The 72,089-nt window shown below is 32.2% G+C and overlaps 6 protein-coding genes and 2 pseudogenes across 7 annotated transcripts; 4 read left to right on the top strand and 4 right to left on the bottom strand.

The window, feature by feature from the left end:
• Positions 1 to 8,181: 8,181 nt before the first annotated feature.
• Positions 8,182 to 9,463, top strand: LOC114417086. Its single transcript, XM_028382188.1, has one exon. The coding sequence runs from the start codon at positions 8,280 to 8,282 to the stop codon at positions 9,009 to 9,011; it is 732 nt and encodes a 243-aa protein (XP_028237989.1). The 5' UTR covers positions 8,182 to 8,279; the 3' UTR covers positions 9,012 to 9,463.
• A 5,645-nt stretch (positions 9,464 to 15,108) lies between these two features.
• Positions 15,109 to 20,784, bottom strand: LOC114417085 (chaperone protein dnaJ C76, chloroplastic-like). Of its 2 annotated transcripts, none has more exons than XM_028382187.1 (9): positions 20,522 to 20,784; positions 19,642 to 19,770; positions 19,408 to 19,537; positions 18,987 to 19,107; positions 18,029 to 18,110; positions 17,544 to 17,594; positions 17,079 to 17,117; positions 15,885 to 15,981; positions 15,109 to 15,474 (listed from the first exon to the last, which is right to left on the bottom strand). In XM_028382187.1, the coding sequence occupies exons 1-9, from the start codon at positions 20,660 to 20,662 to the stop codon at positions 15,347 to 15,349; spliced, it is 918 nt and encodes a 305-aa protein (XP_028237988.1). In that variant the 5' UTR covers positions 20,663 to 20,784; the 3' UTR covers positions 15,109 to 15,346. The 2 variants fall into 2 exon arrangements, with proteins under 2 accessions (XP_028237988.1, XP_028237987.1); XM_028382186.1 differs by having other exon boundaries at positions 20,441 to 20,780.
• Positions 20,785 to 29,139: 8,355 nt separating this feature from the next.
• On the bottom strand, positions 29,140 to 30,695 carry LOC114417084 (senescence-specific cysteine protease SAG39-like). Its single transcript, XM_028382184.1, has 2 exons — positions 30,167 to 30,695; positions 29,140 to 29,917 (listed from the first exon to the last, which is right to left on the bottom strand). The coding sequence occupies exons 1-2, from the start codon at positions 30,597 to 30,599 to the stop codon at positions 29,325 to 29,327; spliced, it is 1,026 nt and encodes a 341-aa protein (XP_028237985.1). The 5' UTR covers positions 30,600 to 30,695; the 3' UTR covers positions 29,140 to 29,324.
• A 1,813-nt stretch (positions 30,696 to 32,508) lies between these two features.
• On the bottom strand, positions 32,509 to 41,586 carry LOC114416329 (annotated as a pseudogene).
• Positions 33,884 to 34,985, top strand: LOC114417493 (annotated as a pseudogene).
• A 407-nt stretch (positions 41,587 to 41,993) lies between the features above and the next one.
• LOC114414230 (senescence-specific cysteine protease SAG39-like) lies at positions 41,994 to 43,840 on the bottom strand. The gene is made up of 2 exons (XM_028378534.1): positions 43,352 to 43,840; positions 41,994 to 42,692 (listed from the first exon to the last, which is right to left on the bottom strand). Exons 1-2 carry the CDS (start codon positions 43,785 to 43,787, stop codon positions 42,100 to 42,102), a joined length of 1,029 nt encoding a protein of 342 aa, XP_028234335.1. The 5' UTR covers positions 43,788 to 43,840; the 3' UTR covers positions 41,994 to 42,099.
• A 3,392-nt stretch (positions 43,841 to 47,232) lies between these two features.
• LOC114416328 (protein MAIN-LIKE 1-like) lies at positions 47,233 to 47,754 on the top strand. Its single transcript, XM_028381196.1, has 2 exons — positions 47,233 to 47,397; positions 47,491 to 47,754. The coding sequence occupies exons 1-2, from the start codon at positions 47,233 to 47,235 to the stop codon at positions 47,752 to 47,754; spliced, it is 429 nt and encodes a 142-aa protein (XP_028236997.1).
• A 43-nt stretch (positions 47,755 to 47,797) lies between these two features.
• LOC114416327 (protein MAIN-LIKE 1-like) lies at positions 47,798 to 48,341 on the top strand. Its single transcript, XM_028381194.1, has 2 exons — positions 47,798 to 48,151; positions 48,255 to 48,341. Exons 1-2 carry the CDS (start codon positions 47,798 to 47,800, stop codon positions 48,339 to 48,341), a joined length of 441 nt encoding a protein of 146 aa, XP_028236995.1.
• The last annotated feature ends 23,748 nt before the right edge of the window (positions 48,342 to 72,089 follow it).

Raw genomic sequence — 72,089 nt, 5'->3', positions numbered from 1 at the left:
ATAATCAACCTTAATCAAAGTACTATTGTGAAAGGTAAGATTTTATAATAAAATATTATCCGTTAATTATTTATATTATTATGTTTCTTATGAAAAATTATGTTATTTTTTTATAAGAGCAAAGGTATTGGCTGTTAAATTGTATATTTATTACTAGTATAAATGGTTTTTATAAGTTAACCAATCAAAAGTTGGTATGTAATATATTTTTTTTTACTTCTACAATAATTAATTTTTTTAAAAAAAATTAACACAAAATTATAATATCAATTAATAAAAATTAAAAAATATAATAAATTTTTTAATAAACAATCTATTGAATCCTTGTAGTATTATTTTCTTTTTTTTAAAATAATCTTTAAAATAAGAAAATTATTTAAATAGTCATAGAAGTATTAGAAATCATGTTAAGTAATTTTCTACATTTTAAAAATTCCTTTAAATTAGTCTTGAATCATATTAAGTTTCATTTATATAGCAGTGCATCACCCCCGAAATCAATAATGGTGAGAAATCTGAATACTTTATGCAAAGTCTTGAATTTAAACCTCCTAATAGCCATTATAATTATAAGTAGACATGGCAATGGGGCGGGTCGGATACGGTTATTGTCTCTCCAATCCCTTATCCCGACTCCTCAACATATTTCCATACCCGTACCCGATATCCAACGAGTTTGAGTTTATTGTCCCATCCCCGTACCCGTCGGGTATCGGGCATCCCCAACCCCGTTACACACACCATTTAGAAAAATATTTTCTTTTTGTAAAAAAATATTAAAAATTTGATTTTAAAAAAAATAAATTGATTGTTATATATTTATTTTTAACTACTTATATATTAATAAATTTATTATAACGCGTGTGTCTATATAAATAGTTAAGAAAATAATATTAAATTATGTAAAAATTTTAAAATAAAATTAACTAGTAATAAAAATTATATGCCTTTTGATTAAATTATACAAAAATTCTAAAGATTTTAAGTAGCGGGGCGAGTTCGAGTTCGGGGTCAGGACGGGTCTAGTAATCCCATACCCGTACCCGTACCCGACTTTTGGTTATCGGGGAAAACCCGAACCCGTACCCATACCCGGTCAATTCGGATATTACCCGTTAAAGTTGGGACAAATTCGAGCGGGTACACACGGATACAGATTTTCTTGCCATGTCTAATTATACGCCAGAAAACTCCACTGAAAATTGACTCTTCAATTTGACATGTTTCAGAAATTGTGAAATAAATAATTAGTATCATTAAATTTGACTTGAACAACGAAATGTGATAGCTCAACTTTAATTGCACATGCTCTGAAAGATTGTAGTACGAATCAGATATTTTGCCATTCTAATTTCTAAATGTGCACAATTAGTTAAAGTTATACAACTTGAACAATAAATTAAAGGTCGCAACTTGCAATGATCTAATTATGAGTATTACCATCTTACATTAATTAGACCAGAACACCCAAGTGAATATATAGTTGGTTTGGGATTATACAATTTTAATTTTCTCTTGCTGCTCAAAATTTTAAGAACTTTAAAAGCAAACTTTTTATGATATGCAAAATTGATCAAGTTATAGGGTTTTATTAAAAAAAAGAAAAGAAAAACAATTATGAGTATGACCCAATGACCCTTTCAATGTCCTTATTCCAGTCCTAAATTTATAACTGTGTCCCCTAATCACTTTTACGTTTGTTAAATGTGAAAAGGGAGGGGGGTGACGTAAGTCTAAACTGATCTAGACAACAACATGCATGTTAAAGTCAACAAACGAAGAAACATGAAGTAATCATATACTTCTACTTTGTTTATTCTAGACAAACATGTCACATTGAAACTATTCTTTGTTCGTAAATGACATAGGAATAACATTACTTGATTTAGATAACTATAGAATGCCTTATCGTCCTATCAAATAAAAACGAAAAAGGGAGGGGAAAAAGCATTGCCATTGACAATGAAATGGCGTGCCAACACAACAACGTAATTTGGAAGTAACACCGCCAAACCATAAATTATACTGAAAAAAAAAATCTTGTTCTTGGAAGTGATCTAGTGGACCATAAGTTTACACAGTTGGATATACCATAAAATGTTTCACGTTTCAAAATTAACTAATTATAAAATTTATAATATTTTATATTAGTTAGTTAATGATAATCACTCCAATAATTTAAAACTGGGAAATGTGTTGACATCACCAAGCACTGTCAAGGTTCATATAAGAAACCTGTTTCATCTGAGGGTGTGGTCGGAGAAGGGGAGGGAATTTGGGTTTCCAAATGTCATCGCCGGAGTAATTTGTTAGGAGGAAGTTGGGAATTCAATGTAAATCAAAATATGATAACATATCCTTCCAACGCGTGACAACTATTGTCCATGGAATATATATATATATATATATATATATATATATATATATATATATATATATATATATATATATATATATATATATATATATAGTGAAAAATATTATAAATCATATATAATAATAATTAATAATATATACTAACTAATAATAAATATATTACTTCTAGTATAAATAATATATACTAGCTAGTATATAAAAATATATACCATGACTAAAAAAAAACAATTGTTATTATCTAGATGATTATGTTTTGTGTATTATTTTATAAGTCTTATTTATCTATTTTATATATCTAATTATTAATATTATATTATAAATATATATATATATATATATATATATATATATATATTCTTACTGTTATGAAATTTGAGGACTTTTAATTAGTTATTATTATATTTTGATGTCTTTGTTTCTTTTTTTATTTTGAGATTATTATTTTGAGTCCTATTTAAATGTAATTGTGTTTGTGAGATAAAAAGTCTTTTAAAACTGAAAAAATTATATATGTTATAAACAAATGTATTTATTTCTTGTATCATTTGAAATAAAAACTAATTTTAATTTTGTGTAAAACTAATAAATAATTGTATAAAAATTATTATTTATTAAATATTTATTTGTTAAAAAATAGATATTTAAATAGTTAAAATATAAAAAAAAATCCAACCTCCTTGGATGGTTTCTTGGATGTGTCCGTGCCTGCATGATGGACCAGCTAACCGTAAAATTGGAGGAATTGTTACGCGCCATTTGTTCGTGGTACATCCAGCACACAATATGCAATTTTCATATTACCCAGGTTTAATTTGTTACATTGTAAATAAAAATGGTAGGTTTAATAAAAATTTATATATGTTAAAAAAACATATTGTTAACATAAATTTATTAATGTATTTTATTATCTTATTATAATTAATTTTGATTTAATAATATATTTATATATATATATATATTATAAATTTAAAATAAAAATTATAGGTTTTATTTACAATTTATATATATAAACAAATTAGTTATTAAATTAAAATTAATTGTCATAAAATTTATTATATAAATTTACATGTGTATTAAATATAGTGTTATATATGAATAATTGACCTATTAACTCAATTAATTATTGATTATAGCATTGTGATATTAACATTGGACAATCAGTAAATCTTACACAGATTAGACTGATCAGTAATTGATTTATAGATTCATAATCTATAAGTTACTTATGGATTGATAATCCTTATGACATATGAATTAGTGATATGTAATTAGTTTATGGATTGTGAATCCGTAAATCAATAATATAATATATGTTATGTTAGGTGTACCAACAAAATAAATAATGTGTATAACAATTCCATAAAAATGATTTTAGTTGTAGCATATAATAAACACATATTAGGCCTAAATCTTAGGCTAAGAGCCAAACCCATGATAAAGATATGATCGAGACCTTGTCCAAGGTAGTATGAGTCTTTCAATAACATACTTGGAAATAGGATATCGTACTTGCTTTAGGTTAAGGGACTACACATATCATGTCGCGCATTTCACAATAAGAATTCTAAAATATTCTTTTGTTTCACCCACATATTTCTTGAGCAACTATAGATATTATATTTTTCTCACCGGAGAGTGACTTATAAATCAGCCATAAAAATTGTAATAGGTATCGTATATATTTTAATATCATTATTTTGTTAAGACAAATATTTATTTGAAAAGTATTTTTACAAATATCCGTGCATAAAAATATCAAACTAATGAATTGGATAAACATCGAATTAGATAGGATAAAAATAAGAGAAAAATAGTTGAAATTATCTTCACTGTCAAAACATAAATATTAAACTCAAAATAATTCATTAATCTTTATAGAATTTGTTAAAAGTATATAGGAAACTCAAATTTATCTATGAAATTATTCAATAAAAAACATCAAATTCATTAATTAATTATTTTTATGAATGAATCATTGAACATGCGAATCAATTGATGTAGGTTGTTCATAGTCACAAGTTTGAACGTGTGCAAAGTAGATATTTAATGGCCTTTAACTTATGTAAAGTTGCCCATACAAAAATCCGTTATAAATAAGCAAAAGGGAGTATTTGAGACAGTAGGAAATATATTATTAATATTTCTTCTACAGCAACAAAGACAACCTCAAGTGTTTTTGCTGTTGGGCCTTATAAGCGCGATATTAGCATATTGTTACAATATTAATTGGGGAGTTGCTATTGACCTTAACTTCATTGTTATTGGGTTCTATCAAGTGGTTGAAATTTTTTTTGTTTAAAAATATTCTTCCTACAAAATCATGTTTATGTTATTCTAAGGGTACAAATAAAATATAAAATAAAAACAGATTTTCGTTTTAAATGAAAACATGTTTCCGTTTTATATTATATTATGTTTGTATCTATAGTGGTAAAACGAAAACATGTTCTGTTGTATATTTGTTTTGACTTAAAAAAAAAAAAGAGAGAGGCTGTGATGGATGGATTTTATCTGAGGGGTAAAATAATATTTTTCCTGGGTTTTAAAAGTTGATAGGATCAATAATAATTCTTGTAGAAATCAAGAGTAACTTCCCATTAATTTTCTTATCAGCATGTCCGAGACAAGTAGCCACTCTTATTGGAAGGATGTTGCTAGGTGTATCTAGCATTATTATTGGTGTACCCAGTATTTTTAAAAAATACCAAAGTTGCTTCTGTGTTTTTTTTGCATTTGTGATAGGTGTGTGTGAAGGTGATCCGTAAATCATATGGATCAAGTTGATCCGTAAGGTTGATACGGATTAAGTTGATCCGTATGTTGATATTAAGCATACGAATTAGCTTGATCCGTAAGCCTTTTATGAAACAACACGGATCAACTTCATCTGTTGAAGCCTTACGGGTCAACTTAATTCGTAAAAGGCTTACGGATCAAGTTGATTCATAAGGCTTCTACGGATGAAGTTGATCCGTAAAAGACATACAGATTCAAGTTGATCCGTAAGCCTTTTACGGATCAACTTAAAAGGCTTACGGATCAAGAATATTTTCATCATTTCATCTTAAGTGTTAGGTACTTCAACAATAATGCTGGGTGCACCTAGCAACACCCCATGGAATCATGACAGAGTTTTGACGGGCCAAACCAATCGTGCAGTTCTAACTTTTAAGGATGTTTGGGTTGGATGGACCAAAACAGGATGTTTGGGTTGGATTCACATGTTATACGATGATGGGTTCAAGTTGACTTGCATATAAAAATATGGAAAATGACGTGAGAAATGCATTTATATTTTTCTATAAATATTTTATGTTTTGTGATTTTTTTAAAATTTTAAAATAATATAATATATAAGTTCTAAACAAATCTATTTTTGTTTTATGACAGTGGTTGTGTTGCCATTGGTAATGTAGGCCTATGCCGATGTAAGATGCACGAGTAAGGAACAAAGATAAAAGGTACTGCTAGCTTGATAAAAAAAATGTTTATTGTAAATAAAGGCAAGGGGAACTTTAGGAGGGAATAATTTTTTTTCAAGCCTGAAAATAATAACTCCTATGAATCATGAATTCTCATAATCATGAGTTTATTGAGAATGAAAAAAATTTGTTTTAGTTGACCATTAAAATTTTTTAGATAAATTTTGTAGGAATAAAAAAATTAATGATATGTTTTACTAGTAATTTTAATTATTTACCATATTAAATAATTTAATAAAATTAACATAATTTTTTATTATAATAAAATAAAAATAAAAATTGGAAAAGTAAGATTCTCAATCATTTTCACGAAAATATTTTTGTGGGGATGTGAATTAAAAATAATTTCCAGAAATCATAATTTTTCATAAACATATTTCTTAAAAATGCATACTAAATGTGGGAAATGTGGGAAATTAAGTTTCCCAAAGTTATGATTCTTGGGAAAGTGAACCAAATGCCTCCCAGGGTAATGTTTTTCTCAAATTTTAAAAGGGCAAAAGAAAAATTGTATTAAAATATTTATTGCAAACATGAAAAAAGGTATAAATTATAAGTTTGAAAAGTAATATTTCAAAATAGATTTATAAACTAGCGAAATAAAATCATTAAATTAAATTGATAAGTTAATTAAATAATTTATTATTTATAAGCTACCTGAAATGATTGGTCAAACATAATTAAGAGTTTTTTTCTCATAATATCCAAGAGTTATATTTATTGATGGGACAAATTTGTAATACGCATCTAGTAATTATTCCTTTAATAATTAGTGCTCTTAGTTTGTCAGTTTTTTTTTTAAATTTATCTTAATTTTTTAATAATAGGATTACATCTTAAAATATTAAAAATTCCCATTAATGATAAAAGTAAAAAAAAATTAATTTAAATAACTTTATAATATATTATACCACTCCATAATTCAATTTCTTTTTCATTTTTTTTTTACTTTAGTGGATTCAAATTTATAAAATTTGATAATAGTTTTAGTGAAAAATTTTAGTTAATTAGTGAGAATAAAGCACGTTACTTGTATGTATTAAATTTTTATCCTTTCACTATTAAGGTGAAGAATCTGATAAAGTTGAAAATTTTAGAATTAATTTTAAGTAGTTTCTAGTAAAGGAAAATTTAAGTAAAAAAAAAGTAAAGGAAAATTAATTGAGAATTGGATTTGTGTAACTGTGTTGTTTGAATAGTTTGAGTACCAATTGTAAGTTTTGTAAGGCTAGTTTTTTAATGTTTAGTCAAAAGAAAAATTAGTTTTCAATTAAAATACATGTTTTCAAAATTAATAATAATTATATATCTTAAAAAGAAAAAAAAAGGGAGTTTCTTTTTAAAAGTTAATAATTTAAAATACTAGTTTCTTAAATAACTGTATCATGGTATCAATTTTCTAAAAAATAGCGTTTATTTTTAAAGATTAAATAATTGTATATAAAAACGATAACAAGATTTAAATTTAGGATTTTATGCATGTTAATATATTACAGCTCCTACCACTAGGCGGGTTCTATTGAATTATTTATGGACTGATTCGTTTAGTTTTAACTTTGCTTATTAACATGTTATTGATATAAATATAAAGTACTATTCAAATTTATTGATGATTATTTTTTATTTGAGAATTTTCTTGATTATTTTTGGTAGAATTTTTTCTTTTAATCATATTTTTTATTTATTTATAAGACTTAATTTAAAAATTTTATTTGAGGGGATTAAATCGAGTATCACTTAAACCTAAATTTATTATTGATTTAGTATCTAATTGAAAATTCAATTTTAGTATAACAAAATTACAACTCTAGCAATTGAAATTGCTTCATTTTTTTAATACATTCCACAAATAAAAAAATAAAATAATAGAAATAACATTATATGTATTTAAAGCAATTTTTAGCATATATAAAAAATTAAATAGAAATTTTAGAACAACCATCTCACTTTAATTAACAAATCCAGAAAAAAATTTCACCATTTGTTTGATTATTTATTTATTATATTAAATATTTACCATAATCTTAATTGGCAGTAAAACTATTCAAACAGCGCAAATCCAATTCTTAATGATTTTTCCTTTACTACTTGAAACTTCCAACATTTAATTCTCAATTAAAAAATTTTCAACCTTATCTGATTCACTTGAGATGTTAATTTCATAATTTTCTCAGAACCCGACAAACATAAGGAGAAAGCTTCCTGAAATTTCCCAAATTGCATATTCGAATAAAATGGGGGAATAAAACAAAAGCATATAGAGCCAGCGGCAATTAAGTAATGCCACTCTTAATATAAATAGCCACATAGGACACACATTTTAATCTTATCTCTATAACCTTCTCAATCCTCATCATATCTTTGTAGGATATCTAATTTCAATTTAAGCCATTCATTCATTTTGTGACACAGTTAATAATAATGGCTGCAGAACATGTTCTGAGGTTGCTAGATTCCTTCTGGTTTGAGGCTTCAATTCTCTCTAACAAAACCCTTTCAAATTCAATCTCTCATGATCACAATAAGGTGGTGGAGGAAGTGCTTCCTCTTGATGATGCAAAGCTTCTACTAGTTCCAACTCCTACCCTTGAAGTTAGGTCCTATAGTGACCAAAACTTGGACTCCACAACATGTCTTTTGTGTGATTATTCCCAATCACCAAATTCTGTGCTCACCCCACAAAGGCTTAGGACAATCCCTTCTGAGAGGGAAATCAGAGAATTCTCTAGTGGAAATCATGGAAAAGAAGGGATGAGCATTAAGAGAAAACAAAAAAGCTTTGGTCATGGAAGAAGGGCAAGGAAAGTGAGAACCAGCAGGAGCCTATCAGAGCTTGAGTTTAAGGAGCTAAAAGGGTTTATGGATTTGGGGTTTGTGTTCTCTGAGGAGGACAAGGACTCAAAATTGGCCTCTTTGATACCTGGCTTGCAGAGACTGGGAAGAGAAGAAGATGAAGAAGGGCAGGGTGATGATCAAAGTGTGGTTTCTGATAATAATAATAAGCCTTATTTGTCTGAGGCTTGGGATGTTTTGGACCAAAGGGAGATGGGAAATCCTTTGTTGAATTGGAGGGTACCAGCTAGGGGTAATGAAATTGACATGAAAGACAATCTTAGGTTCTGGGCTCACACTGTTGCATCCATTGTAAGATAAGTAGGAAAAAATTTAGATGCAAATCTTGAGTACTTTTTGAGTTTTGACACTGTTTTCTGATTAGAATTGGAGTTTCACTTGGATAATCTATGTTGATCTTTAATGTAAACCTATGTTATCTAGATTACTGATATGAAACTTCAATTTTAATTAGAAAAAAATGCTAGTGAAATGACATATAATTTTTGTCCATATTGTCCAAATAACAATTAGCAATAGAAAGAAAAGCAAAAAAGGTTTTCATGTCTTCTGCAAAACAGTGATTGTAGATAGTATTAGATTAGGTTCTAGACTTCTAGTCTAGCTATAAAAATAAATGTACATATTTTACAAGTTTTTCTTGTAGCCAATATTATTTTTCAATTCTCTCTGTCTCTTAAGCTTTGTCAATCTCCCTGCAAAATGTAATTTATGAAAGGGTGCCTATATGAAAAAGATACTTATGTTATGGATAATAGCGTAAGCCTTGGGTTGTGTTCTGGGTGTTGTGTTATTGGTTGAATTTTCCATCTACATAGGACATTTTGTTTCTTCCTCTCAGAATCTTGGTTAATTTATTCCAAGTGCTTTTAAGAAGCTGTAATTGCATAAAGATACACTTTTCATTAATTTGTCTTCTCTGCTCTCAATAATTGAGCAATTCAAATATACAATACAATTGTCTGAACATTAGACTTTTATTGGTGTAGTTGACACGGGGGTTAACCAACCCAAGTGACTTAAATAATGTTGCTCAGTGAATAACAAGAATGGTGGGGTTCAAGTGAAAGAGACACAAAGAAGAGAGAGAATCTAACCCACAAATAATTAATTATTTTTACCACTGGTCCACAACAAAAGTATTCTGATATACTCATCCCTTCCTAATTCGATTGACAATTACTTAATTCATTAAAATTGAAATATGGTTAAGTTAACTAATAATAATAAATTTATTTTAATTTTATAACTTTTTAAAAATTATCATTATCATTAATGTTTTTTTTAATTATTTACTAATATATTTTCTTTCTTATTTTAATTAGAAGCGTTTCTACTCTAGAACTAATTAATGCAATGAACATCATAGATTGAATATTATAAAAAAAAACAAATATTATTTTAAACTTAAATTTTATAATTAAAAATGAAAAAAATCCTAAAAAATCTCGGATAACTTAAAAGTTGAGATCAAACATAATTTATAAACGCTATTTTTCCATAACTCAGATCAGGTAATCGGACAAATGAAAGGGAAGAAACTAAGGTGAAATTTCAAATTTTTGGATATGCTGTACAGCATGTACGAAGGTCAAATCTTTGATCAATGATCTGCATGTCCATGTTAACTTAAATTGACATTGGACACGTAGCCAATTTGTTCAGTGATCACTTCTCAAACAATGTATCAAGCATAAAAATCTACCAAATTATTGAACATCATTGCTTTGATAACTTATTATATTATTTTTTAGCATAGCTTGAATAGTGGGGCCTTAGATGTGTCTAGTAGTACTATTGTGTCTGCTATAATAGCCCGACCCAAATATTATAAAGAATCATTATCATTGTTAATTGATAATTTTTTTTATATATATAATAGGAGGATTGAGTCACGTGCAATAAAAAGAATGTGAAGGTCTCACAATATTTTTGTTGCTGGCATATAACTTGCATGCAGTCTTGCACTGCTCCTTGTATTTCACGGATTTTAACGAGTATCAAAAACCATGTGTGTTGATATTTGGATGAAGACAATGCGTATGTTGTGACACTTATCGATGGATTCAAGAATATTCTAGTATCATGTTTCTAGATTCTCCTATAAAAGATTATTTAACATGGAAGATTTGTACCTCTGAAACAATCCAATGTATAAAAAAAAAATATAAAATACTCAAAAACAATCCTTAACCTTCTAAAAGATTTGCTAAAAAAAAAAATATAGTCCATGGGCTGTATGCAATGTGCATCATTTACACGTATTTTTGGTCTTTTGTTTAATTATCCACGATTACCTTTTGACACGATTTATTTATTTTTTATTTTGGTGTATGGCTTCAAATTTATAAACAATCGGATGTGTATTATAATCAATGTTTTTAAAATTGGAGTAGTCATTGAACTGATGAAGATCCTAATTCATGGTTCAACAGTTCAATCGAGAAGTTGAAGTGATTTTAATAAAATAATATTTTTTTTAATATAATGTAATAAGTAATATACTAATATCAAACAAAAAAATGATAATCATAAATTCATAATATTAAAAATTAAAATACTTATCATAAGTCATAACATAACAAAAAAAAAACACATGAAACCAAATCTAATATAAGATATTAATATTTAAGTTCAACAATACCAAATAAAATCCATTAGCAACTACAATTAGAAAAAGCAAATAATTCATATAACTAGTAATCAATTAATCACTATAATATTCATTGAGGTTACCAAGTGAAACGAGAAGGGAAGCGTTGCGGTAGTGGTGTGCGATTAGGATTCTGTTTGTGGCTAAGCTAACTGTTTACGTGCCAAGGAAAGCATAAAAGAAAAAAAAAAAAAAGAAAGAGTAAAAGGACGTCATTTAAAGGGTGTTGTTAGGTGCACCGGCACTATTGTTTGTGCATCCAACAATTTTTTATATTTTTATAATTCCAAAAATATTCCTACATCTTCTTCTTCATTTATTAAGTTCCGTTTACTGTTTGTGTCACTTACGTTTCCCGTGCTTTGCTTTCTTTTTTGGTTTCTCCTTTGGTGTTGGTTTTTCTTGTTGAGAGAGGTGCCGCTTCGGTCGAGGTGAAAGTGTTATGGATTGGTGGTGATTGTTGCGGTGGTTGGTTCAGTTGCGACATCGTCGAAGATACGCCGATTGTAGTTTTGGTTTTCATTCCATACAGATTAAGTGATCCGTAAGTTTTTCGTATATTTTATACGGATTATGTAGTCCGTAAGATAAATTTGAACATAGGATCACTTAATCCGTAAGGTTTATGCGGATCATGTGATTCGTATAAACCATACAGATTAAGTGATCCGTAAGGTCTACGTGTAGATGCTGTGGGCCTTCACCGTTAGGAACATCATTTGAATGACGATTATCCTCTCTCTCCAGGGCTCTACCTATAGCTCTGTCTAAGACACGTCCTAAACTTCTAGTTCTAACCATAATTTGAACATTTCCACATACTTACATATTTTGGTCAAAATGCAAACAATAATTATATTTTTCATTTATAAACTAACAATAACTATTTACAAACTTAATAATAAAATAAAATATTTATATTTCATACAAATAAAATATTTGTAAACAAATAAAAAATTAATATATTTACAATTAAAATTAATACCTTTTTTTAAAACAAAACTAACTAATAAACTAACCATTTAAAAACATAACTGAAAACATATTTTTTCAAACAATAACTATTTTTAAAACTATGTTAAATTTTTATATTTAAAATTATAAATAAACTAACTATTTTTCAATTTTTTTAATTAATTAAAAAATATCATACGGATCAAGTCATTCGTATGAGTTATACGGATTAGATGATACATATAACTCATACGGATCATGTGGTCCGTATGCATTATATGGACCAACCACGATGCTCCACTTTGCAGCAGCCATTAACGAAGGAGGAGAAGCTTACCTCGATGGTAGAAGTGGCGGAGACGTCTCAACGGAAGCAGCCAATGCGCAAAAAGTGAACCAACAAGTAGCGGAGATGTCCTCCAATGCTCACGCTCAAGAAGAGAAGAAGCCAACAGGTTGAAGGCGCAAAGAAGAAAAGGAAGCGGTGCAAGGAGGAGTACGGATGCGATGAACAATAACGCGAAGGGAGGAAATTTATATTTTAAGTGAAGGGCATTTTCGTCCATTTACTTCAAATGCTGGGTGCACCAGCAATAATGTTGGGTGCACCTAATAAACTGTTTCTGTTTTATTTTATTTTATTTTTATTCTTAAAAGAAGTGATTTCTATTGAATTGTGCAAACCAGTCAAATTGACAATTTCCTCCGTTCAAGGTCGGTTCACTTGCATAGCAGTTTTGGAGGTTAACCAGACTAGATAGACAACCGGTTCCTAGTTGAATCGGTTGAATCGACTGGTCTAGATTTCCATAACCATGATTATAATGACATAAATATCAAATTGTTCCTTGTATGATTGCGTTTTTTTTCCTTTCATTTTTTAGTTTTTGTAAATTTATTTTATTTTTGATTTGTTTTTATAAGTTGGTGTTTTTTCAATTTTGTTGGTCCACATTGTCTGCTTAGTAGTTGACGTGACAAACAAATGTTAACATGGTGTTACTACATTGACCAATCATTGACAACAAAGACATTAGAGGGATTGAAACTGAAAAAAATGAAATATACAAAGACTAAAAATGAAAAAACAAAATTTACAGGGACTAAAAATAAAAAAGGGAATTAATAAGAACTAAAAAAGAAAAACAAACCCGAAAAATGAAAAAAAAACTTACAAGATGGAAAAAATACATGGTCTAAAAGGAAAAAAAGTAACATAGACAAACAAATATTTAAGTCTTAAACATCATGCATAAATTTAATTTAAGATTAATATAAAATAAATGAGTATGAATGAATTAATAAAAAGATTTACATATGATAGAACATCCTTAAAGTTGTGCTTGTTCTTCATAGTCCACGATTTCATTCTTGGCCTTAATGTCCCTCGTGACTAATATCTCTTATCACTTCACCTGACCCTTACCAACCTCTCAACCTTGACTTGGTGGGCATGGAAGTGGAAATACAATAGAATTTTTGAAACTCAACCTTAATCCCTTAATCATGTTTATCCATGATAGAATTTTGCTTATTCGATGCATGTATGCCACATGATTGGTGGCCATACTTTGACTCGCTACAGTATGTGTTTAAGTGTTTTGGGACAAAGATATGACTCTTCTTGATACCATCATAGAGAAATTATGAAAGACTCTCTCATGGTGTTATAAGCTTCCTTGTCTCTTGCTTTTTGTATTCATACTTCATCTAAAAAAAATCATAGTATTTAATTTGCTAGATTTGGTTGCTATTAGTTTTTGCATAAGTTATTTTTAATATGACAATTGTCATTTTTTTGCGACACATAAATATTTGAAAATGAGAATACACATAACATTAAGTAACATATTTACATATACAAACTATTATTTTCATTTTTAACCTTTGTAAATTCTTTTTTTGTCCATCTAAATTTTTTTTTTCATTTTAAGTACCAATAATTTTCTTTTCTTTTTTTAATATCCCTGATGTGACATTGATGATGTGTTCTTTTTTGCTAATGTGATATTGATGATGTGATATTATGCTGACATGACATGTGGTGATGTCACCATGATATCATCTTTAGTTTATGTGCCACACAATGGTGTCAACATGACATGATAATGATGAGGTTAATAATTTTTTATAACTGGTAATTTAAAATTTAAATTAAACTTGAAAAAATGACAACTCACATTACTAAAATTGAAAAAATAAACTTATAGGAATAAAAAATGAAACAGTGATAACTTACATAAAATAATTTGATATTTAAACCTTTTATTTTCACTCTATCTTTCAAAATATTTTTGACTTGTTCTTATTCTCACTTTGCATATGGACATAATTCATATGCCAATATTTGTTAACATTGACAATATGAATATACTGAATTTCAAGGGTATGTTTAGGTAAATTTTTCTATAAGCACTTGTAAAGGTTTGTTTGGATAAACTTTTTTATAAACACTTAGTAGAGAAGAAAATATAAAAGAAAAATAAAATAAAATTAGCTTATAAGAGAAGTTAATATAAGAGAACTTTTATAAATTAACTGATGCATAAATTAATTTTAACTTATGGAAAAACTTATTTTATTTTTTCTTCCTATTTTCTTCTCCTAATCACTCTCCTCTTCTATTTTCTTCTTTGATAAATTGGCTTAACAAAATGAAATTACTGCTTTCCTAAGAGTCTACTCCGCAGGTTCCTTTGTTGGTCATTTCAGCAACACATCTTCCTGCACGGCTTGTTAGTTTGAATTAGTACTTATGCTGAAGCCAACAATTCAAATGGAAATAGCTGAAACATAGAAATTCCATCACATTGAACTTAGCTTTATTTTATATATCTCTGTATTTACTATAAATCATCTGTATTATTTTTACAGTAATTAGTGTTGCAGCATATACAATGATGGATTGTTAAATGATAAATAAACTTATGAGATTCATTAATAAGATGCTATGGATGAATTAATTACATGGGATTGGGTGCTATAGTTATAGAAGGTGTAGGAAGGACTGTGGGGAAAATAGTGGTCACTAGTCCTTGCTGGAGGCTGTCTCTGGAAGTTTAAATGTGGGAGGCTTATCAACACCTCTTCTTGAGTATTCCCTCCATCTTCTAGCAGCAGCAGCAGCCCTTTTTGCTCTTTCTTTGATTTCCTCCTCTGCATAATGGTTATCATTTGAAAGATTGTAAACAATGAAAATGTTTTTTTACATTGATATCTAATCATAGATGGTCATATAATTAAAAATAATTAACTTTTGTAATAATTGCTTTAAAAGTTTTATTTAGTATAATTTCTAATTGAATGAGAGTGCAATTTTTTTTTTTGAACTTTTAACAATTAGCATAACCAAATAATCAGGCTTATTGAAACATACTTTTTGATGTGGAGTCAAATTTTGTTGATAGCTACTAGAGGCTAGAAATTGCAAATTTAATTCCTCTAAAAAAAGGAATGGCTGAAATAAAGTTCTAAAGCAAAACAACTGAAAAAAGGAAAACATTGGCAGATGAAAACTATAATATCCAACATTTAGCAGAAACCTTTTGTATTTTCACATCCAATACCTGAACTTAAGTCTTTTGGTTTGCCCCATAGATTGTTCCAGAACATATCTGTTTTATCAGAACCTTTTTCCTTCATCATTCTCAATCTTGCTTGTTCCTGCACGACACTCAACAATGTTTAGTCATATGCATAACATGTTTTATACCGTGAAACTAACAAACAATCACAATTTTCTACCCAATAAAGAGACATTGAAGCTGGTGTGAAATTTTTTGTCAAATGAAGATTCACAATAGTTTGAGACATCCCTCATTAATGTAAAATTAAGTACTCTAAACTCTAAGAACTAAATTTTTTCCAAAAAGGTTCCGTATTATTCAGTAAATATTTCATTATCTTAAACTGCATGCAGATCCTCCAATCAAAATCAAGGACAAATAAGAAATCTTAAGTGTTTAAGAAAAGAAACTTGCTCATATCAAGAGTGAACTACTCTTTTGGTCAGAAAGATTGGGTTGAGTTCAGTATGGTTTCTCAACACCAGGGGACATAAATTTAGTCTTGGAAAGATGAGAAGTGGCATGGTGCCATTGGTGTCAATGACAGAAAAGCAAACATGATGTCACTTTCTATCTTTCAAGGAATAAATTAATGCCGGTCAAACTTTTTTAAGAGACCACCAAACTAATGTCAACCCTATTTTTCGGTGATCAAAATGGTACTTTCCTTTAATTTTAGGCAAAATTACAAATTTGATCCTATTTGTCTCAGAATTCGATTTTGGTCCTCTTATAATTTAATTCACGAATTTATTCCCCTAGTTTTTTACAATCCTATTGTTTCAGTCCTCAACCTCGAAATTAGACGTTCACTATCAATTGCTTACCTTGACCGCCACGTGTTACGATTTTAATGGAGGTTACTATTAATTAGGTGCACGAAATTAACGTCCAATAAATACGCGATATGTGGCGATCAACGTTGACAAGTAGTCAACGTTCAATCTCGGGATTACAAAAAATTGAGAAAGCGTGAATTAAATTATAGGGAGACCAAAATCAAATTTTGAGACAAATAGGGAGACCAACTTTATAATTTTACCTTAATTTTAATACCTTAAGAACCTGTACACTTTTCACAGATTAGTAGGAAAATTCATGAAAATTCCCATACCATTAACTGCACGTAAATAAGTGATTCCCCAACTAAAGCACATAAAGAAAAAAGGTGAATGAGAATGTAAGAGTTATTACCAAGACTTTTGCCTGTCTCTTTTCCCATCGGGAACTTGCCTGTCATTTTTAGTTTGGTTGGATCATGTTAGAGGAGACAACATAAATACTACATAAATGCAAAAACATTAAAATTTTAGGCATGCTGATTAAAAGATTTTCTCTGAAATAAGCATGAAACTTATGTGACAAGAACACTAGAATAGAACAATGATAGTGCTACTATGACACATTTTGAAGAAGTGCTTTCATAATCCATGTTATCATGACTTTTTAACCACTATTTCCAGAATCAGAAAGAAGAAAATTCCAAATTCAAGGTCTTGGAGCTATGTTGTAGGACATGCAGAATATGATGATATCAACCATATTTTATACCAAGGCAGGCTCATCAACTCCCCCCAAAATATACACAAATGTAGTTAAAAAATTGGAAGAAAATCTCTGAACATTTAAACAACCCAGTAGTGTATGAGTTATTCTTACCATTCTGAAAACATCAGATGCTGATCCCATTCCTGAAAGCATTAGGGCAACCTGCTCACATTTAAGATGCTCAGTATACATATTAATGGTATACAAAATGCTTAACTAGACAGAATTATAATGTATACCATTTGTAGAAGAAAAACTACCTTACTTTAGCTCATTGGTTATCTAAAAGACTAAAACTTCATTTTAAAAGAAGAAAAATATCATTACTATGAGAGACAAACTTCATGTTTTTTTTAAAAAAAAAAATCATATGTAGTTAAATTGAGGCTATACTAAATATGATCAGAAACAATCAAGAAATATTACAGTTTGAAAACTTAAAGCCATATGCTACTTGGTTAAAACTGTTTCTCATATATCAGTAGCCATCTAAAAGAGGGAAAAAAACAAAAGCGACCACACAATCTTAGGAATAGAGATTACAAGGAAAATAAGATCCAGAAGAAATAGATTTTTGCAACTTAATTTGGCCTTACATTGACTCTTTCTACGCGGCGCATTTCGTCTTCAAGCAATGATAGTTGTGCAGCTGATGTCCAATGAATGCAGTCAACAGGGCTAAAACACAACAGTTATTGTCAAATTAATTTCTGAAATCTCCACTATCCTAGTTACTTCACAAACAATGCCTTTGTCATACAGATCCAGTTAAAAATATAAATTGTATTGAAGAATGAAGGCTCATTCCTATATCCATACATGATAAACCAACATGCCTAGGGGCTAGGGCAGGTGTAATAGTCCCTTGTTATATTATATCCCAAAGTGTTTTTAACTTCTTTTTTCTTTTTTGGTTTCTAGATATTTGTCTCCCATTTCAACACATTTCTCAGCATGCTAGAAATCAAAGGCTTCAAAAGTTGTAGATCATAACCGTCAACACTGGCACAAAAAAGAATAGCAGAGGAATCATGCTAATTCAGGAGGGTTCTGAACGTGGAATTAAAATCATTTGAGTTAAACCCTTGACTGATTTGAGACATTTTTTATGCAGTTGGCAAAGGGTGTATGAATAACATAAATACGAGCCATCATGATTTAATGAAAGTTCAATCGATTATAATTGCCCGTAACACTCTTAAAGACAATCAATAACCAATATACTTATGTGATGCAGCCCATAACAAAACCCTCTCTTTTTCTGGTAAAATGCAGGGCCAAAGACCTTAGAACAATTTAATCCCAATCATAAATAGTAAAATGGAAAATGTACAAAAAGGATTTTTATAAAACAACAGTGACACTAGAGGCAATGCCATCATCACAAAAATTAGATCAGTGTGTTATTGACACTTACAAAAAAAACATGGTCATGGTCAGACATTAAAGAGTGAAACCGGGTTTCATTAAACTTCTAATATGCTTAAAATTAATTATATCAATGGAAACTATGGATAGAGAAATGAATGATTAGAGTAATGCTTATATATATACCAACTATCAATAGCCTGTTGAACCAATTCAGGCTTCCCGCATTGGCTGTACACTCTGGCTCTTCCAAACTCTTCCTCTATTCCAAACACATCACAAGCTACATTGGCACAGTTTTTGCAGCCTGTTCAAGGATTTGAAGTACAATTACATAACATGCCTTGGAATTGTTCTAGTTGAGGATCTAATAAATACATTTAAGCAACATCTAGAGTGCAAATTTTAGATGTCAATGTTTTTCTCTTTGGCATAACCAACTCTTGGTAGATTCATAACTGTTTTTCACTTTTTCTACAAAGGAAGTGTTATTAGATAGAACCATCATTCTTTTTCCAAAAGAGGAGAAAGATGGAGACATAAGAGTGCTTGACAAGAACATACTATAAGATAACATTATAGTTTTCATTAGAGTGACAACAAGTACCTATGCAGCTGAATTCATCAACAAAAACATGATCCTTTGGACTAGAATCATCTAGAAAAGGATTGATTGAAGTCAAAGAATACCCATGAATTTCATCATAAATCATACGCTGGATGGGATCACTGAGCACCTGCACTGTAATAGTCAATTTACTATATAAAAAAAAAACACAACAAAACTTGAAGAAACTTTTCTCAAAGTTTTGAAATTTATGATATTCAGAATGGAACCCACCCCATATACTTCATTGATAAACGTGCAGAAATTTGTAGCCTCAGGATCATTGTCACTCAAATCCGGGTGGCAAGCTTTCATGCAATTGTAGTACGCTTTCTTGATCTGCCCTGGAGTGGCATCTGGAAGCTGGTGAAATGGATCAACCAATCATTAAACATACACTATACAGTATGATATTAATATATATCTTGATAATAATGTTCTCTCTCTTCCCTCAATTATAACACTACTCTAAAAGAAGGGAAGGAGGGAAAGTTCACCGGTTCGATCCCAACTAATAAATTAATGATTAACATTTATTGATAAAAAAAAATAAAAATTATAGCATTACTCTCACAGCCACAATTACTCTAGATGTAACTTTCGAATTAGTTGTTACAAAATTAGAGTAAGTAAAAAAAGTTTGACAGTATCATGTATTGTATTAAATTCTTCATTTGTGGTTAACTGATTGGGCAGCTTGGATGGGTTATTGTAAATCTTGTGATACTTTCTTCAATTCATATGAATGATAAATAAATAAATATAATTCTTCATTTTTTATATTAAAGTCATAAGTGTCTAATAGTGGAAAATTTGAGTAGTTTTCACAATATCCTAAGTTTCATTGCAATGCAGAATAAATATCATGGCTATACATCTCACTTAATTTATCATCTGGGATTTCCCTATTGTCTCTAAAGTTACTCAAATGAGAAAAGACTTCAACTTATTATTATGATTTTTTTTTACCATGTATGAATACTTTTAGAGGGAAGTAAACAAAGAAAAAATAAATCAGAGTGTGATACATTACCAGACCCAAAACTGCATAGTAGTCATCTACAACAGCAGTGTCACTCGTTGAAAAAGATTTTTCCTCAGAAGCAACTCTTACCCTTCCACACCCTCTTCGTTTGCCATTGTGTGTTACAAAATTCGAAGGAGTTGCAGTCTTTGGTAGCATCCTCCATGAGCTTATGGAACTTAAATTCGATTTGAGAGGTTCAGTGTACACTGGAGACAACAACTGAGCCATTCAAATGACCAATTTCCTTTGAATAGAAACTTGTGTAGGTGAAAGTTGAATTGGAATAAGAAATGAAATGACATAAAAAATAAAATAAAATAAAATTGTTGATATTTTGAGTGGAAAAATGTAAGATTCAATTTTTTAAGGAGGAAGAAATTTCGGCCCAGAATATCATAGGCGGTGTTGATGACGTGGCAGCGTGACAACCAATGACATCCAAAGAATCTGGACGAATGTAAGATGAATGAATCTAAGAGAGTGAGGAGAACGAGGCAAAGTGGGTTTTACCCTCTTTGTCCTTAATTTGAACTTGGTTTAAATGTTATTGGTTACTGATAAAGGAAAACTTTTAAAGTTCAAGTTAAGTATTAAGTGATGCAGCTCTTATCACAGTTGTCAAAGTGTGAGTTATTATAATTTTTAATTTTTACGAATAAAAAATATATTGTATTTCTTTTATTGGAATTTAAAGTAAAGAAAAAAAATGTTTCAAAACCCAACTTTGTTTTGCTACTTGTGCTTCAACAAATATTTGGGTAAATTATATTCCCTTGCGAATTGCTTTACACTTTTTGTTTTAAATTATATACTTTTTTCTAAAAAATAAATACATATTAAATGCTAATTCTTTTAAAAATAAATAAAATTTTTAATAATGGTGAATGATTATGAAAAGGTCTTCTAATGATATTTTAGCTTTTCTATAATTTCAATACTATGAACGACTAATTTTGAGCATTTTCTTATTTTTATTATTATTTTAAAAATTAAAACAATATTTTAAATACATTTATTATCAGCTTCAATTTAAATTTTATGCAAAATATTTTTTCATATTTTAAGGTCACAAAATTGATAATAAATATTAAAAATTAAATAATTACCAACAATGTTTGTACAAAAAAAAAATACCAACCATGTTGAGAATTACTGTCTCCGAGTGAAATATAAAAAAACTAATTCACTCTCATTAAAAAAATAATTAACATCATTTAATATTGGCTGTCTCAATAAAAAAAAAATTATTTCCTATAGTACCTTCTGCATTTAATTGCATAGGAAAAAAAATAAAACAGTCCCTAATTAAATGAAAAATATTTTAAAAATAATATCATTAAATAAGAGAAAATTAATTAAAAGTTATTTATATTTTAGTTCATTAAATAATTTTGCCCCCTTATATTTTAGTCCGCAGGTAATACCACATTATTAATTTATAGTTAACCATTATCTTATATTTAATAGTTAATCATATAAATCGATTGATATGGGTTATTCTAGCTTAATCAATGGTCATGGATTCAGATTTTGAATTTATGAAACTACATTAAATAATTGGAGGAAGAGTTTTTACTAATTTTACTCAATTCAAATGAGATTGTTCCAAATGAAAAATACTTATGATTTAAAAAAATATATGTTATAAATATTAACGATATAAAAAATTGTAATTACATTATAATGACATTTGTGACATTGTTGACTAGTATATAGCATAGTGAAAGACCTACAACTTTGTGAAGATTGACTAGGAAGTCTGTTAGCGCTGTTAGCGCTTGGCTGTCGAGGCCCAAGCAACCTCCTCAGGAAAAGAGAAAAAGAGGATAAGATTTGCGGAAATTCGATCTTCATGCATTCATAAAGCGCTTTTCTTACATTTATAGTTGCTATTCCGATAGGTATAACAGAAAGCTAACAGTCTAATAGAAAGCTACAAATTCAACAATATCCTAACAATAATATTCCTTTATTCCTCTAAACTTCTTCTAGAAGATACTATGCTAGTGTTGTGCCCCTACGTACTTGCATGCGTGCATGATTTGCTAGATTTGAACCAGTGTAGACATATTGCCAACAAATTTACACTCCGTCCCCATTAACCACTCGGGCATCGACCCAGGAACTGGAAGAATACATTTAAGTTTTTATTAAAAATTCATGATCAACCTCCTTTCGTAGCACCCTACCCCCAGGGGAAGTCGAATCCCCGTTGCCTCCTTGAAAGAGAGATGTCCTGAACCTCTAGACGATGGGGGCATACTTGCCCGACCGCCATTATACTATGTTCATAGTATGAACAACTTTTTGGAATTGTCAATATAATTGAATGATATGATTCGATAAATTTTTGTTTACATCTTTCATAATTCCATAGAAATTTTTGATTAATCATTTTGATTTCGAAAGAGAAAATCCTTTACGAGAATGATTGGTTTGTTGGAAAGGACGGTAGGTTAAAACTTCATTTCTTTCACTGTCCTTTATTACTAAGATTCGACAGGTATTAGGTATATTTATATCTACTCCTAAGCCGGGAAATAAAAAAACAATAATCAATCTGGAAATTGGGTAAATAGAGATCAACAAGTTTTTGAAAAGAATTTCAAAATAAAATACGTAATCCTTCAGATGAATGGGAGTATTGCTTTGCCTCTTGGGCCTTGTTGTTTGTAGCTCCTTACTGCTATTCGTATCATTCCCGCGTGCTTCAAACAACACCTTGTCCTCAAGGTGATGAATAGTTTTAAGGGTCGTCCAATCCTCCCAGGATGTTTCGTTAGGATGAAGACCCATCCACTGAACCAGCACGAGCTGCTTTGAGCCTGTATCAGATGGAATGGACTTGTGAGCTAGGATAGCTAATGGAGTCGGGACCGGTTGGTTATCCACTGCCAATGGTGGAAGGTCCACAGCCTTCTCAGGGTTAGAAGATCCTACGAAAGGCTTTAAGATAGAGCAATGGAACACCGGATGAATGCGCGCTTCTGAATGTGCACTGAAACTCTCGGACAAACCTGATGACAGTGCAGTTCCTCACCATTGCCCACCGTAACCTGAAGGGTTGAGGTATCCTTTGGGGACAAACTCAGGGTGGAGACCAACTCCTGTTGTAGGAAGTTGTGAGTACTTCCGCTATCAATAAGGATGTGGACACGGTGATTCCCAATTAAGTCGGTGACACGTAAAGTTTCCAGAGCCCTGTGGCCTGAAAGTGCATGGAGACTGATATGCGTCGGTGACGAGTCCTGAGAAGCAGCAAGAGCAGTTGGCGACGAGGGAGCGGAATCGGAGTCCTGGAGACACTCATCTTCTTTTGTAACAAACAAGAACAAGGAGGAAGTACACTTATGCCCTTGAGAGTATTTCTCGTCACAATTAAAGCATAAATCGTTTTCACGGCGAATGGCCAACTCAGTCGGAGATAATCGTTTGAAAGGAATGGTGGTTGAGTTTGGTTTGGCCGAAGCAGGAAGCAAGGGTGGTTCAAGAGGGTTGGTGGAGGGTGGAGGTAAGGAACGTGAAGGGAAGGAAATAGTAGGAGTAGGAGGGGGTCGAACAGAAGGATGATGACTATCTAACAACTTCTCCTCATGAATCTTCACGAAGGAAACCTCCTGAGCCAAGGAGTGAGGCTGCATGACTTGCACCTCCCGTCGAATAATGTGGCTCAACCTCAAAACAAAACAACTGAGCACGAACGACGCCGGAAGGCTGATGATGCGGTTGGCAATAGCTTTGAACTTCGAAAGGTAAGTGGAAACGGTTGAACGCTGCGTTAGTTTACAGAGCAGACCAGTAGGATCTTCATAGGTTGACGATGAAAACCGTGTGTGGATAGCATGTAGGAAGGCAGACCAAGACTAAAACTGGCCATTGCGATACATCCACTGGAACCAGGCTAATGCAAAGCCTTCCATGTAGAAGGAAGCGATGGTGAGACGGTCGTGGTATGGGGTTGCATGATATTCAAAGAATTGTGTGATCTTGAATATCCACCCCTCTGGGTCAGAGCCATCGAAGCGAGGGACCTCCAATTTTAGATAGTGAGCAGGGTTCGTGGTAGGTGCAGATGAAGACCCGGGGAAAGGTGATGGTATGTGAGAACTAGCGTGCGACGTTTCCAATTGAGTTATGCAGTGAAGAAGCTTGTCGATCTTGGCGGTCATGGAAGAGGAAAGCTTAGCAAAGGCATCCTCCCAATGATCGACATTGGTTTTGGATCGAGTGGCATCGACCATGGTTGATGAAAATGAAAGTACCAATGTTAGCGCTTGGCTTTCGAGGCCCAAGCAATCTCCTCAGGAAAAGAGAAAGAGAGGACAAGATTTGTGGAAATTCTTCTTGCATTCATAAAGCGTTTTTCTTACATTTATAGTTGCTATTCCAACAAGTATAACAAAAAGCTAACGATCTAACAGAAAGCTACAGATTCAACAATATCCTAACAATAATATTCCTTTATTCCTCTAAACTTCTTCTAGAAGATACTATGCTAGCACTGTGCCCCTATGTACTTGCATGCGTGCATGATTTACTATTCACTTAATACGTAATCCTGCAGATGAATGGGAGTATTGCTTTGTCTCTTGGGCCTTACTATTTGCAACTCCTTAATGCCATTCGTATCAAAGTCATAAGGTGATTTGGTGGTTAGGAGAAGAAACTTTAAGGGTTGGAGGGATAGTGAGGTCATGGTTCAAAGTTCTCACTAACACATAAAATACTAATTATACTCATTAACATTGTGGATAAAAAAAACTTCGAGAAGATAATAAATTGGGTTAATAATAACAATAAATTATTAAAAGATCATGTGAAATCTTTTTATCTTTATTTCCTTGCACCAAATAAATTTCTATTATTGAATATTTTATTCTGCCCAATATTTTATTTGGTTACACGATATCAGCGATGCAAGTTGATATTGTTTGCGAAACACAAAAAAATTACTCTCAAAGCTATTGTAATAAATTAAGAGTTTTATTTATTTTTTTAGTGATAAATACTATGATTATTTATGTTTTGAATCATAATTCATAGTAATTATCTCGCATTTTCCTTATCTATTGCCATGTCTGCCCTTATTTTACTCATAGGTTTAGGAGTAACATTCCATAGTTGAAAATTTAGGAAAATTATTAGTTTTTATGTTTGTTTTGTAGGAGCTGAGAACACATAGTTGGTAACATTCCATAATTCATAGTAATTATCTCGCAGGTAAATTTCTGACCTATTGTCAAATAAAAAGATCAAAACAAATACTGAAAATTGGCAGGAATATTGGGCATCTCAATTCAGGTCTATATATATAGTTGGTAATTACGGTTTCTTCCTTCTTCATATCTGTATAGCAAAAAGAAAAACTTGTTTAAGTACTCAAATTGACAAAATAGATTATGATCCAAGAAGAAAAGATTTCCCGAATCTATTTGTTAACCATAAAAATAAAATTAAAAAAGAAAGCAAATAAAAATATTATATTAATGGAAAATTCACGTAGGCAATCACTCAAATGCTAAGGAATTAACAATTTTTTCTTGTTACATTTTTTATTTAAAGACAATTGCAAGAGATAATGTCCCTTTAATTCCCATATTAAGACTAATTAAAAGTCTCTAGTTTTGTGAATTCATTAGGGCCAGCTTAGTGCTGATCGAACAGTTTGAGTAATATGGGTGCATGCCATGAAATCTTAGGATTGATGTTCAGTGTCATCAATATAAAAGGAAAATTTCTAATTTTGTAGAGTACTTATATTTAATTCATTCTAGGAGACGAATAACGTCTAAAGACTTGGACTTTTTTTTTTTTTTTTTTTTTTTCTGAATAGACTTAGACTTAATAATGACTAGTTAGATGCAAGCGTCTTTCTAAAATTTAGGCGCACTTCAATTGTCTTTTTGGCATTTTGCAACTTCATTAATATGGTGATTAGTTTACTCACATTGGTTTCCCTAAAAAGGAAAAAGCTTACTCACATTGGTGTTTTATTTTCATTGTTTTTTTCCATTAAAAAATTAAACCGTGCCTTGCGACGGCAAAACTGCGTGTACGTAGGAAAAAAAAGATACTAAACTCACAGAATGCTAAGTATTTAATGTTTCTCTTTCAATATATTCCCTTAAATCCAATATATAAAAAAAAATGAAAAATCACGACTAATAAAACAACAAGTGCAAGTCCAGTATAGCTGAAAATTTTAAAATAACACATTTTTTTTATTGAATGTTTATTAACGTAAATTTTCATGTTATTTCGTTTTCCTCTCCATTTTCCTAACTAAGAATTATTCTACTATTCGACCATGCATGTATGCTTAAATTTGAGATTATATATATATATATATATATATATATATATATATATATATATATATATATATAAAGGGTAGTAAGGGAAAAATGGAAAGTATAATGTATTTTACCTATTTATGGTATTTAAAGCAGGAGATAACCGGTGAGAATTCTGCATAATTTATATATATACTAATAACACTACTATAATTTCTTCTCAATGCTTTTTCTAGGAAAAAAAATACAAGAATTCTTTTTTACTTCGAAAGAAAATACAAGAATTCTTAGGAAGAGAAAATTGTCAGATTACTAATTAATAAGGAACTCACATGGAAAATGCCTCGTGTCCCGAACAAGTAGAAAATAACATACACTCCTTGTCATGTAATCGAAATATAAAGTTTTAGATGAATATGGTAATGGTTCAGTTTGTTACATATTAAAAAAAAAATCGATTTTGATTTCAAATAATATACTGATGATTGTTTATAAGTTTTTAATAAAGTAGAAACTAAATTATGCTTACAATTATAAAATAACTTTTTTCTTTAAAAGAAGTAATTATATTTTGAAAAATTATTTTAAACAGTTTCTAATTTTAATCAGATTTAAATTTCTTTCAACTTCTGATTATTTTTAAAAGTTGAAACAAATATATTAAAAACTAAAAATATAATTATTCTTTTTAAAAAGTTTTTTTTAACTAAAAATATTACATGATGTAAATAGTAACTCTAGTTAGTCTTAGTTAATCATAGTTGTAACTGAATTAGTTTAGCCAAGTCAAGAGTTTGTTAATTAGCTAGTTTACTATATATATTAATTACTCTTATGCATTGTAAGATGTTCTTTTGATAATGAATATATTCCATTTCATAATTTCTCTCCTTTGATATTCCAAAGTTCACATGGTATCACTTTGAAACCGTTTTTGCAATCTTTTCGCGCCTTCATCTTCTTCGCGTTCTATAATTCTTTCTTACTGAATCACCTCAACAATGGTGATTTCTTACTCTGATTAAAAAAGTATAAGAAACTGTCTGAATAACTTTTAATTATTTATATTTAACAATACTTTAAAAAAGAAATTCTTCCCATTGCAAAACAGTCAATTTTCCATCTTACATCAATATGATAGCCTAACCCAAAGATTACAAGAAGAATAATGATGAGTGAATCATTTTTTATTTTAAACATTCCACCAACTTCTTATTTCTTTTTATATTTTTTTCTTACATCATAAATTTTAAGTTTAAATATTTTTTTCATTCACGTAATTTAGTATTTTTTTTTCATTTTGATCTTTATAATTTTTTTTTGTTTTAATCCTTTCAAAATGTGTTTGTCTTGTTTTTCTTCTTTAAAATGTTTTAAATAACACTTTAAATAGTAAAAAAACATTATGTAAAGAACGTTAAGAAAGAAAAATAAAATAAATATAATTTGTAGGATCTAAAGCAAAAATAAAATTTTTTCAAGGACGATAAACAAAAATTGCTAAATTATAGAAACAAAAAATATATTTAAACCTAAACTATTCAACCATATATATATATATATATATATATATATATATATTATTTTTTATTTCTCTCTTTAGGTGTTAGTTAACATTTGATGTGTCTATTAAATATTTTCCTTACAAGAATCACTTCTAAACTTTTGATACCAAAAGGAATAAACCTAAATATAGGAACCTTGAATGAGCCAAAGAAAGCGATGGCCTATATAATACTACCAAATTATCCCCCATAATTAAAAGCCAAAGGCCAGGTAAAGTCTGTTTGAGACAAAATTAAACTAAGGGCTGAAGGAGAAAGGTAAACCAGTTATGTATAACTTTCAAAAGTAAGAAATGTTGTTAGTCCAACCTGGTAATTAAGAGTGATCAATAAATATTTGCGGTCAAAAGATATTTGAAAATGCATTGCCCTAATTAATTACACCATAATCCTTACAACTTTGAGCTGTTAAAGTATGTTGTAATCCGCCAACTTGGCCAGCTATAATTTTTTTATATGTAAAGATGAAAAACAAATATTAGAAAGTTTATAATAATTCACACATACTATAACAGACTTAAATTCTCCTTTGATAACTTTGCTTATCATAAATTTGAGTAAGTTGTATTGATAAAAATCAATCCACCTTAATTATAAATTTATAAGAAAAAAGTGAGCTGATTCACTTAGAACCCACCTTACTCGGGGTAGCATCATCCTTGTCAATTGTCAAACGTGAAAAATTAAGAAAAGTAAAAATGAGCTAGATAAAGCCTTATATACTTAGTTACTTACCTTTCAAATTCAATATAGCGCAGAAGATACAAATATTTGACAGGAAGATAGGCGTGAGTATATAACAATTGAATGCATGGATCTATTGACTAGTAGAAAAGTAATACGAGAATTCAGAATATTCATACTAGCAATATCTTATTCTCATTATATATGGTTGAAATAAAAGTTTACACGCAATTTTAGTACTAGCACAACCTATGCGTGCATATACGATTATTTATTTTTTGGTAGATGCGTGCATATATACGATTATAATGACCTTTTCAGATTTATATGAATTATCAAGAACACTTATTAAGCGATTGGATAAGAGGCATTTGAAGCAATTCCACATAAGCCTTTCTTGGCACGTATGTCTCGCTTGATCCTCATGTACCCTTTCTCACCCCATGCAGTGCTCCATGAATTTTTTACTAGCCAATACTTTGTACCATCACGAAGTTTACCATAACCAACAACTGCAACAGCATGGTCTAGATGAGTTCCACAATTTCTTGCTTCAAAAATCCCACTTGAGTAAAATTTGAAAGCAATTGCTCCTGCATCAATATAAACTGAAACTGGTTGATTTGCCACAGCTTTTAGGAGTGCCTTTTCACTATTAGAAGGAACACTCTCATACCCTATAATCCGTGCCACACCATGAGTCTCCTTCTTAACCTTACAACTTCTATCTTTTCCTTTGTAAGGATAGTATGCTTCACTTGTTATTCCACCTTTATTAGCAATAAATTCAAAGGCATTTTCCACATAACCACCACGGCAGCCTTCACTGTCACCTCTAACACAATCTACTAGTTCTTGCTCTGATAGGGACACCAATTCACCTGTAGTTATTTGATGGAGACTCTCGACAGTAGCCACAGTTGCAAATGCCCAACAACTTCCTGTTTCCACAAACAAAACCAAGTTGATATTAGCACAATATTTCACATTCTTTATAAATTAAACACCAATAGAATATAACTGGAGAAATATTTCTATGGTACCCTTAGAAATCTAAGAACTTTGATGCTAGCTAGGCCAATAGTTAAATGAGTTTGAGTACGCTAAAGGAATGAAAGAGGAAGAGTTGCTCGATCAATAGAATTTCTTATAATTCAACTGATGAACGTGGAATTAAAATAGAATCTTACCACATGTGTAGCCTTGGTCCTTGATTGGAGTGACAGCACCTCTTTTCCTCCAGTCCATGGTAGAAGGAATCTTAGTTACATTCTCATACCTAAACGATGTTTCTGTTGCTGTCTCCACCCTACTTGCCTTTTTCTGAACATTAATTAGTAAAGCCTTAAATTCTTCATCATGAAGGTCCGCAAATTGGTTAATGCTAAGGTTGAAAGGTTTGTCCCCAGCAGCATTGAATGACTCAATGAACTGCACATTGTTTTTGAATACTTGGAAACGTTTCTCCTTCTCTGCAGCATCCTTGTAAACCTTACCATATTGTGCCATCCATTTCTCATGTCTCTCAGATGTAATGAGCCCGCGAGACATTACACGGGATATCCACACAGTGAGAACGAGGAACAGAACTAAAACATAGGGATTTTGGCTAAATGAACTCATCTTGTAAATCGGGTATAGAGTAGATTGTTGAAGTGTTTGTTACACAGACGAAGAAAATTGGTTTAGTTTGCAGCTAAGGCAGTGGAAACTACCACAACTAATTTATAGTGAACAAGGGGCTCTTTTCAAGTTCATCAACATGTGTTTATTTTTCACAGTGCACCAAATAGTAGCTAGTGATCACAATTAACCTTTTACTTTCAATTCTAATCAGATTCTTACTGAACGAAGTGTGCCATGCTAATTTGTTGGACTCACTCGGTTAAAATACTCTTGCTTTTGATGAAAGATAATAACTCGAAGCTAAAATAAGAGATAGGAAAGAAGGAATTTCTGTATCATGTTTGTCTATGGAGAGAATATGTGTGTGTTGAATAAGAGTGGGTGGAGACGTAGTGCTATGTTAAATCCCTATTTTGCACTAGTGTGGTCACTTTGTAGTTCATTTTCTGCAAAGACTACATCCGTGCTAACAACAATCTTGCAAGTAGTGGGGTCCCACAAATTCACATAGAATCATAATAAGAAAGGATGTTGTATTCCAAGAAGAAGAGAAATGGGATTAGGATAAAAATATATGAAGAAGCCATCATATGTGAGTATGTGACTTGGATTGGGGTGAAGAGTTAGAGAGAGTTTTATCTACAGTGATCTTCACTGTCTTGAACAAAATCACCTCCTTAAAATTAATATTGCATTTTTTTTAATATTATATGCATGTTAAAAGACTACGATGGACACAAATTTGCAGTCCATGATCGCAATACCAGAAGTACCTTTCGGCTAGCGGCAATACATATGGCTGCTAAAATATTTAGTTGCAATTAAATTAAACCAGCGTATTTTATACTGCGGTTTCTTTTACCGGCAATATAGGTGAATGCCGCTAAAGACTGATTATTATATAGCTTCAACTAACAAGGTTTTACAGAATTAGGCCAATATGTAGGAATATTTTTCAATAAAAAGATTCTGTTTCAATGAAGAAATTATTACAAGATTATGAAGGAAGTAAAAAAATCAAAAGAACATTTCACTGAAGCTTGAGCTAGCATGCTATGTTTCGAGTACTTCACTTCAAATGAGCCTCTCTGCAGCCTACTCATATGATTTTAATAATAGAAAAATCAAATATAAAATACTCATCACATTGGGTATGAAAAATCCAATGATGTAAAATAGAGTAATGCCAATGGAACAGAGGAAAAGTCACAAAAAAGATAACTGAACCTGGCCAAAGTAAGGGGATCCCTCTTCAGCATAGATGAGGCTAACTTAGAAGCTTATTACTTTTTTAAATTTTATAAATTGAGTCAGATATACATTAATCAAGGTTCCAATAAACTAATTGCAAATGTCGAACAGAATATTGCAGGCAATATGGCCAGGTCTCAGAATTTTGGTAATTTATGTAGGCAAAGAAACTAAAAGTGTAACCATAACTTGTATTTTGACTGAAGCACCTTGCATTCCTCCAAGTGAATTTCTTTTTGGTAACAACTAAATTTTTTTGTAGATATAATAATAGACTCACCCTCCCAGTGAGTATCTTTTCGATTTATCTGGTTTGCTGCTTCTTGGCTGCTTCTAGTAAGGGTAACAACGTCTGGATCATCATAAATTAATCTAGGTTGTCAAACTATATTACAACAAAAAATAATAAAGTGCATCCAATAACAAGTTCAAATCAGCAGATGCAATCTATATTGAACAGAAGTACCTTGAAAAAGTTAATTCCTCCTTGATAATACCCTTACAACATCATGAGATCAAACACAAACATCTTATTAAGAGCACTACGTAGGTGCAAATACTGGCTAGAAATTAAAAAGGTGGTTACAGATATTACGTGCATATACTTAACTAATTGAACTTTCAGATTTTCATATATATAGATTGATAGCAATACTCAAGCAATTGGATAATAGGGATACTTAGCAATTCCACATAAACCTTCTTTGGCAGGTATATCTCACTTGATCCTTATATATCCTTTCTCACCCCATTCAGTTCCCCATGAATTCTTTGCAAGCCAATACTTAGTACCATCACCAGATTCTCCATAACTAGCTAGTGCAACACGATGATCTGTATCAGTTCCACACTTCCCTGTAAAAATCCCACTTGAATAAAATTGGAAAGCAGAATCTTTAGCTTTAACACTAACTGACACAAGTTGATTTGCCACAGCTTTTAGGAGTGCGTTTTCACTTTTTGAAGGAACTTTCTTGTACCCTTTAATTTGAGCTACACCATGAGTTTCCTTCTTAACCTTACAAGTGTTGTTAACTCCTTTGTAGGGGTAGTGTGTTTCACTTTCTATTCTACCTTTCTTGGTAATAAATTTAAATGCATCTTCCACATAACCACCATAGCATCCTTCACTCTCACCTTTCACAAAATCAACTAGTTCTTGCTCTGATAGGGGCACCAATTCACCTGTAATTATTTGATGGAGACCTTCAATTGTAGCCACGCACAGTTGAAAAAGCCCAACAACTTACTGCTTTTACAAACAAAAACAAGTTGGTATCAACACATTTTTTAATGAAACACAAATTTAATATAATTGAACTGATCGGTGAACGTAGAAAACATATTCTTACAACATTTGCCTTGGTCCTTGATTGGAGTGACAACACCTCTTTTCCTCCAGTCCATGCTAGCTGGGATCTTAGTAACATTGTCATACCTAAACAATGTTTCTGTTGTTGTCCACAAGCTATGTTCCTTCTTCTGACCATTAGTTAGTAAAGCCTTAAACTCTTCATCATGAAGATCCGCAAATTGGTTAGTGCTGAGGTTGAAAGATTTGTCCCCACACTACTACAAAAATCATTTTTTACGACGTTGCTTTTACGTCGATTGATAAAAAACTGACTTAGAAAGAACACGATGACATTTTTGAAATTAAATGCAACAACTTTATGACGGTTTTACAAAAACCGCATTAGAAAGTTGTCATTCTAAGACGGTCTTGTAAAAGCCATCTTAAAATATTTTGTACCTATATATATATATATATATATATATATATATATATATATATATATTATATTTCTCTTTCTCCTGTGGGACTCCTAAGAAGAACCCTAATCATGCCGTCATTAGTGTCTTTGCAACTTCGAAGGCTCTTACTCCGTTCTCGTTCCTTAGCATTCACATCTCCCTCTCCAATTCATCACCCTCCTCTGTTTCCTTGACATTCCTCTTCCCATTTCTATTCTTGAACTCTCTTCACTCCTTCGTTTTTCATAACAAGACATTTCTCATCAAAAACCTAAATGGATAAGATTGCTAGCTCTCTCTCCTTAGAGCTTCTCAAAGAGCCAGACTCAGACGCTCTCTCTGTCTCGCAGCGCCTCAACATGAGCTTCTCCCACATCATTCCAGCCCCCAATTTAATTCTCCAAACCCTAAACCTCTCCCTTCAAGCTGGCCGTACTGTATTAAGGTTCCACCAATTGAAGTGAGTGGGGGTTGCAACAACTTCTTAACATTGTCGTGTGCAGGTGCAGTGCAAAATCAACATGTATCACACCCTACAACATTTTTGGGAGTTCCTAAGAACAATCAGAGAAAAAGGAAAACACCATACATGTTAGTTGTGGTTGTTGTGACTCAAGGCTCTGCTGAATCAAGCAAGTCTGATGAGAAAATCCCTTCGTGGGCCAAATCGGACTCTGATGAACCACCGCCATGGGCCCAAGACGAGCCCAACAACAACAGTTCGTAACAAGAAGGATTTGAGATCCCATTCTATGCTTATTTGCTTGCCTCTGCTATCACTGCAATTGCCGCTATAACTAACCAGCATCTTATTACTAATTAATATAGTTGTTTTTCTTTTTGATTGTTTCCTACTTTTCACTCATATGTATTTTGTATTATTTATCTTTTGCTTCCACAGATAGGTTCCATTTTTGAATATGTGAATCAAAAGCCTATTTTTGGAGTATTAAGCTATGACAGCCTGTTTTATGCTCCCTTGCTTGGTTTTTTTGTCTTCACCGGCATTCCCTCGTCAGTAATTATTATCCATCTATGTTCAGATTGAGAAGCCCAAAGTAAAATTAAGGAAATCAATTAGCATTAATAGTAATAACTTATTGATTAGTGGTGATGTCTTAATGCTTAATTCTTTAGGATTTTCTATGGTTCAATTCCGTTCAAGCTGCTAACAAGGAAGCGGAGGAACAAGATAAGAGGGATGGCTATTTATAGGGTCTGAGTGGTTCTGAGTTGAACACGCTTTCTTTGTTGTATTGATGCAAGTTATATGAGGAAATTGCACATAATGCCTATTGTATGTCACACTTTAAATTTAATGTGAATATTCATGCTTTGTATGAAATCAAAGATTAGTATGATAGAATATTGAGCACCTCGGTATTACCTTTATGTTGCATTCCACTTTTGACTTGAACCAAATGCTAACTAGTTTATAAATATGGTAGTTTCAAAATTTTCTTTTGTTGTTTTGGACTTTGGCGCTTATATGAAATCTGTTTTCACTACTAAAAAAATGAGTTTTAACATCATCCTATTAACATCGGTTATTTGAAAGTTGATGTTAAAAATTGAATTTAGTGTGATTTTAACATCGGTTATTTGAAAATCGATGTTGTTAAACACTTACAACATCAGTTTTCAAATAACCGATGCTAAAACTGAATTATTTTAACATCAATTATTTGAAAACCGATGTCGTAATATTAAATTTAATGTAATAAAAATATAAACACACCAGACCCTCTCTATAAAAATAAATCATGTTAGGTCAGTTTTACATGTGTCTCATCTTTTTCTTAATTTCGTTTTTCCTCTTTTCCTCCCAAAACCCTCTCTTTTTCCCGCATACCACCAAACCTATTTTAGAAAAAATGACGATCTTGGACTTATTCACCGTTGGATCGTCATGAAATTTAAACACTAAGTTTGCAACTCAATTCCAAGAATTCTAACCATTGGGAATCACGAAAAGATATCGGAGCTGAGAGAATTACACTTCGCGTCATAGCCTTTTCTTTTCCCACAGAAACCCAAAACCGTCCCAGTAAAACTATGATCCCGGTTTTGTTAACCGTTGGATTGTCATGAAATTTTGATATGTGGTTCGTGGTTCAATTGCAAACCACCTACACCGTTGGGATTTGTGAGATAATATTCATGGAAAGAGAAAAAGGAATCGCACGAAGAAAGTACAAATGGAGGCTTCAATCCCTTCTCCTTCTCTCTAATGTTTAAGAACCCTAAGAGAGCAACTGGAGGAGGAGCTTTAGAGAGCACCAAAAATGCTACAATTGATAACGGAGAACTCTTGAGTGACTATATCGAGATAATGAATGAGTTATTCACAATTGAGGTTAGTGAGAACATGTGAAGGGATCCTTAAAGTATCAATTGGAATGAGTTTTGGGGTGTTTCTGTAATTTTTTATTTTATCCTTATAATTATAACTGAATTATATATGTTTGATGAACCAGTTGATGTCACAATCAGAAATTGCTGTGAAATTGATATGCTCTTGTGTTGATTATGAATCCTATCAATTGAGCCTTTTTCTAATTAGCGTGAATTGATAAAATTAAGTAACTAGAGATTTAGCGTAAGAGGTTGTGAGATATTGATTTTGTATTTTTAAAATTTAGAAGAGTATTAAATGAGATAAACTTGAATGGTGTTAACTTTCATTTTCTCAAAACATGGCATGTAATGATATTGATTTTGTGAGTACATGGCACCAGAGGTGATCCGATGTGAACCTTATAATGAAAAGTGTGATGTGTACAGTATGGGGTTATATTGAACAAGCTTTTAACTGGAAATTACCCATACGTTGAGACAAAATATGGTCCCACCAAGGTATATATGATCATCACACTAATCTTGAGTTGCCTAGTTAATTTTGTTAAATTGTTATGTAAATGTTTAATTAAGTAGTTCAATTCTAATCTCAATTGTATAGCAATCTGAAATGTCACTTGATCTTGATTATCATGAAATAAAATGTTTGATGCTATATTATTAGATTGTCATGGAAGTTGTGGAGGGTAAGCTACGACCTAAGCTTCCGTGTGATGATGTTGGCCAACTTGGAACCAGAGAGATTGAAGGCGCTTTGCATCCAATGGGCAAAATACTATTTGATAGTTAAAAATGAAACTTAGGATGTTTAGACAATTTTGTAATTATAGTTTATATTTACTTACTTTACAGTTTTTAAAATTTATGTTTCAACATTAAATATGCTTTAAATTCATAGTAATTAGTAAATTTCTCATGGAATTTCGGGTAAAAACTATTTCAAAACAGAATGAAAATTATATTTTGTGTGATCTGGTTTTAAAATTTGCAGGTTAATTTTGGGTTTATTGAAAAAATAGACAACATATTAAAAAAAAGTTCTAAAACAACATCGTTTTTTTAAAAAATCGATGTTAAATGTTACTAACAACATCAGTTTTTTAAATAACCGATGTTGTATTTATTAGTTAACATCAGTTTTTCAAAACTGATGTTAATGATGCTACTTTCAACATCGGTTAATAACCGATGTTGAAAGTCTTAAATAATCGATGTAAAAACCTTATTTTCTAGTAGTGTTTTGATGATTTTGAGGAAGCAGGACTTGCATTAGTTAGGATGATTTGTCAATTAGTCTTAGGCGAGATGGTATGTCTAATTGATTTTATTGGCTTTGCAAATTACATGTTGTCTTTAAATGACATTGTCGAGTCTCACTCTTGGATTCATTCCTCTCGGATTCATTCGCCTCATGTTTGATGATGTTTTCATTTTCTTTGATTATGAAGATTTCAATTTACACATATTGGTCCTTGATTGTTGACTCTACTTCAAGTATGATCCTTCAACTGGTATTTATGGAATGAACTTCTTTGTTGTTCCAAACCTTAATTTTTTCTACAGTTTGAAAACACATATCAGCGTATCCTAAAGCTGTTCTTTTAACCTATGCATCTGAGCCACAATTTAAGGGAGAGGTAACTCTTTGGCCCAGTTTTGTGTACCTTAACTCTGTTCCCAGCAAATCTCAATTTGGGTCTCTTTGGTCAGATGCTGTAGAACAGGCATATACTTATTACCCTTAACTACACTCGCCTGTGGTTTATGCATATGCCAATTCCTCTCGGAATCATAGAATTTGAAATCCAATCTCTCCTGGAATTTATCTTTGTTATGCCTTAAAAAAAGTGTCACGCCTTGAAAAAAGTTTAACAAATAGCATGTCAAACTTAAAAAAAAAAAAATCAATAAATAAAACTAAAAATCTTAAAAATTTGGATTCAAATATAAAAATTCTAAAAAAAATTTAGTACTAAAAAAATAATAAATCCCATATTTCAAATAGGCAGGTCAGGATAATTTATCCAAAACTTTATTCAGCCCACCTTATTATTCCACTACTAAAACAACTTCACTTTGTTTGAATTGATCTCATTTTATTAATTTATTTATAATTCTATACCAGTTTAATCAATCAATTAGCTTAAAGAGTGTGATTTTGCTGTAAATGAGTATTGAGAAGGGTAAATATTTTTTTATCTATAAGGCATTTGCGTAGCAATGTTCTTTCATTAGTAGTGGAAATGTATAACAAAGGTGGACCTTGAATATCTTTCTAAATTTCTCAGCAATCCGTTCCCCTATATTTACACGTGATAAATTGTTATATTGTGATTTTAGTATATTGTGCAATGTAATTGAGCTTCTAATTTCTCATTAGTTTTAGTATTTGTATGTGGTAATAGTTGATTGATTGTTGATAACATTCTTGTTGCATGTCAGTTTTTGAGTACTAATCCCCCTCTTGCTCTTACTATTCTTACAAATATTTTCAATGTATTTGAATTTATTTACCACAATAACTATTTCTAAAGCATTTTACTGTTACTTAATTTTATTTTTTCGTAGAAAAACATCTATCCCATTTAGTGAAGCTTATTTGAATTTGTATGGGTAAAATAACTATAAAACATATAAGTTATTTTGAACTTATTTGTATAAAGGATCGATTATGCATGATTCACAAACATAAATCTATGGAAATATAAAACTTAAGATTGTTTATCCAATACCATATAATTTACTTATTTTAACAAACATATATATTGAGAGCTTGTTTAATAACAAGTTTTAGTGAAATAATATTTATTTATTACACTTTACGACAATTATAGATCCTAAAATGCCTTCTTAATAGCTGCTGCCAATTCATCATAGGCTACTTCCCAAGCACTGCTCAACTCGTCACTCCATTTGTCCCCAACTACCTTCTTAATAACATATGCCAATTCATCTCAGTTTCCTTACACCCAATCAACGGGGAACAGTGACCGGACGACTACTAGTCCTAGATGGGTATATGCATATGCTTTATTTACCTTCATTTTATTCTTTGATTACATAGTATGAACTTATATAGAAACAAGCTAATAAATTCCATCCTTTAACTTGTTTATTTGGGGAAAGAGAGCTCAACTTGCTAACAATGCTTATGTTGGTCTAGCTTTGCTTGGAGATGCAAGATCATGGCATAGAGAAAGCAAGGTGCATTTGGTTAGGAGTCAATTGAATTTATTTTCTTGAAATTTCAAGTTTCAAGGGCTAGTGACACATTAAGCTAAAAAGGTTCTGAAATTTGAATTATATGTGTCATTCATAGGGTTATCAATTCTGGATTCAAGCGGACAAAGATGGACACTTTCTTGATTTAAAATATTGTACCGGGGATTACAACTTGTATGCATGGGTTTCGGGTTTTATTGGAGATTATAGATATCAAACTAAAATTACCATCAAACCAACTAAAATATCTTCGTCTCTCCTGTTAAATATAAAGTAGTTTATGTGCTTTTATATATGCAACAACTTCATCTTTTTGAGTAATTGATTCATGACATGGAATTAGAACTATGTGACTAATTAGCTGTCATGATCAGTTCCATTTTTATTGGCATCATATCATGATCAGGATATAATACTATAAATTACAAACTCGTGCATTGTTAAATGTTTAATCATGAACTATTTAAATATTAAACTATTTGAGCTTTTGCAGTTATAATTATTTGAACTTTTTAAAAATTTAGTTTATAGCTTGCGTCATTAGACAATGACTTGTATATAATGTACCTTTAGGGTGCAACATCAACTTGAATTCACTTGGTTATAACCCTCCAAGAAATGGTCTTACTCTATGGGAAATTGGGATCCCAGATTGCTCAGCTGCGGAGTTCTATATACCAGGCCCTAACCTCAAGTTCACAAACAGATTATTCCAGAACGATAGCCAAGACAAGTTAGCCCAAAACCCATTTTCAACAATTAATGTTTTCAATCTTCTATTAATATGCTCTTTTTTCATTTTCTCAAACTATTCCTTCTATGACAAGTTTAGGCAATACGGCTTGTGGGAACGTTACACTAAACTATATTCAAACCATGATCTCTTTTACACTGTTGGTGTATCTGACTATCACAATGACTGGTTTTTTTTCTCAAAGTTTAATTTTTTATTTATTTGTAATGGCTTTTTAAATTATTTTTTTTTAAAAATAATACATTCTAAGACGGTTAGTTGAAAAATCATAACCGTCTTAGAATCCTCAATATTTTTTTAAAAAAAAATACATTCTAAGACGGTTCTTTGAAAAATCATATGAGAATTTCTACATTTTAAGATTTAGAATCAACAATATATTTAATTTTAATTTTAATTTTTTTAAAAATACATTCTAAGACGGTTCTCTAAAAAAATGTCTTAGAATGTTTACATTCTAAAGCGGTTTTCTAAAAAACCGTCTTAGAATCCTCAATATATTTTGTTGATTTTTTTTTATAAAAAAAATACATTTTAAGGAGATTCTTTGAAAAATCGTCTTAGAAAGTCTATCATTCTAAGACAGTTCTCGACTAAGAACCATCTTGAAAGGATATTTTTTTCTAAGACGGTTTTTTAGGAAACCGTCGGAGAAAGTCTTTACTTTCTATGACATTAGCTACAACGACGATTAATTACCGACGTAAAATGTCCAAAATAACTATCGTAGAAAAATGCTTTTCTAGTAGTGCCAACAACATCGAAAGAATCGATGAACTCCATGTTGTTTTCGAATATTTGTAAACATCTTTCCTTCTCAGCTGCATCCTTGTAAACTTTACCATGTTGTGCCATCCACTTCTCATGTGAGAGTGAGTGCGAACAAAACGACTCTGAGAGCGAGCAAGCATCCACCTCTATGAAAGCCACTAGGAATTTTAGAATCCCTTCATCTTTAAAAGAATTTAAAATTCTAATTTTATAGTTAAAAACAAATTCCATTTTAAAATGCTTAAAGTTTAAATTTCTTCTAAATGAGCATCCAAACAAATTATTTAGGGGAGGGCGGGGGGATTTTAAATCCTTTGGATAATTACTTTTTCCATTTTAATTCTTCTATCCAAACATATTGTAAGTGGAAGGACATAAAGCACAACCAAACAATTTGGATTAAGAAAAAAGGTTTATTGATCTCAAATACTTTTTATCCAATCCCTAGACATAAAAATTATTGGGTGTTTCCTTCATTTTACAATTCAAAAGAATTTCTCAATTATAATTAAATGAATAGAATCATGTAAAATGGTGATAAAACCAAAAGCAAGCATTAGGCATAGAAGAAGAACAATAACAATGCTTTATTGAATAAAATTAAGGTAGAAATTACATTAAACCTCAACAAAAGAGAAATTAGTTGCTCCCATGGGAGAGAAGCTCTTGATGGAGAAACAATGAAAGATTAGTCTAAAAGCATCCAAAGCCATCACACACGTCTTGACTCCTTTTTCTCAGGATCTCAAACATACAAAGTGCCCAACCCTATGCTAAAAGTAATGTGTATGGCATAAATATGGACTCATCTTTTTAAAAATCTGCTTCTCTTTGATATTAGCTTTTTGTCGATATGGTGGAGAGACATCTCATAGCTCAATACAGTTTCATGTTACCCACAAAACTGGTTTGCTTCTAATATTATTAGAAAAGTTGGCAATGGTTCTAATACGAATTATGACTGGTTCTGTAGTTAAAATGGAATGATTTCACAGGTTACATTATTTAGTATTATATAGATTATTAAAATCTTGCATATATAGTTGTATTAAGTATTAGAAAAAAAAGAATTTTACTGTTTATAAATAATTGTCATACGTATCCATCTTGAACAAAATTATCTCCATAAAAAAAAAATATTACATAAAAAATCATAATATTATATCCTATGTCAATAAAGACCACGAATTTGCGGAGTCCATGCATTAGACGTTAGACTCTGTATCCCTTCCAACTTTGTAACACAATAACATTTATAAATATACTAATAAACAACAATAAAAGAAAACAAAATATTATATATTTAGTAGAAATTAAACGTTTACACATGCATCTTAATTAAGATAAAACAAAAGCATCTTATTATATATTGATTGATAGCAGTACTCAAGCAATTGGATAATAGGGATACTTAGCAATTCCACATAAACCTTCCTTGGCACGTATATCTCGCTTGATCCTTATATACCCTCTCTCACCCCATTCGGTGCCCCATGAATTCTTTACAAGCCAATACTTAGAATCATCAAGAGCTTTTCCATAACCAACTACCGCAACAGCATGATTTGGATTAGTTCCACAATTTCTTGCATTAAAAATCCCACTTGAGTAATATTTGAAAGCATGTGTTCCAGCATCGATGTAAACTGACACTGGTTGATTTGCCACAGCTTTTAGAAGTGCCTTTTCATTATTGGAAGGAACTTTCTCATACCCTTTAATCTCAGCCACACCATGAGTTTCCTTCTTAACCTTACAAGTCTTGTTAACTCCTTTGTAGGGGTAGTGTGTTTCACTTGCTATTCCTCCTTTCTTGGCAATAAATTCAAAGGCATCATCCACGTAACCACCAATGCATCCTTCGCTCTCACCTTTAACACAATCAACCAGTTCTTGCTCAGAGAGAGGCACCAACTTACCCGTTGTAATTTGGTGGATACCCTCGGTCGCAGCCACGGCTGAAAATGCCCAACAACTACCTGTTTTCACAAACAAAAAAGAGAGTTGATATTTTAGCATAGTTAGATTCTAATGAAACAATGGAATATTATTAAAGTGTTTGAGCATGGAAAGAAGAATCACAATGTTATTGTCATAATATAAGATATTTGGTTTACCCTCCATTTCCCTCTCATTTTATTTGTTATTTAAAGTAATGCACACATCTTGAGAAAATAAATAATTATATTAAGTTTTGTGATAATATAACCTTATCTAACTAAATAATTAATTACATTATACACATACTAGTGAATGTTTTTTGACAGAACATACTAGTGAATTTATTTCTGAAAAGCATGACTTAAATATATTTTGTATTTCTAAATGATCAATTTTGGTTCCAACAATTTTGTTTTATATCCTTAATCTCTGATAAAGTTTTGTTTTGCTTATAATCCCTCAAGAGCTACCCAAATTACTTCCCAAAGTGTTATCTAATTAAATTTTAGTAGGAAAAAAAAGTTTAAAAAGTTTATTGAAAACCATACAAGAATTGGTCATATGTCAGAATAAAAAATAATAATTTAAGTCTAAAAGTATCAGAAGAAAAAAAATATTTTTTTTCATATTCTAAAGCGACAAATATTTTGAAACAAAAATATTCCATAAGTGATAAATAAAATGAGAAGAGGAATACCGCATCTGCCTTGGTCCTTGATTGGAGTGACAGCACCTCTTTTCCTCCAGTCAATGGTAGCAGGAATCTTAGTTACACTCTCATACCTAAATGATGTTTCTGTTGATGTCTCCACCCAACTTGCTTTTTTCTGAACATTAATTAGTAAAGCCTTAAATTCTTCATCATTAAGGTCCGCAAATTGGTTAATGCTAAGGTTGAAAGGTTTGTCCCCAGCAGCATTGACAGACTCAATGAAGTGCACATTGTTTTTGAATACTTGGAAACGTTTCTCCTTCTCAGCAGCATCCTTGTAAACCCTACCATACTGTGCCATCCACTTCTCATGTCTCTCTGATGTGCAGGCCTCAGACAACCTGCGAGACATTACGTGGGATGTCCACACAGCGAGAACAAGGAACAAAATTAAATAGTGGTTTTGGCTAAAGGAATTCATCTTGTAAATTGGATTTAGAGTAGCTTTGTTGAAGTGTTTGTTACATAGACAAAGCAAATTGGTTTAGTTTGCAGCAAAGGAAGTGGCAACTACAACTAATTTATAGTGGTGTTTTAATTAACATGGTGTTTCATAGTGCATGAAATAGTTATCAGCACAACATTAACTTTGGTTTCCTAATCAGATTCTTAATTACCACCACTTGAAAACGTGTTCCATGCTTTTCCAGTCCACTTGATTCAGACGTTGGCGACCACAATGTTCCTCTAGCCAGAATGTGCTACTAATGTAAACCAACAAAAAATAAATCTTACCAGGCCATTCATATATATCTTGAAAAAAGAAGTTATATATTATCATATACAGTATTTACTTTCTCTCCCATTTTATTTTCATCTATTTTCTTTTTATCTTTATATTCATATCTTATCCCATTATCTTGTGTCAATTAATTTATTTTTCTTTTTATTTTTCTTCTTCTTATTTCTCTTAATGTTGAGGTGTACGATGATTAATTATTTTTATAAAAAAAACACACAAAATAGGGTTTATGACAATTTTTGCTTACGAAAACCCGAATGACGCTTAGTGCATGGGTGTGTATGGAAACGTGGCGCTAGTCATTAATTAATCATATATAATTTATGCATGTGTGCGTATGGAAATGTGGTGCGCATGTACATAATTTAATCAGTGTGTAAGAATTATTTTCTTTGAGTAAAGTAGAAAAGAGAAAGGACAAAAAATTAGAGTTTGGATAATCGATCCTAAACGTAAAGACCATTATCATAGATGAAGTGATATGCAAATTAAATAATAATAATAATAATAATAATAGTAAAAGAGAGAAGAATTATGTTTTCCTTTAAAAAGATCACCTAAAAATTAATTTATTTCTTCAGGTAATCTATTAATGTTTGATGCAATTAAAGTTGGCTTGTGGAGACACATCATATATACGGATAAGATCTAAACTGGCCGCATCAGTCAATATGTGGCTACAATTTTATACTCCTGATTAATGGAGCACTCTATAGATGAAAACGATAACTTGTTCTGTTAATTTTTCATGTTTCAATAATTCAACACTGGACTACAGATTAATGGCATCCAGTCAACTAGTAATAGTTAGAGTGCTGCTAGGTGCACCCAGCATTATTGCTGGTGCACCCAGAACTTATTGTAAAAAGTCACAAATGCCCTTTTTTTTTTTAAAAAAAAAAGCCTCTTCTTCTTTCTTTCCCTCCTCCCGTGAGACTCTTCTTCTTCTTTCTTTTCTGCGAGCATCTTCTCCTTCCGCGAGACTCTTCCACCGGCGGCCCTTTCTTCCTCCTTCCTCATTCTTCCGCGAGGTGGTTGTTCTTCTCCAACGCGAGCTACTGCTTCTCCCTCCTTCGAGTGCGCTTCTTCCATTCTTCCACGAGCTTCTACTCTTCTGTTCTTCATCGAGGTAAGCTTCCATTGTCCCTTTTCTTGTTTGTTATTGCTTGCATTGTTGCTTCCACTGTTGCCGGCCATGGCGTAAACGGAAAGTTGCTGTGCATACTTTACGGATCACTTGATCTGTAAGCATTTTCCGGATCAACTTGATTCAGAAGATGCTTACGGATCAGATGATCTGTAAAAGTCATAGCTTCATTTTAATTAGGAATTTTGGTGTTTTTATTTACATATCCATGTGAAAAATTGTTTGTTTCTGTTCATTCAAGGTTAATTTAATTCCCTCAACTATTTAGGAGTTTTTATTTAGGTCTCTAAACTAAAAAAATAGTAATTGTGTCGTTGATCTTGTAAAATATTTGTAATTGATCTCTTAAGATTTTTAAAGCCACCACAAATTATCATTTTCTGACAATTTCATGCTATTATAAGGCTTCAAAATAGAAAAACATATTTTAAACAAAAATGTAGCTGCTCCCAAGTAAGGCCTGTACCCAAGTGCCAAAGATATGCTTTTTTTATAGTTCAATTAGTTGAGAAGTCTTGTAGGAATGTAACAAAATTTGGTGGTATTCTAAAACTGTTGAGACTATCTAGCAATTTCACCCAAGATTATGACATTTTAGTATAATATATAATGTCACACCTATCTAGCAATTTCACCTAAACTGTTGAAACTTTTCTAAACTCTCATTCTTTCTTTTTTAGTGAATAGTTAAACTTTTCTTTATCCCATCACATATAATTCCTTCTCTCTTATTGAAGGTTGTCCAGACATTGGTATACTTAGTCATCTTTTCTTTCAATTCTACATAGCTTCTCTATGATAGGCTAAAAGATCTTGCTAGTTTTTTTTTTTTTTTTGCTTTTATCAATTTGTTTAGATAAGGAATCTTCATCTTCAATATCACTAGTTAATTAACAAAGACCATACTTTTGAATATGTTGTTCAAATCCAAGAGGAAGAAGGAGTAGATGTTAATGTATGAAGTGCTAGTATATCTTTGAGAGGAAAGGGATTTTGCTTTTTTATTGGGATAATCTATGAGAAGTTGTCTTCTGTTTTGAATGTTGATCGGTCATTCTTTATCTAGTTGCTCCAAAAATTATAGGTTGAACCAAATGAATAAGCATAAAGCTTGACCAGTCCACATAAGTGAGGCTTCTATTTGCCAAAAGATGAGGAGTATTAATTGTTAACATTGTTTGAAAATAGTGAGAGCCTTTGAGCTTAGGATAGTAAGTATTGTCTTCAACTATCCTAAGAGCTAGTTCTCGGTTAATTTCAAACCACTGAGAGCCTTTTTGCCAGTCACTCATGTTGATTTCAAATTATTTTGTTTGTTATTAGAAGCATATTCCCCCAATGAGTCAGAAAAGTGTACAAAACCTATTAAAACATGCACACCTCACTGAAAAATGATACAATAAACAAACAATTTATAAAGACTAAGGATAAGATCATGAACAAAGCATGAGCCAGAAACCCAAGGATCAAGAGGGAATAAAGGATCATCAAGAAACAATATGGAGTTGCTTCCATTTCAAGAAGATTGATTTCTTCTTTCTTTGGCTTTGTTCATCTAATATCAATAATATTAGGATCCATAATCAATTTCCATTCAATCATATAGTGTATTGAATAAAAACTAACCCAATAAAAGCCTAACATGTGTAGCCTTTCTTGACATGCCTTTCTTGAAAGCCTGACAGCTTGCGCGACTTTCAGTCAATGAAATTTGCGTTAGACCAATGAAATTTGAGTGAATGAAATGGGTGATTGAATTTGTGTCACTCATTTGCAGATCATGGTTAGGACCAGAGGATTAGGTCATGCCTTAGGTCAGGTTATTGGCAGAGGTGTGGGCAGAGGAGATCGTGATGATTCCGATGATGCTCCGCAGCGTCGACGGTCTACTGCATCCGTATGGAGGTAGCAAGTCGTTGTGACTGCGAATCACGTCGATGAGCCAGTCATCCCTGCGCCAGATGTTCAGGATGACCGATGGAGGCACCAGCTGTTGTAGAGGACATTCCTGCGGACATTCCTGCGGACACAGGCGTAAAGCCTGTTGAGGACGCGCATGAGGGATTTCCGGGTGGCCCGAGCGACCCATCCGTGTTGACCCTGTATGCGGATCACGTTGCTTGCAGCGTATGGACGGGAGAGGTATTTATACTATTTAATTTTAGTTACTTGTAATTAGTTTTCCTTTAAAGGATGATTTTAACAAATTTTGCGTTCCTTTATACTTCAATTCAGGAATGTCTTGAATTGAAGCTATCCTTTCATGGGAGGAAGGTCCACAATTTAGGCAGGCCTGTCCCTGTCATTGAGGGACTTGTTGCTAGTACAGGACTAAGTCCTCTGATCGCGTGTTCGATAGACACCGGCGATCGGGGACTTTTGTCCGCGTTTATGGAGCGGTGGCACCGGGAGACGTCTAGTTTCCATCTCCCGGAGGGGAGAGCTCATCATCACATTGGACGACGTCTCCTCTCTTCTCCATCTTCCCGTTATTGGTGACTTACACGCATTTGAGCCCTTGGACGTGGACGATGCGATTCAGATGCTGGTGGACATGTTGATGGTCTCTCCAGAGTCTGCTAGGGCTAAGAGAGTCCAGTGTCGCGGACTGTACGTACGCCTGCAATGGGTACGTGATATATATGAGTGCCAATGCCAGGCAGGTCATTGGACAGCTGCGGCTCGCGCATATCTTCTTCACCTTCTGGGTTACACTCTGTTTGCTAACAAGAGTGCAACCAATGTCCATGTTGTCTACTTGGAGGCCCTTCGTGACCTCAGTATGACGGAGAGGTACACTTGGGGAGTGGCTGCTTTGGTGCATATGTATGACCAATTGAACGATGCATCTATGAGCCACAGCCGATGGCTTGGCGGTTACATCACACTGCTGCAGGTAACAAATATGTTTTTTATTCGTTCAGCCTCAACAATGTTCAACTTTAAATTTTGTTGCACTTTCATTATTAATGTTTATAATTTTGATGTTACATTTGTAGTGCTGGATTTACGAGCACTTTCCGTCGGTCGCGGACTCCACTACTGATCAGGAGTACGACGAGGATTCTCTGCGTGTGTGTAAGTGAATTGCGACCAAGAAGACCATGAAGAGCATTCGTGCGCCGGTGTACAGGGAGCGCCTAGACCGACTCCGGATTCCGAATGTCTATTGGATCCCTTATGGGGAGCACCGAGAGGTCCGGGACTTCCACGTCAGATCATGCTATTCCGGTCTCTTGCGCTGGGGGCCTGTTGCTGTTTATTACCGACCGGAGAGGATCGTGCGGCAGTTTGGCTACACGCAGACCATTCCTGCTCCTCCTGTCGATTCATGGGTCTCGTATGGTGATATACACGACAGGTGGATGCACTACGAGGATCATATCGTTCCAGCAGGTGAGGTGTGCGTTGTGCCAGGGGCGTGCTCCAGTGACTACATGGACTGGTTCTTCCGCATCTCCCATCCTTTCATGACATCAGGCCACACATTAGATCCTCTGCCTCATGGTCACGCCCCGCAACCCCGAGTCGTCCCTCAGGCCCCGTAGACGGATATCCTTCGCGTGCCGGAGCCAGGAGCATCATCGACATCTGCGGAGGAGCCCAGACATGCAGTGATAAGTAATACTAATAATTTACGTCATTTACCTTAATATTTGCATAATAATTTATGTAATTAGTTTGTTTTGTATGTAACAGGAAGTTTGTGATGACATTGCGGAGAGGTTGGAGCGCCATCTGAGTCTAGGGGTGGTCACGCCTGGCTCATCAACACATGAGGTGATCGAAGAATGCCTCAGGTTGGCCAGGAGTGTGACACAGGACCATCTTGTATATGTTAGGTCTAGACGCAGGTGGCGCACGGATCAGACATAGTTTATGTACATATTTTATATTGATATTCCGTGTATATACAGATATTGTACATGAACTCATTTCATGAGTATTGTTGGTTTTATTTATTTTCATTAATAATGTTAGTTTTATTTATTTTCATTGATTGTGTATTCCATTTGTGTCTATATACACGCGTGTTATTAAAATTGTCTAGTTAACTTAGTTATAGTATATGTAAATTATTATAAATGGTCTAGTTAACTTAATTTACCAACTAATGAAAAATAATTTGAAATATGACTTTAAATATAATTGAAATAAAGAAGTTGTAAAAGGTATAAAAAAAATTAAACAAAAAATGGACATCATTCGTTATCTAAGATCCTTATTTTATATAACGTACTAATATTTTTAAATTCTCTTATAATTACTATTTTCCCACTTATACTAATGATCATGTAAAAAAATGTATTATAAACTAGTTAGTATTTTAATTTTTAATATAATACTAATTATTTTTTTATATTCTTTATAATATTAATGATATGATTAATTCTTTAAAATATTATCTTTTATGTATTTATTGATTTTTATTAATATGTATAAAATAACCTTAAACAATAATTATAACGAGACTGAGTAAGTATTTTAATATCATCTTCTAAACAAATTTATTCTTAAAAAATATATTAAAAAATTAATTATTTATAATAAATCAATATTTATAAATATATTATAATTAATAAAAAAAATATATTTAATTATATTATAAATAAATATGTTATATCTTTAAAGTATATTATAATTATTTTTCCTCTTACGGATCAACTTACGGATCAAGTTGATCTGTAGGAGGAAAACCAAGCAAGGGCAATTTTGCCATTTTTTAAAAATGCTGGGTGCACCTAGCAACACTCTAATAGTTACGCTAGCTTTTCTGGGCAAAATATGCAAGTGCATTAATTATTTCAATACTTATGGTAAATACACCTTCCATTTATACTTTTACACCCCCTCCCACTTATTGAAAAATAATAAGAACTAGATAGGAAGTGTACAAGTAAAGATGGGGTGTGTTTAACAAAAACCCTTAACAATTTTAAGTGTAATAAGTGAGGGTCACTATGGGTAAGAACGATTGTGAAGGCACAAGAAAGGAAAACGTATATTATATGTATGAGCTTCTACAAGAAAATTAACCAATTCACCCCTCCTGCCTTATATATAATCAAAGCAAGCAGTACAATCAGATGTCAAAAATATTTTATATACCAATTTAAATTCTAGATATTTAAAAATATTTTTTTAACTTATTTAAAACATCTTTTTTAAAGATGCATGGCATGCATGTGGTTCCTTTTAATTTCCCACACGCTTTGTGATTTGCTTTAAAAAGACTTGTCCTCCCACTGAGTACTACTATTCATTACATTACACATTATTTCAGCAAGTGCGTTTTCACCTTCTTCAATGGCTTGATCAAAAATCCAAAGCTGCTCTTCATCACACACAAAGAATATTGATGTTATTTGTGAGTTTTAGAGGTATAGGCACTCGCAATAGTTTCACCGATCATCTTTTTGCTGCTCTTCAAGGGATAACCAAAATATCAATGAAGGAGAACTCTTATTGGAACATGAGCTCTTCCAAGCAATTGAAGGACCCTATTGTGATTATCTTAAACACTTCCTCCTCACTCTTGCGTCTCAAATATAAATAATAATTTTTATTTCTGTTTTTGTCTTAAATATAAATAAATCTTAATTACTTATGTTTTATTTAATAAGAATCTCTCTAAAATATTTCATTTAATAAGATCAACAAGGACTTTTTTACATTTGGTATCAAGTTTCAATGAAGAATAACTTAGTAAAAGTGTTTATTTTAATTAAAAATTGAAAAATTTAATGAAATTAATTAATTTTCTTAATAATCATGAAATATGTCTTTTTTCTTCTTCTTATAATTGAGACGGAAAAAAAGCATATTATCAGTACGTGCAGTTGGCTGAAAGATAGACATTATTTTGGTTGGATATTATGAAATCGTTTGGATTTAAGTTTAAGATTAGGGATTTGAGAATCGATTCTTGGTGTTGGGAATTTTTTATAAATTAAAATTATTATATTTACGGTTAAAAATCGTCAAATTGTTTAGATTAATTATTTTATGATAACAAACTTCACTTAAATGTGTGCAGCTTTTAACTCTCATTATGATAAAATTAATTATTTTACAATGTAAAACGTGAAAGACATTATTATGAAATTGATGGAGTGATGAAATTAGTTGCTTTTTGAAACTTTAGAAAACTAAAATAGGAATTTTAAAACATACAAGGAACTAAAATGATATTTTAGCTTTCAAAAAGTTTCCCATTTTTCTTTTTCAATTTTCACATTTGAGTTTTTTTTTTTCATAAGCACTATCACCTTTTTTGTTTTTGATTTTTATATATTTTATGGGGACAGGTGGTGTCCTTAACAAAGCACTAACTTTTAAAAGCAACCATTTCCCATCCTGCTTTCTGACCAAAAGTGGACAATAATTGAGGGAAAGCAACGGAAAGAAAGGCCCACAATGGTCGTCTGTGATTGATTCCAGTTAAGGCCTGCTTCATCAATCAAAGTCTTTCTAATATATTTCCTTCAAATGTTAATTAAAAAAAACGTGATTTATGTCAATCTATTAAAAATAAGCTAGCTCTTAAGGGGTGAGGGTTATCCCTCACTTATATATTCTAATGTGAGATTATTTTTAACATGATACTTGGGTTATTTTCAACACACCCCCTCACATCAATCCCAAAAACTAGTTTAAAGGGTGAGGGTTGTCCCTCACTTATATATTCTAATGTGAGATTATTTTTAGTCGATGTGGGACTTGGATTATTTCCAACGGCCTTGAATTACTATTGTCTTTCCTAACAACTCCCAAACCATAGCACGTAATTAAGAATTCAAAGCAGCTCTTCTTTATTGAAGAAACTAATATTATAACAAAAACAAAACAATAACAATTTATTTGCCAAACATGGATATTATATAAATTCTCCGACTATTAAACATTGAGACTTAGTTTTAAAGTAATTCACATTTTGGCCCACACCCATTTGTTTTTAAGAAGGGCTTGTCCTCTCAATTCAATCTTGATAGCACTAAGTTAAACATTACACACAAACTTCGTCGTGTTACTGTTAGCTAACACTTTCTGCAATAATGGCACGTACTAGCATCCAAACAAGCTCTTCATCACGGGCAAAAAAATTTGATGTGTTTTCATCGTTGTCTTCTCAAAGGACTATGCATCATCCACATGGTGCATGAAAGAGCTGACAAAGATCGTTGATTGGGTTCAAGAAACAGGTCCAAGTGTGCTCCCTGTTTTCTATGATGTCACTCCTTCGGAGGTTCGAAAACAGAGTGGACAGTTTGGAGAGGCTTTTACTGAACACGAAGAAAGGTACACGAATGGAGGGAAGCTCTGAAAGCAATCACCAATCGTTGTGGGTGAGATGTACTGAATAAGTAAGTATTTGGCCATATTTATTTTTTTGTATTATATATAATGTTGTTTTTGAAAGTTTTAGTGATGATTTGGTGGTTTTCCTCTACTTTTGTTTTCCAGGCCTCAAAATGAAGAAATTGAAAAAATTGTTCAAGAGGTAATCAACATATTAGGTTATAATCAAATTTCGAGTTTTGGGGATGATTTAGTTGATATGCATTCTGGTGTGAAACGAATGGAAGATTTTCTAGATCTGGACGCAAATGAAGTTGTTCTAAATGTAGGAATTTGTGGGATTGGTGGAATAGGAAAGACGACACTTGCTCACTTGCTACTGCTTTATTTAATAAAATCTCTCCTCGATATGATGCTTGTTATTTCATTGATGATGTTAGCAAAACTTATGGAGATTTTGGAGCCCATAGGTGCACAAAAACAACTTCTTCGTCAAACTCTAACCAAGGAAATATTGAGATAAACAACCCTTCCCGAGGAACCATGTTGGTAAGAACTAGGCTATGCCACTTAAAGACACTTATTATTCTTGATAATGCTGATCAAATGGAACAATTGGAGAAATTGGCTTTGCATCCTAGATATACCTAGGTGCAGGGAGTAGGGTCATCATAATCTCTAGAGATAGACATATCTTAAAAAATTATGAAGTAAATAAAGTTTACAATGTTCAACTCCTTGACAAGGATAAAGCTCTACAATTATTTTGTAGAAAAACTTTCAAAACTGAAGATATTGTCAAAGATTATGAACAATTGGTATATGATGTATTAGAGTATGTCCATGGCTTTCCTCTAGCAATTAAAGTATTAGGCTCATTTTTATTTGACAGAGACGTTTTTGAGTGGAGGAGTGCATTGGCTAGATTGAAAGAAAATTCAAGCAAAGATATCATGAATGTGTTGCAATTAAGTTTTGATGGATTAGAAAAAATGAAAAAAGAAATATTTCTAGATATTGCTTGTTTTAATTATTCTTCCGTTTGGAATAATAACATAGAGAAAATTCTAGAATATCAAGAATTTTATCTTGACATTAGTATAAAAGTTCTCATTGAAAAATCACTCATAAATCGTGATTGTTGGGGTACTATTTCTATGCATGACTTGATGAGAGAGTTGGATAGAAGTATTGTTCAAGAAAAATCACCTAAGGAGCTAAGAAAGTGGAGCAAGTTATAGGACTACAAGGATCTCCATAATGTAATGATGGAAAATAAGGTAAAATAGTTTTTGAACATAAAATATTAGACATTTATTTTTTAAGAACCTACAAATTATTTTTTTAAAAAATCTAACATTTTTCTTTCTTTTTTGCGATGGTGTAGGAATCCGAAATTCTTGAAGCCATGGTTATTCAACTACATTATGATGAAGAGTTTAAAAAAAGAAGAATGAGAATGGATGTTCTATCAAAAATGAATCAACTTAAATTGCTCATGCTTAAGAATGTCAACTTTTATGGAAATCTCAATTATATTTCAAATGAATTAAGATATCTATATTGAGATAAATATCCTTCCATGTCTTTGCCATCAGGTTTATATTCACATCAACTCTGCCTTATAGCAATATCAAACAATTATGGAAAGGCACAAAGTTATTATATATTGTTGTTTTTCAATTTTCTATGTTTCTAAATGAACAAATAAAAAAATAAATAATCTCATATATGTTTTTAACTTTATTTTATCTGATTAAAGAAACATGAGAAATTATAAATGTCATTAATTTTGTCGCCCAGCTACTTTTGACCAAATTAAAAATAAAATGGTTTATCTTTCTTTCTTTTAGTTAAAAGGATAATTAAAAACTAATAGATAGTAATTTTCCTTACTTTTGTTTCTTTTACAGTGTCGGCCTAATTTGGGAGCACTAGATCTCCCCTACTCCAAAAATCTTATTGAGATGCCAGACTTAAGAGGAGTTCCACATATTCAGAAGCTTAATCTTCGAGAATGTGTAGAAATCGTGCGGATTGATCCATCCATTGGTATTTTAAAAGAGCTTACTTATTTAAATTTGAAAAATTGTGAAAATCTTCTCGTTGATCTGAATATCATTCTTGGGCTCAATTCTCTTGAGAAGCTAAATCTCTCTGGCTGTTCCAAATTACAAAATAGCCATCTATTGAAGAAACCAAAGGAGACAGAACTTTTGGAGAACGTTGATATAAATAGAAGTGCCATCCAATCATCAACATCCTCTGCATTAAAAGTTTTAATGTGGCCTTTCCATTTTCTTTCTTCTCGAAAACCTGAAGAATCATTTGGTTTGTTGTTGCCTTATTTGCCTTCTTTTCCATGTTTGTATAGTCTTGACCTTAGCTTCTGCAATCTTCTTAAAATACCTGATGCTATTGGGAACTTACATTCTTTGGAAGACTTAAATTTGAGGGGAAACAAATTTGTGACACTGCCTAATACCATCAAGCAACTTTCCAAACTTAAATATTTGAACTTGGAGCACTGCAAGCAGCTGAAATACTTGCCCGAGCTTCCAACAACAAAAGAAAAAACACTTAACCAATATTGGAGGTGGGGAATATATGCTTTTGATTGCCCCAAGTTGAGTGAGATGGAACACTGTCATAGCATGGTTTATTCTTGGATGATGCAACACTTTAAGGTAATGACTCCATGCACTACAAGAATTGGATGCATGCTTTCTTTGCATATGTCGTTTTTTTCTGAGTATACTAATTATATATAACTGACTTTCTTGTATCAGGTATACTTGAAATCCTCTAGTCACTACGGTATGAATTCTGTTATTCCTGGAACTAAAATTCCAAGGTGGTTTATTAAACAAAATGTGGGTAGTTCAATAAGCATGGACCTGTCTCGTGTTATTGAAGACCTATATTGTAGAGGTGTTGCTTGTTGTGCAATATTTGTGGCACATGATGATCCAAATAATAATTTCGATAATTGGCGGGGACCTCCTTATGATTATATTGAATCTGGTTTTGAAAATTTAACGAATATGTGTAGCCTCACTTTCCCGGTTCCAATTCTTTTCAAGAGAGCTTTGGTGACAGTTGGATTCGATCACTTGTTAATAATGTTTTTCAGCCGAGAACTACTCACTGATTTAGCAAGGGTACGTTCAAATGGTCTTGATACAGTGAAATTTGTAGCCAACTCTGGCCCTTATTATGAAGGTTTGCGTTTGGAGGTGAAAAGTTGTGGGTATCATTTGCTATTTGAAGACCATCTTCAACGATTCAAATCAAACATGATGTTCTCTGGAAACTCTTCATCCTGAAAGCGCAAACTATTAACAAGTGATTAACATTTCACAAGCTAAGGCATCATTAAGCATGCCGCGGATGGTGTAGCAATTTATTTTCAACCACAATTCCATCAAAGAAATTCAAATCCATTTGAGGTATTTAATAAAGTAAAGCACAATCACTATTATAAATTTATAGCCATTCATAAATACTCTATTTTGAATATTTTTTTTATAAATACTCTGTTTGTTCGCGACCAGTGTTACTATTGATGATTATTTTTCTATTATCTGCGAACATTGTTAAAGTGATAATAAGCACACCTGGTCATGGATAGGCATGAGTTGTAAGCTAAGATCCATAAGCATTAAAATTTCCACATTAAGAATATTAAAAATATATTTTGACCCTTCTATTCCAGATTATTTGCTCAATTGTACAGTCTAGATTGATGTTGTTATATCTTTCAATTGCATTATTTAGCTGTCTGGAAGTGGATTTGGCCCTTGTTAACTTGACCTCCACAGTTGATGCTGATATTATTGTTATGACTCACTATCCATCAATGGAAAAAATGTTTGCTCACCGTGCACTTAAACTTCTGGATGGACTTGGTAAAGTATCTCAAACTGTCAAATAATTATGCTTGCCGTTTTACTAATCATTATTTTATTTTTCTTATATTGTATGTTGCCTTTAATTATGAGGTCGTTAGATTCATTGCATATTCCATTCTGTATCACAATAATGAACTTGTTTTTAGGTTTAATTATTCATTTAATTTGGTGCCTATATACATAACTTTTATATTTTAATCCCTACATCTATAAATTACTCGTTTTAGTTTCTACATATACACTTTTTTACTCATTTTACTCCCTAGAAATATACTATTAAATACATTTTAGTTGTAGATGTTTAGACCAGGGTCAACTAATTTGTTTTGATTTTTTCTGGGAAAGCTTGCTTAAAAGATTCCCAGCATGCTCTAGTTATATCAACCAAATATGTTTCGGCTCTAGTTATCATGTCTTGGCTAGTAGATACATGATTCTCATAGTCTCTTATAACAAGAGAAGTCTACTGTTCTATGTAATTTGGAAGTAATTAAGGGTCAATACTCCCTATGTTTAATAGGAGAGAAGGCATATTAAACACCAGTTCAATGGACAATCTTTTCCCTTTTGACTTTATATTATCTCCTAAAGATAAATCTACGGGAGTAATAATTTTTTCACGAGGGAGGAACCCCATTTGGTAATCTTTCATACTATAGTCAAATTGTGGGGTAAAATTTGAACTAGTACCAGAAGTATTAGCCATGAGGCCTTTGCAAGATTCAGGAAAAGTGACTAATGATTCTGTTTCATTAATCTTGGAAGTTATTTCTAATGTGTTTTTGAAGTTGATTTCTTTTTCATAAAAATCTTGTAGATCAATCTTCTCAATTAAATCTTTAGTACCATCGGTATATGAATTTTCTTTATTTATTGTTGAAAATAATTTTTGTCTAAAAATAGAGTCATCATCTTTGTCAGTGTCTTCAGAATTTGTTTCATTGTTTATGAAACCTCGTGGTTGACACTTCTTATCTTCTTCCCACTTTTTAACTTCTTTAAAATTTTTTTGGGAAAGAGAAGTTTTTCTTGAAAAAGAATTTTCAGTTTGTTTGGGTTCATCATAGGAGATATATGACTCAAAATATGAACAGTGCCATAAATTTATCATAGACATCCTAGAGGGTTCTATCTCCTCTCCTGGAGGGGTTTGTATGTCTTCGTAATCAATAAACCTTACTGAGAGACTATTTCTTCTATTTGTTATTATGGCTGCACTAGTAGTGGTTATAGCACTCCTAGAGGATCCAACATCAATATGTGTTTGCCATTGGTTATTCTGATTCTTGGAGGAATAAAAAACTTCAAGTGGCATGAATTGGATTCCATTAGATGACAATGTTGTCACCAATGGATTGGTATTTATCCTGCATCTAGGGGATATTTGGCTGCTTATTCTACCTATAAAGGTAATGTCTAGATGTAAGTTATGCCCTACAAAGTTTCTTCCAAAACCTATGGTATGGACTTCAAAATTTATGTTGTGTATAAAATCACTAAGATTCAATGTATAATTAGGAGGAATGTATATTAGGGAGACTGTTTGATTTAAATATATTTCTATCATCCCTATTATGGCTTGAGAATTATAAAAGGCTTAATGATAACACTCACATAGACGGATACACTATTCCTTCTAAAGATGTATTGATAAATAGAATACAGAAAGTCAAATGGTTTTCAAAATTTGATTTAAAATCAAGATTTCACCAAGTTAAAATGCATCCTGACTCAATAAAATGGACCACTTTTTCTTGTTCAGAAGGATTATTTGAATGGAAAGTAATGCCTTTTGGATTGAAAAATGAACCACAAATTTTCCAAAGAAAAATGGATAATATTTTTGGAAATTACAAAGAATTCACATGTACATATATAGATGATGTACTAGTTTTCTCGAAAACTAAGGAAGAACACTATCTACATCTTAAACAAGTTCTTCACTTATTTGAAAAATTTGGGTTGATTATTTTAAAGTCAAAAATGGAAATTTTTAAGATCCATATTTCTTTCCTAGGAACAGAAATAAGAAATGGGAAAATAAGGCTTCAGCTTCATATCTCCCAAAAAATTCTTGGTTTTCCAGATAAAATGGAAGACATAAAATCCCTAAGAGCCTTTATAGGCTTGCTTAATTATGCAAGAAATTTTATTAAAGACTTAGGGAAATATACAACTCCTTTCTACAATAAGACTTCCTTAATTGGACAAAGAAAATTTAATACAGAAGATATAAAATTGATTCAGAAAATAAAAGAAATGGTTAATAATTTGCCATATTTATCTCTACCACTAGATTCTGACTATCTAGTCATAGAATGCGATGGTTGTGAGCAAGGATGGGGAGCTATCCTAAAGAAAAAGAAAAATAAATATGAAAAAAATTCATGATGAAGAAATCTGTAGGTATGCCTCGGGAAAATACCACACAAAACCTTAGGGTCTTTAATCCAACGACAATCCAGGATCTCCAAACAGAAATAAACAATCTAAAAAGAGAGGTAAAAAAACTTCGTCAACAACAAGAAATCCATCAGATCATTCTTTCTTAGCTTGAGGAAGAAAGTGATTTTGAAAGCGCCAACAACAGTGAAAACAACCAATCAGAAAATTTAGAAGATGATATGTTTATGGGATTAATCAACAAGATTAAAATCCAAAAGTTTTTACATAAACATAAAAATAATTATTAATGATTTCGTTTTAGAAACATTGGCCTTATTTGACACAGGGGCTGATTCAAACTGCATTTTGAAAGGATTAATTCCTACAAAATTCTTTGAAAAAACCTCAGAAAAATTAAGTACAGCAAGCGACTCAAAATTAAAAATTAATTTTAAGCTATCAAATGCAATCATTGAAAACCAAAGTCTTAGGATTAACACAAACTTTCTTCTGGTAAAAAACCTTAAGAACGAAGTAATCCTAGGAACCCCCTTCATTAGAGCCTTGTTTCCCATCCAAATATCTAATGAAGGAATAACCACAAATTATTTAGGAAGAAAAATTATATTTAATTTTTCTACTAAACCAATCTCCAGAAATATAAATCTTATAGAAAATAAGATTAATCAAATTAACTTCTTAAAAGAAGAAGTATCGTTTAATAATATTCAGGTACAACTGGGAAAACCCCAAGTAAAAGAAAAAAATCCAATCATTATTAAGTCATATTGTGTCAACTGTTTGTTCTGATTTGCCACATGCATTTTGGGACAGAAAAAAACATATTGTTGATCTCCTTTATGAGAAAGACTTTAGGGAAAAACAAATTCCCACAAAAGCCAGACCAATCCAAATGAACGAAGAACTCCTTCAATATTGCCAAAAGGAAATCAAGGATTTTCTTGATAAAGGTCTAATCTGGAAAAGCAAAAGCCCATGGTCTTGTGCGGCTTTTTATGTCAACAAACAATCCGAGATTGAGCGTGGAACACCCCGTTTAGTCATAAATTACAAACCACTAAACCAAGCATTACAATGGATTAGGTATCCTATTCCAAAGAAAAAAGACTTACTTAATAGATTAAATTCTGCAAAAGTGTTTTCAAAATTTGATATGAAATATGGATTCTGGCAAATCCAAATCCAAGAATCAGATAGGTACAAAATGACGTTTACTGTACCTTTCAGGCAATATGAATGGAACGTAATGTCGTTCGGACTGAAGAATGCCCCTTCAGAATTTCAAAAAATTATGAATGATATTTTTAATCCCTATTCAAAATTCGTCATTGCCTACATTGATGATGTTTTAATCTTTTCCCAAAACATTGATCAACATTTCAAACATCTCCAGACTTTCATCCATATCATTAAACATAATGGTTTGGCAGTCTCCAAATCAAAAATCAATCTTTTCCAAACTCGAATACGATTCCTTGGTCACAATATATATCAAGGTACAATCATTCCAATAGAAAGGTCCATAGAGTTTGCCAGCAAATTTCCCAACCAAATCTTAGACAAAACCCAGTTACAACGATTTCTAGGTTGTCTAATTTATGTAGGGGAATTTGTCCCCTATTTAAACAATATTGTCAAGCCATTACATGATAGGCAGAAAAAGAATCCGCCTCCTTGGTCTGACCTCCATACTCAAACAGTTAAAGAAATCAAAGTCAAAGTCCAATCCATAAAGTGTCTGTATCTTCCTATTCCACATGCATTAAAGATTGTCGAAACTGATGCATCAGACATAGGTTATGGTGGCATCCTCAAACAAAGAATACATGGTCAAGAGCATGTCATTGCATATACTTCAAAACATTGGAATCCTGCACAATTAAAGTATTCAACTGTTAAAAAAGAAGTTTCAGCAATTGTTTTGTGCATTTCCAAATTCCAATCAGATTTGTTAAATCAAAATTTTTTAATCAGAGTTGACTGTAAATCAGCTAAAGACATTTTACAAAAAGATGTTAAAAACCTTGCCTCAAAACAAATTTTTGCAAGATGGCAAGCAATTTTAAGTGTCTTTGATTTTGACATAGAATATATCAAAGGAACCTCAAATTCTCTACCTGATTACCTCACCCGTGAATTTTTACAAAAAATTCCCGATGCCTCCTAAGGTGTCCAGTTCCTCCGGGAGAGGAGGAAGAACCAGTAGTAATGGGAAAGATGTTTTATTGGCTCTACTAGAGCCAGTAACCAAGAAAACAACCGCATCATCTTCTGGGTCACCTACCCAGACTGGGTCATCAACCCAAAAAGGAAAACTTGAAGGGTCATTGACCCAAATAGCTACTATCAAACCTGAGTCATCTACTTAGGAATCCCCCAAACCAACAACAACAACAAAAAAGACCGTGGCTGACTATGCCTGGTCAATCCAAACTCTCCTGGCCCTAGAAGACATAGGCCTCACCAAGTTACCAAAATTAGCCAAGAAAACCTGGGCAGAAATGATCTCATAATCAGACGATGATTCTGAAACAGATCTTCAAAAACAAATTCAAAAAACCAAACAGACCAAAACAGTTTGTAACCAGAAACAAAGCCAACCATTGACTCAACATCACAACCCGCCAACAATTACATCTCAAAAAACAAATTCTTTAATGTTTTACAAATGGAGCCAGAATATTGGGATAAGAATCCTTTTAAAGCAACCGCCAAAGTATTCCCCCCAGGATTTCACTATAGGCCATCAACCCTCAACAAAACCAGAAAATTTTACGAATTCATTCTAATAGATACAAACTCCGTATCTATGAAACATTTCAAGGACCCTAAGGACCCAAACCTAAACACTCACTCAACAATCCAAATCCTAAAGGTAATGCAGCCACGACATTACGGCTCCAATTTAAACCAACCCAAGAAGTTTTCTGCACCTTTTGACCTTGCAGGTTACAATTATTGGGATTACATTGATGCCTGGACCAATGTGTTTTGGCACCAAAATAGTAAATTCAAGCATTCGTGGTTGATTTACTTCAAAAATAACACTGTCTACAATTTTCCAAATTGGTTCCTCCAATGGTGGAATTACTTCGGACCAATACCACAAATATTTCCAGAGGAAGTCCAACATGGATTTCAACAGTTCAACAAACTATTCAACAACAAGGAATCAAGAATTCCAGCCGATTTGAAGTACTTTTCCAGCTTCGCTTTGTCATGGATCTTTTCATGGCACTACAGGTATGGAAAATCCGAAAACAACAAGCAGTATCCGCCGTTACAAAGACATGCCTTTGTAAAATGGTGGTCACAATTTGATACCTCAAAGGCTGCTCCAGATCAAGTCGAGAACTGGTTTCAGAGCAACCCTGAGTTCCTCAAACCTGCTGATCCAGAGACATCCTTATTTCTAAATCAGAAGTCTCAACTCGCAGCATTCTTGGCAAGCTCAAAGTCCAAAGAAAGTCTTGCCCACAATCTCAAGGAAGTTCTCCAACTACTTCAACAAGAAGAAGATGAAGAACTCCCAAAAAAGGAGGTTGAATCATCAGAAAATAATGATGACCAAGATGATGATCCATTCTACCAGAATGAGGACGATTGTTTTGGTATATCACTAGATGATGATTAATTAGTTGTAGTAATCAAGCATTATTGTAACTAATGTACTCGGTCAAGAAAATAAATTGTAACAGTTCTAGTAAACATTACCGATACTGTAGAAACAATAACAAACTTTGGTTTATTTAAAGGAGTCCTCGTTCTCTATGTGAGGCACCCTTTCAGATAGCCCTATTATCAGGTTTTAGAGAGAGAAGCTCTGCATAGGAAAAATCTTTGTAAGCTTTTCTTTCAATTTGAATAAACTCAAAGTTTCATTTTCATATCTCTCTTCTCCCTTTACCGATCCTGTGCGGCTCTGCCGCCGCTTCGGTTTCTTGTTTATAAAAACCTGGGATTTGTAAGCCGGATTCCGATGTGCCCTTGATACCTGTTTTAAACTTCATATTGCATTATCTTGTTTATATTCATACTGCATTCTTACTTCCTATGTGTTCGTTTGGTCCTTTTCCGCTGATCTCTGGTATCAGAGCCTGATGGGAAAGTAGGAATACTGTCCGTAAGGACATATGTAAACAGATTTTATGGATCTAAAATCTTGTATAGTGTACGTAATGTTTTATTTTGATCTATACAGTAAACGTTTGAACAGTACTTTCTGGAAGTACAACAGTCTAATATTTTAGATGAATGGTACTGTAGCAGTAAGACCCGTGATGGATAGAGGGCAGTAAGGCTAAGGTGTACTGTTTAACCAAAATATTAAGACATAATATACTGGTGGCTATAGGAATGCCGTTCAAACAATTTTTAAAAAAAAAGAGTTTTTGTTTAAAATATTTCAGATCCAAAGAATTTTGTTACATATTTACTTACGGAAGTATTTCTATGGAACCAAATAAAGGCAAAGATATTAGAGAATGTTATAATCATGTCTAGACTTCTACGTTCTTTTTCTCGTATCTCTTTTCGATCAAATTCTTCATCATCATCTTCTTCAAGAAATTCCAATTTATTAAGTGATCAAGAAAACCATACCCAAGAGGTCGCCCCAAACACAATCTCTTCGATGAGGAAGTCCAATTCGAAGATATCAATCAAAACATGGATGACTGGAACATTCCAGAAATCCCTCAGGATCAACTATACGTTCCTGAAACAATTAAAGACAAACACAAATTTGATTACATAATCAAAACAGTAGAAAACAATATTCCTCTAGGACAAGATATAGGGGAAGAATTTCATTTACTTTCAAAAAATTCAATTTATGAACATAGCCGTAAGTATAAATATCTACACATTGGCTGTGTACAAGTAGTCATCAAGCCCTTGATTGACATGGGCATAGATGCAACAGTTTTAATGTGTCTAAGAGATATTAGGCATAATAAATTTGAAGACTCCCTAATTGGAACAGTCGAAACTAGCCTTGGACAAGGTCCAATATATTTTAATTGTTATCCAAACAAAACAGTGAGTCTGATGGACAGAAACATTCTTGACTCTCTGTTCTTAAATATCCACTTTCATGGCCTTGACATGAAAGAAGGATCAATCCTAGCGACTTTGATTTATAGGATCCAGTACAAGGTCATGAATACTTGTGCATCTAGAGTCCTGTTGCAACCACAAAATGGAGAACAACCTTATTTATCACTGATATGACAAAAGCCAACGTTTTTTTTTTAAAAAGAATAATAAAATGGGATTAAGTAACTCTCCCCGAAAAATGGGTCATGGAGAAGGCCACACCGTCTGATCCCCGACCCGCTCCAATTATTGAAAAAATCAAACAAGATAACTCCGGAAAGGTAGAGATAACCTTCAATAGGAGAAATTCTTTCTCATCAAGGATAAAAGCCTCTAGGTCTGAATATAAGTCAGCCAGAAGGTCTTTTTCGGTTAGAACCCGTTCAATTCCAGTAGGACTAACCAGATCTGAGTCACATAACCAGTTCCCTACTGTAAACCTCCTTGGATTAGACACTACTTCTAGCATACCTAGAACAACCTACAACCAAGAACAGGAGGACGACCAAAAGTCGATCCAATCCCTAACATACTCTTCTATGGAACCTTATGATGTTATCTGATAACTTTAGCATTGATAAGGAAACCCTTAGGAAAGACTTTTATTCTCCGGAGAATGAGCCTCAAAGGAAATGGTTTTTCCAACATTACAAGGGTACAAACAGAAAACAAATCCAAGACAAATTTTACGAATTTATTAGTAGACAACAGATCCAAGACAAGTTCTATGAATTTGTCGAAAGAGTAAAAATCAATGTCCTTTTCTTTGACTGGTTCCATGCTTACACCATAAGAAAGGATATAGATTACCCATGGAAACAAGATATCATAGGTGAACCAATAACAAATGTCATAACAAACTGGCAATTGAAAGACGGCGAGTTAATCCAAGCGGATTTACCCCCCGCAACTCAGTATCAACTCCCCAATATCAAAGATAGTAGTAATAAACCTGTCATGGTAGTTCCTTTCAAAACAAAAGACATCAATGAAGAAGTAACCTCTAGGGATATTAGGAGCCTAATGGAACAAACTAACTATACAAACAAATACTTACAAGTCTTAGGAGAAACTCTCAAGACAAAAATTTCTAAACAAAAAACAATTGAAGAAGCTTCAACAAGTATTCCCATTGAAAAACCATTATTCAAACCTTTCAAAATTAGCGACAAAGCTAAAAAGAAAATAAGAGAGCTTAGGAAAAAAAACCCTAATTGAAGGAGTAGGAGACAATAATAGTGAAATACTACACAAAATTAGTAGTTTACTTAAGGTCGTCCCAGAAACTCCCCAAACCTCAGATAATACGTCAAAAATAGTAACAAGAAGTACATCAAGACTAGTCAATGTTATTAATGAAGATAGTGATAATACAATTGAAACAGAAAATTCAAAATATAGTTCCAGAAGCAATTATAAACCCAATTAGTTCTAAACACTGGAAAACCCCATCTAAATTATACTATCAACGTCCAACTGCCCCTGACCTTCTACTAGAAGAAAGAGGAGAAAATAATTTCAAGAGTTTTTCTACAAATAACATCTATGAGTGGAATATAGATGCTCAAACAGAATACAATATCATGAATACACTCCAACATATGACAATGGTAGCCACGACTTACCAAACCTCCCATGAATGTTCGGAAGAAACCATTATAAACATTTTAGTGGCAGGATTTTCCGGACAACTAAAAGGTTGGTGGGATAATTATCTCACCAATGAAGAAAAGTAAAAAATTTACAGCGCAATCAAGACTAATCTCAATGGTAAGGTCATTACTAATGACGATGATAAAGAGATTCCTGACGCTGTTAACACCTTTATCTTTACAATAGCACAACATTTTATTGGAGACCCATCTTTATGGAAAGATAGGTCTGCCAAATTATTATCAAATCTTAAGTGTAGAACCTTAGCAGATTTTAGATGGTACAGGGATACTTTCTTGACTAGGGTCTATACCAGAGAAGATAGTCAACAACCTTTCTGGAAGGAAAAATTCCTAGCCGGTCTTCCAAGATCTTTAGGAGATAAGGTTAGAGATAAAATTCGTAGCCAATACAATGGAGATATTCCATACGAAAGTTTAAGTTACGGTCAATTAATTTCTTATGTCCAAAAGGTAGCCTTAAAAATTTGTCAAGATGATAAAATTCAAAGACAATTAGCTAAAGAAAAGGCTCAAACAAAGAGAGATTTAGGATCTTTTTGTGAACAATTTGGCTTGCCAGCCTGTCCAAAACAAAAGAAGCAGACCTCTAGAAAAGAAGCCCATGAAAATAAGGTCGTTACCAAAAAGATATTTCCAAGGAGGAGATACTCGCACAAGCCTTCAATTAGTAAAGAAATAGAAAACCCAAAACAAAAACTAAAATCTAAAGTAACATGCTATAACTGTGGAAAACAAGGTCACATTAGCAAATATTATAGGTTAAAAAGAAAATTAAGAAATCTTAATTTAGAACCAGCCATTGAAGAGCAAATTAATAATTTGCTCATAGAAAGTTCGGAGGAAGAAGAAACAAAAACTTCATCCTCCATGATCTCTGATGAAAATCTCAATCTAATTCAACAAGATGATCAATTGTCATCTACAGAGGATGAAAGAAAAATCAATACTTTAACAAGAGAACAAGACCTCATGTTTGAAGCAATTAATTCTATACCTGACCCCCAGGAAAAGAAAAATTTTCTAGAAAAGCTCAAGAAAACATTGGAAGTAAAACCTAAACAAAAGGATTTTATTACCAATAACAAATTTGATGTTAGTAACATTCTTAGAAGATTAGAAAATACTTCAGCCAAACCAACAACAATCCAAGACCTCCAAACAGAAATTAATAATCTTAAGAAAGAAGTAAAAGAACTTCGCCAACAACAAGAAATTCACCAAAATATCCTTTCTAAGCTCGAAGAAGAAAGTGATTCTGAAAGCGTCGCTAATAGTGACACAAACCATATAGAAAATCCAGAAGATAATATGTTTATGGGTTTAATCAATAAGATCAAAATCCAAAAGTTTTACATAAATATTTAGATCATTATTAATGATTTTGTACTAGAAACTATGGCCTTGTTTGATACAGGGGACGATTCAAATTGTATCTTAGAAGGGTTAATCCCAACAATTTTTTTTGAAAAAACATTAGAGAAGTTAAGCACGGCAAATGGATCAAAATTAAAAATTAATTTTAAACTGTCAAATGCAATTATAGAAAATCAAGGCCTTAGGATTAACACAAGCTTTCTTTTGGTAAAAAAACCTTAAGAATGAAGTAATCTTAGGAATTCCTTTTATTAGAGCTTTATTTCCCTTCCAGATATCAAAGGAAGGAATAACTACAAGTTATTTAGGAAGAAAAATTATATTTAATTTTTCCACTAAACCAATTTCCAGAAACATAAATCACATAGCAAATAAAATTAACCAAATCAATTTTTTAAAAGAAGAAGTATCCTTTAGTAATATTCAAAACCAACTAGAAAAACCCCAAATAAAAGAAAGAATTCGATCTTTGTTAAAACATATTGAATCAAGTGTCTGTTCTGATTTACCCCATGCCTTTTGGGACAGAAAGAAACACATTGTCGATCTCCCTTATGAGAAAGACTTCAGGGAAAAACAAATTCCCACCAAAGCTAGGCCAATTCAAATGAATGAAGAACTTCTTCAATATTGTCAAAAAGAAATAAAGGATTTGCTTGACAAAGGTCTAATTCGGAAAAGTAAAAGCCCATGGTCTTGTGCGGCTTTTTATGTTAACAAACATGCTGAGCTTGAACGAGGAACACCCCGCTTAGTTATAAATTATAAACCTTTAAATCAAGCATTATAATGGATTAGATATCCAATCCCAAATAAGAAGGGTTTACTCAACAGATTAAATTCTACCAAAATATTCTCAAAATTCGATATGAAATCTGGATTTTGGCAAATCCAAATCCAGGAATGTGATAGGTACAAAACAGCTTTCACAGTACCTTTCGGGTAATACAAGTGGAATGTAATGCCATTCGGTTTGAAGAATGCCCCTTCAGAATTCCAAAAAATCATGAACGACATTTTTAATCCTTATTCAAAATTCGTCATAGTCTACATAGACGATGTCCTAATTTTTTCACAAAATATTGATCAACATTTCAAGCACATCCAAACTTTTATCAATGTCATAAAACAAAAAATGCTTTAGCAGTATCAAAATCAAAAATTAATTTATTTCAAACCAGAATAAGATTCTTTGGTCATAATATATATCAAGGAACAATTATTCCAATTGACAGATCTATTGAATTTGCAAACAAATTCCTAAATCAAATAACAGACAAGACCCAGTTACAAAGATTTCTAGGCTGTCTAAATTATGTAGGAGATTTTGTTCCCTACTTAAATAATATTGTCAAGCCTTTACATAATAGGCTAAAGAAAAATCCTCCTCGATGGTCAGATATTCATACTCAAACCGTTAAAGATATCAAACTCAAAGTCTAGTCCATTAAATGTCTGTATCTTCCCATTCCGCAAGCATTCAATATAATCGAAACAGATGCATCAGACATAGGCTATGGTGGTATTCTTAAACAAAGAATTCATTCCCAAGAACATGTCATTGCATACACATCAAAGCATTGGAATTCTGCACAAGAAAAATACTCAACTGTTAAAAAAGAAGTTTTAGCAATTGTTTTGTGCATTTCCAAATTCCAATCTGATTTATTAAACCAAATTTTTTTAATTAGGGTTGATTGAAAATCAGCCAAAGATATTCTCCAAAAAGATGTAAAGAATCTTGCATCAAAACAAATTTTTGCCAGATGGCAGGCAATTTTAAGTGTCTTTGATTTTCAAATAGAATACATAAAGGGCACCTCAAATTCCTTACCTGACTACCTCACACGTGAATATTTACAGAAAATTCCAGATGCCACCTAAGGCGTCCAGCTCCTTCAGGAGAGGAGGAAAGTCAGTTAGCAAAGGAAAGGAAGTTCTCCTGGCTCTACCAGAGCCAGTAATCAAGAAGACAACATCATCATCTTCTGGGTCACCTACCCAGACTGGGTCATCAACCCAAAAACAAAAAATTGAAGGGTCATTGACGCAATTAGCCACCATCAAACCTGAGTCATCAACTCAGGAATCCCCCAAACATATAACAACAAAACAGACTGTGGCTGACTATGCCTGGTCAATCCAGACCCTCCCAGCCCTTCAAGATATAGGCTTTACCAAAATCCCAAAACTAGCAAAGAAAACATGGGCAGAGATGGCCTCAGAATCAGACGATGATTCTGAAACAGATCTTTTTAAACAAATCCAAAAAGCCAAGCAAACCAAAACAGTTGTTAACCTAAAAGAAAAATTGGTTCAAAAAGACCCAATACCAAAATCCACAAATAGTTACATTCCAAAGAACAAATTTTTCAACGTCCTCCAAATGGAACCTGAATATTGGGACAAAAATCCCTTCAAAGCCACTGCTATAGCTTTTTCCTCGGGATTCCATTACAAACCAACATCCCTCAACAAGACAAGAAAGTTTTATGAATTTATTTTAGTGGATACATACTCAGTATCCATTAAACACTTCAAAGATCCAAAAGACCAAAACCTAAATACCCATTCTACAATCCAACTCTTAAAAGTAATGCAACCAAGGCATTACAGATCAAATCTCAACCAACCCAAAAAGTTTTCTGCACCTTTTGACCCAACAGGATATACTTATTGGGACTATATTGATGCCTGGACTAATGTGTTCTGGCACCAAAACAATAAATACAAACATTCATGGCTAATATACTTCAAAAATTATATCGTTTACAATTTTCCGAATTGGTTTACCCAATGGTGGACTTATTTCGGTCCGATTCCACAAATTTTCCCTGAGGAGGTCCAACAAGGATTCCAACAATTCTGCAAATTGTTCAATAGCCAGGAATCAAGAATCCCTTCGATTTGATGTATTTTTCCAACTTTGCGCTATCATGGATTTTTTCATGGTAGTACAGGTATGGAAAAACTGAAAATAATAAACAATATCCACCTTTGCAAAGACATGCATTTGTCAAATGGTGGACTCAGTTTGATACTTCAAAAGCGGCTCCTGACCAAGTCAAGAACTGGTTTCAGAGTCACCCTGAATTGCTCAAACCAGCTGACCCAAAAACATCACTATTTTTGAACCAAAAATCACAACTTGCAGCATTTCTGGCAAGCTACAAATCTAAGGAAAGTCTTGCAAAGAATCTCAAAGAAGTTTTCCAAATACTTCAACAAGAAGAAGAGGAAGAATCTTCAAAGATAGAAGCTGAATCTTCTGAAGATTTTGATGACCAAGATGATGATCCCTTTTATCAGAATGAGGATGATTGTTTCGGCATCTCACTTGAAGAAGATTAATTGGTTGTAATGATAGATTAAGAATTATTACTAAAGTCATTATATTTTTCGGTAAATGTTACCGTCACTGTAGCTCATCATTGTAACAGTTCCGATGGTTGTTACCGATACTGTAGTAAAAGTTATTTTTGTGTCTATTTAAGGAGTCCTCGTCATTGTTGTGAGACACCCTTTTCATTTCAGACACTTTGAGGTTTCAGGAAGAGGTGCTCTGTGAAAGAAAAACTTTTGTAAGCGCTTCTTTCAATTTCAATAAATTTCAACTTTCTTATCCATCTCCCTCTCCCTCATTTACCGATCCTGTGCGGCTCTGTTGCCGCTTTGGTTTCTGTTTTGCGAAAACCTGGGATTTGTAAGCCGATCTTTGGTGTGCCCTTGATAATTGTTTTATAAACCTTTGCATAGCATACATTTATCATCCTGCAAGGATTAGATACTACTTCTAGTATACCTAGAACAACTTACAACCAAGAACAGGAGGATGACCAAAAGTCGATCCAATCCCCAACTTATTCTTCTATGGAACCTTATGATGTTATCTGAAAACTTTAGCATTGATAAGGAAACCCTTAGGAAAGACTTTTATTCTCTGGAAAATGAACTTCAAAGGAGATGGTTTTTCCAACATTACAAGGGTGCAAACAGAAGACAGATCCAAGACACGTTCTATGAATTTGTCGAAAGAGTCAAAATTAATGTCCTTTTCTTTGATTGGTTTCATGCTTATACCATCAGAAAGGATATAGATTACCCTTGGAAACAAGACATCATAGGTGATCCAACAACAAATGTCATAACAAACTGGCAAATGAAGGACGGTGAGTTAATCCAATCAGAATTACCTCCCGTAACACAATATCAACCACCGAATGTCAAAGATAGTAACAATAAACCTGTCATGGCCGTTCCATTCAAAACAAAAGATGTTAACGAGGAAGTAACCTCTAAAGACATTAAGAGCCTAATGGAACAAGCAAATTACACCAACAAATATTTGCAAGTTTTAGGAGAAACCATTAAAACTAAGGTAGCTCCTAAACAAAAATCAGTTGGGGAAGCTTCACAAAGTATTCCCATTGAAAAACCATTGTTCAAACCTTTCAAAGTTAGTGATAAAGCTAAAAGAAAAATTAGGGAACTTAGAAAAACTAAATCCTTAATTGAAGGAGTAGGAGACAACCATAGTGAATTACTAAACAAAATTGGTAGTTTACTTAAGGTCATTCTAGAAACTCCCCAAACTTCGGAAAATACATCCAAAATGGTAACGAGAAGTACCTCCAAATTAATTAATGTTATTAATGAAGATAGTGACCAAAACTCAAAAAATGCAACTGAGATAGGATCAATATCAGAAAAGAATATAAATCCAATTAATTCCAAACACTGGAAAACACCCTCTAAATTATATTATCAACGTCCAACTGCCCCTGACTTTCTATTAGAAGAAAGAGGTGAAAACAATTTTAAGAGTTTTTGTGTAAACAACATCTATGAATGGACCATAGATGCACAAATGGAGTATAACATTATGAATACACTCCAACATATGATCATGGTAGTTACGGCCTACCAAACCTCCCATGAATGTTTGGAAGAAACCATTATAGATATTTTAGTGGCAGGATTTTCCGGACAATTAAAAGGTTGGTGGGATAATTATCTAATGAATGAAGAAAAATAAAAAATTTACAGCGAGGTTAAGACAGGTATCAATGGA

The sequence above is a fragment of the Glycine soja genome, chromosome 6 (genome assembly GCF_004193775.1).
Source record: "Glycine soja cultivar W05 chromosome 6, ASM419377v2, whole genome shotgun sequence".
Classification (NCBI taxonomy): domain Eukaryota; kingdom Viridiplantae; phylum Streptophyta; class Magnoliopsida; order Fabales; family Fabaceae; genus Glycine; species Glycine soja.
The sequence above is the reverse complement of the archived record's forward strand: the minus strand, read 5'-3'. Positions and strand labels throughout refer to the sequence as shown.

Bases quoted from the DNA above. Each gene is read 5' to 3' on its own strand.
- LOC114417084 (XM_028382184.1), bottom strand. From the start codon at position 30,599: ATGAGTTCATTTAGCCAAAATCCCTATGTTTTAGTTCTGTTCCTCGTT. The intron at 29,918-30,166 runs GTAAGATTCTAT...TTGTGGAAACAG, and splicing joins GGACCAAGGCTACACATGTG to GAAGTTGTTGGGCATTTGCA.
- LOC114416328 (XM_028381196.1), top strand. From the start codon at position 47,233: ATGGAGGCACCAGCTGTTGTAGAGGACATTCCTGCGGACATTCCTGCG. The intron at 47,398-47,490 runs GTATTTATACTA...ACTTCAATTCAG, and splicing joins GCAGCGTATGGACGGGAGAG to GAATGTCTTGAATTGAAGCT.
- LOC114417085 (XM_028382186.1), bottom strand. From the start codon at position 20,662: ATGGCTCAGTTGTTGTCTCCAGTGTACACTGAACCTCTCAAATCGAAT. The intron at 17,595-18,028 runs GTAAGGCCAAAT...AAATGTGAGCAG, and splicing joins GCCGCGTAGAAAGAGTCAAT to GTTGCCCTAATGCTTTCAGG. The intron at 15,982-17,078 runs GTAATAACTCTT...AGTGTCGTGCAG, and splicing joins AGAGACAGGCAAAAGTCTTG to GAACAAGCAAGATTGAGAAT.
- LOC114417086 (XM_028382188.1), top strand. From the start codon at position 8,280: ATGGCTGCAGAACATGTTCTGAGGTTGCTAGATTCCTTCTGGTTTGAG.
- LOC114416327 (XM_028381194.1), top strand. From the start codon at position 47,798: ATGCTGGTGGACATGTTGATGGTCTCTCCAGAGTCTGCTAGGGCTAAG. The intron at 48,152-48,254 runs GTAACAAATATG...TTACATTTGTAG, and splicing joins GTTACATCACACTGCTGCAG to TGCTGGATTTACGAGCACTT.
- LOC114414230 (XM_028378534.1), bottom strand. From the start codon at position 43,787: ATGAATTCCTTTAGCCAAAACCACTATTTAATTTTGTTCCTTGTTCTC. The intron at 42,693-43,351 runs GTATTCCTCTTC...TTGTGAAAACAG, and splicing joins CAAGGACCAAGGCAGATGCG to GTAGTTGTTGGGCATTTTCA.